Here is a 72,089-nt window from a genome sequence, read left to right on the forward strand (position 1 = left end):
CAGAGCGCAAGTCTATCTTAGAGAACATTGTTGCCCCCTTTAACTGATCAAATAGATCATCTATTCTAGGAAGAGGGTACTTGTTCTTAATTGTCACTTTGTTCAGCGCTCTATAATCTATGCACATCCGCATAGATCCGTCTTTCTTCTTAACGAACAACACCGGAGCTCCCCATGGTGAATGACTAGGGCAGATGAAACCCTTGTCAAGCAGCTCCTAGAGTTGTTCTTGTAGCTCTTTCAATTCTTCTAGAGACATTCAGTACGGAGCTTTTAAAATTGGACTAGTACCAGGAATAAATTCAATTTCAAACTCCACTTCTCTGTTAGGAGGTAGTCCAGGTAGCTCTTCTGGGAATACCTCTGGATACTCACAGACTACCCAAACATCTTCCTTCTTGGGTCTTTCTTGTTCTTCTGCATTCACAATGTACGCAAGAAAACCAGTACACCCTTTAGCTAACATCTGGTGAGCTATTAGGGAAGAGAGAAATTTCTGGGTCTTCCCCTTCAGCACTCCTGTGAACTCAAAGGATGGTTCACCTTCTGGACTGAAAATCACTTTCCTTCTACGGTAGTCCACCGAAGCACTGTACTTGCTGAGGAAGTCCATACCCAGAATGACATCGAAATCTTGCATCGCAAGGACCACTAGATCCACATATAGCTCTCGGTTTGAAATTCTGACTGGTACAACCCGAAGCCACTGGTTGGACTCCATGACTTCCCCATAAGGTAGAGTTGTCAAGAACTTGGAGTTCATGCTCTCTGTAGGTATCTGAAATTCTTGGGCAAAGAGTATTGATATAAAAGAATGGGTCGCCCTAGTATCAAATAGTGCAGTAGCTAAATGCTGAAAAATAACTACTTGACCTGTTACGACCGTGGATGTGCTAGCAGCCTCCTCTTTAGTGAGGGAGAATACTCTAGCACTGGCTGAAACTGGTGGAGCTTCCAATCTTCCTTGACTGAGCTGAGGTCCGTCCAGAGTCGCAGACATGTAGTGTAACTGAGGCTTGTTCCCGTATTGTGCTGCCTGTTGCTGAGGTGCTTTGAGCTTGTTAGGACATGCCTTAGCCAGATGTCCTTCTTGACCACACGAATAACATCCAATCATACCCAAAAGATAGGCTCCTAGATGCGGTCTTCCACATTTGGGGCAGGGAGGGAACTTGGCCTGCTTGTCTGTAGAACCTCCCTTTTGGCTACCTCCTGTATTCTACCATTTCCTCTTGTTATCTTTGCCCTTCCAGTGTTGCTTATTTGCCTGAGGTTTCTGACCCCCTGTTGTCTTGTCCTCAATCTTGACTGGCTTGAATTGCATTTGTTGTGCCTTGATGCTGTTCAGATAGTGCTCAGCGACTAATGCCCTGCTGACCAGCTCTTCACCAGTCTGTAGTCGGTGAGTTCCACTACTCACGTTAAGTGCTATTTCTGGCCTCAGCATTCGGAGCATCAGTCTGACTCGTTCTTTCTCTGTACTTACTAGCTCTGGGCAGAGACGAGCTAGTCTGTTGAATCTCTTTACTGCTTCTTCCACTGACAGGTCACCTTGTCTGAATTCTATAAACTCCTCATAATGTTTATTGGTGATCCATTGGCGGAAGAATTCCTCGTAAAACTCTGTCTCAAAGTCAGCCCAGCTCATCTGGTTGGCTGCTCTCTTGCTCTTCACTCTCTCCCTATTGGTTGCTACTCGGAAAACCTATAGGTTCCACTGTATAAAAATTTTGTACAAAGGTCTGAACCTTTTCCTAGCTACCATGTGTTCTTTTAAATTAAATTTTGGATCGCCTGCGGAACTTAACACGTTTGATCCAAAACTTAATCTATTTGTTCTTTTAGGTTTTGACTTGGATCTCCTGCGGAACTTAACACGTTCGACCCAAGTCTCCTTAAGTTATTAATTCCATTAAATATTAATTTCCATAAAAGGTTCCCAGTACTGACGTGGCGAGGCACATGGCCTTCTTGGATATGGGAGCAACCACCACCGACTAGACAAAACCTTTAATAGAAAGCTAATATTTAATTTCCTAAAATAACTTTAGGTTAACCAAAGAGAACAATCAAATCACAAGGCAAAGAAAAACAAAAGAACACAACTTCGAAAAACATATTCGAAATTCTAGAACGTAAGCCTCTTGTATTTGGTATTATTTCCATAAATAACTAGCATGATGCGAAATAGAAATTACTAGTTATACCTTGTAGAAAACCTCTTGATCTTCTATCCTCTTCTAACCTCGGACGTTGTGTGGGCAACGATCTACCGAGATGAGAAACCACCAACCACCTTCTTCTCCTCCAAGCAAGGTTCGGCCACAAAGGAAGAACTTTACCAAAGAAGAAAATCAAAATACTAACCAAGCTCCAAGAGATGCTAGCTTTCTCTCCTTCTTCTTCTTCTTCTCCAAGTAGTATCCGGCCACCACAAGAACTCCAAGAGAGATGAAGTATTCGGCCACCACAAGAGGAAGAGAGGGAGAGGATGATGGCCGGCCACAACACCAAGGAAAAAGGGAGAGAAAACAATAGAGGTTGTGTCTCATGAAGGCACCCCTACCCCTTCTTTTATATTCCTTGGCCTAGGCAAATTAGGAAATTTATTTACAATAAAATTTCCTTAATTTCCTTGACATGATTTATTTGAGAAAAATAAAATAAAATTTCCCAAATAAACTCTAATGGCCGGCCACATCAAGAGGAAGCAAATTGGACAAGTTTCAATCAACAATTAAAACTTTCCTTATTTGTTTCCGGAAATTTTAAAAATAAAATTTCTCTTTAAAAATCTCTTCATGGTTAATAAAAGGAAATTTCTATAATTTTAATTTTATTAACATGTGAATAATTTTAAAGAGAAAATAAAAATCTCTCCAATCTACAAATAAGGAAAGAGATCTAATCTTTCTTTAATCTTTGTAAATCTTTTACAAGAGAGATATTTTAATTTTAATTCTCTTTAAATTATATCTACCACATAATAAAAATTAAAATTAAATTTCTTTTTTAATTTATTTTGGCCGGCCCTACTAGCTTGGGTTCAAGCTAGGGCCGACCACCCAATTTTATACCTAGGCCGGCCCTAGCTTGTTCCCAAGCTAGCTTGGCCGGCCCCTATTGGGTGGGTATAGAAGGTGGGTATAGGTGGGTATAGAACTCTATAAATAAGAGGCTACGATAGGGACCGAGAGGAGGAATTGGTTTTGGTCTCCCGATAAAATTAAGCATCCCGTGTTCGCCCCGAACACACAACTTAATTTTATCAATGATAATTCATTCCACTAGAGAACTATCATTGAACTACCGCACCAATCCCAAATTACATTTTTGGGCTCCTTCTTATTATGAGTGTGTTAGTCTCCTATGTTTAAGATATAATGTCCACTGATTAAGTGAGTTACTGACAACTCATTTAATTAATGTCTAAGTCCAAGAGTAGTACCACTCAACCTTATCGTCATGTCGGACTAAGTCCACCTGCAGGGTTTAACATGACAATCCTTATGAGCTCCTCTTGGGGACATTATCAACCTAGTATCTCTAGGACACAGTTTCCTTCTATAATCAACAACACACACTATAAGTGATACCATTTCCCAACTTATCGAGTTTATTGATTCATCGAACTAAATCTCACCCATTGATAAATTAAAGAAATAAATATCAAACATATGTGCTTGTTATTATATTAGGATTAAGAGCACACACTTCCATAATAACTGAGGTCTTTGTTCCTTTATAAAGTCAGTATAAAAGAAACGACCTCAAATGGTCCTACTCAATACACTCTGAGTGTACTAGTGTAATTATATAGTCAAGATAAACTAATACCTAATTACACTACGACCTTCTAATGGTTTGTTCCTTTCCATTCTGGTCGTGAGCTACTGTTTATAATTTATAAGGTACTGATAACATCATCTTCTGTCTGTGACACCACATACTATGTTATCTACAATATAAATTAAATGAACAACTACAAACAAATGTAGATAATTAGACCAAATGTGATTCTTTATTCATAATGAATGTTTACAAAGCTTAGGCTTTCAGTATACACTCCAACAATCTCCCACTTATACTAATGACTAAGCTGCCATATCTTCTACCATACATCTGATTCCCATTCCCTCCACATGCCGATCGAAAGCATTCGCCAGAAGGGCCTTAGTGAAAGGATCTGCCAGGTTATCCGCTGATGCAATCTTGGCGATGACAACTTCTCCTCGCTTCACGATATCTCGTATCAGGTGCTCGCTCTATATGTTTACTTACCTTATGGGCTCGTGGTTCCTTCGAGTTTGCAATCGATCAATTATCACAATAAATTGTGATGATTTTGGGCAAACCAGAATCACATCTAAGTCCGTTAGAAAGTTCCTGAGCCATATCGCTTCTTTAGCTGCCTCTGAGGCCGTACTCTTCCATGGTTGAGTCCGAAATGCATTTCCCTAACACTCCTCCATGAAATGGCTCCACCTCCTAAAGTAAACACATAGCCCGATGTAGACTTCATCATATCCCTATCTCGATTGGAAATCGCAATGTAACCCAGTGAGCAGATCATCTGGCTGGTAAACTAGCATATAATCTCTAGTCCTTCTCGTGTACTTTAATATATGCTTTACCGCAATTCAATGTCCTTGTCCAGGTTACTCGATATCTCATGACCATGCCCACGAGAAACAGATATCGGGTCTCGTACATAGCATTGCATACATTAGGCTTCCCACACCAAGCATAAGGAACTGCTTTCATGTCCTCTATCTCTTTTGATGTCTTTGGAGACATCTCTTTAGATAAAGCTACTCCATGTCTAAAAGGTAAGAAACCTTTCTTGGAATCCTGCATGCTAAAACGAGCAAGGATTGTATCTATATATGAAGCTTGGGATAGACACAACATTCTTTTCTTACGATCCCTTATAACTTTGATCCCAAGAATGTGTGCACATTCTCCTAAGTCCTTCATATCAAATTATTTGGACAACCATACCCTTACGCCCGATAATACCTTGACATTGTTGCCAATTAACAAAATATCATCTACGATAGTACAAGAAATACCACCACGTTTCCGTTACACTTCTTATATACACAAGACTCATCCGGACTTTGAATAAATCCATATGACTGGATTACTTCATTAAACCGGATGTTCCAAGACTTGAAGCTTGCTTCACCATAAATGGACCGATTGAGCTTGCACACTAGATGCTCTTTGCCTTTTCAATGAACCTTCTCGTTGCTTCATATGGATGTTCTCTTCAAGACTTCCATTAAGGAAAGTCGTCTTGACATCCATTTGCCAAATCTCATAATCCATATGAGCAAAGAATGGATAAGAGTATCCGGATAGACTTAAGCATGGCTACCGTGAAAAGGTCTCCTCATAATCGATTCTCTTTTTGTGTACCCTTTGCAACAAGCCTAGCTTTGAAGGTTTCTACCTTCCCGTCTCCCTCTTTTCCTTTTGTAGATCCACTTGCATCCAACGGCTTTTACACCATCGGTGGTTCTACAAGCTCCTGGACTTTATTAGAGTACATAGACTCTATTTCGTAATTCATTGCCTTTGCCAAGATGCTGCATCTATATCTTGGAGTGCTTCTTCATATGTTCGTGGATCAGGTTCATGTTTACCCGGACCAAGTCCCAAGACTCTCCCAAAACATGAATCTTTCAGTTGCTTTACAACCCTCCCACTACGACGAGGCATCGTCTGGTTGTGTATCATGTGTGACACGTGTTGCGCCTCTTGTGGTACTTCATCTTGTATCGTTGGTACTGAAGTAGACATGTCCTCTCTAAGTTCTTCTAAAACAACTTTACATCGGGCTTGTGATCCATTATATAGTCTTCTTCTAAAACCGGGCATTGGTGCTAACAATGACCTTCCGTCTTTAGACTATAAAATAAACCACCTTCGCTCCTTTGGGATATCCTACAAACACGCCAACTTCTGACGGGATTCTAACTTATCAAGATCTCGTTTCAAGACATGTGCCGGACTACCCCAAACCGAATATGTCTTAGACTGGTCCGCCCATTCCACAATTCTATGGGGTAGAAGAAACTGATTTAGAAGGTACTAAGTTCGGAACATACGTTTCTAGAGCATATCCCCAAAACGAATTTGTAATTCAATAACTCATCATTGATCTAACCATCTCCATAAGAGTCCTATTCCTTCGCTCTGCCACACCATTGCCAGGTGCAGTGCAATTGGGATTGAATCCTGACTCGATAAGTAATTCCTAAACTCTCCTAAGAGGTATTCGCCACCACGATCTCGATCGTAGTGTCTTGATACTTTACCTAGTCGTTTTTCCACATCACCTTGTATTCTTTGAACTTATCAAAGCACCTTGACTGCGCATTAGGTAAATGTATCCATATCTTGAATAATCGCCCATGAAAGAGACAAAATATTCAAACCTCCTCTTGCCCGGATGACATAGACCACACAAATCCGAGTGAACCAACTCTAACACTTCGCTCTATACCCTTGGCCTTGAACGGCCTCTTGGTCATTTTACCTTCCAAGGATTCACAAGTTGGAAAATTTTCCAACTCTAATGAACCTAAAGTCCATCCGCTATAAGCCTCTGAATCCTACTTAAGTTAATACGACCAAGCCTTAGATGCCAAAGATATGCTTGGTTCATTTCAAGGTTCTTTTCTCTTATTAGAATTAGAAGATGAGTTATAAATTTCCATGTTTTGCTTTGTGGAAGAAATTGATTTAAAGTATACAAATTGTCAACTAATGCACCGGAACGTATAATCACTTTATTTCTTTTAATAACTACATCGTTACTAAAGGAAACTGAATATCCATCAAAAATAGTTTAGAAACTGAAATTAAATTCTTTCTAAACTGGGTACATAAAGACAATTTCTTAAAACCAAATTCTATTTCTACTAAAAGATAAGTAGACGTCTCCCACTGCACATGCCACCTTAGTAGCATTGCCCATGTAGACTGTAATCTCCCTTCATATAGTCGTTTCCTGGAACCCCCGCAAGGAATTGCAGACATGATCAAGGGCTCCCGTATCTACACAGGTCTTGTAGATAACACCGCTAAACATGTTTCAACAACTAGAGCATGAGATATACCTTTGTTTTGGTTCTTACGAGGACAATCCGCCTTCCAATGCCCTACCGTTTGCAGATGAAGCACTTGCCCTTCGACTTCTTCAAAATCCTGTACTTTGAGATTTATTCACTTTCTTTGAACCAACTTGTTTCTTCTTCTTCTTCCTTTCGGTTTAGAAGTAGAACCATTTTCAAGATAGTGAATTTGAGCATTGTGACGAAATAATCCTTCAGCTGCTTGAAGTGTTCCGCTAATGAATAAAACCTCTTATTCATATTATAGTTCAGTGAAACCGCTCAAAACTTCTAGCGTTTGGAGGATCATATCGATCCGGGTTTCCCATCAATTTCTCCTCCAAGGATTGTATCTCGTTCGGATAAGCCATCATCTTTAGGATATGATCCTTCACAGGAGTTGGTGGTGGTCATTATCTTTCTCATGGCTTCTTGCCTAGAAGCCCTATCCCGATGACCAAAGAGTTCCTTGAGATTGTTCATAATATCATATCTGTTGTTGGTAAATCTTGATGTCGATGTTGCAATACATTTGACATTGAAGCCAAATGTAACACCGCGCCATCATCTGCTTTTACCCATTTCCTATGATATTCAATCTCCTCTTGAGTAGATTCACCAAGAGGTGCATGGCAACTCGTCAACAAGACATATTTATAGCTTTCAGAAGAAGAACAATGTCCAGGTTTCTTTTCCAATCTATGTAGTTTGGTCCAGTAAGTCTATTCTGTTGAAGTATGATGGACAGTGGGTTGAAAGACATCCTAAGAATCACAAATAACTTTTGGTCAGAACTCTAAATTTAGAAAAATATTGATTCCTCAAATAATACTATTTTAAATTAACCAACACCTCATAACACCGTGAATTTTGTATGCCACGTTAGTGTGGACGTATACAAATTCAACATTTGTAAAAGGAGGGTTTTAACCCATTAATTTTATTATCTTGTCAACCTAACTTTTTGACAAATAAAAATAATAGTTGGTATCATTTGGTCACACAAATAATAGCAGTGACTCCGTTGGTGAGGATACTATTAAATGTGTCTAAGTGTATACCATTACTTGACACTAAGTCCATTAATAAGATTATGCCCCTTTCGTTGGGGAAGATCACACGCTCTTAATTAACTTCCTATAGTCATCCAAAAATAGAAGTCTGTTCTAGTGATCCGCAAACAAGCTCATCCGTTATGGAGGAAGGCACTCAGAGCCAACGCGCAAGCTTGTTTGCATCACTTACAAACCAGTAATGGAGACCATGGGATTTATTTAAAAATTCCTCTCCCACTTAGTTATTTATAAATGAGGAATTTTAACTATGCTAGCCTACTTAAACTTGTAAACTAACATGCACACACAGCACAATATAAAAGCAATAAATAGAAAATTTAATTTTCAACTATTATGGCTTTTATCTCTAATTGTCCTCCGTGTGTTGTCATCCCAAGCTGCTGCCATATTTGGCCACCGCCACCGGGTCTAGTTGTCGCATCCATCTTGCTCCTAGCTGCGCCTCTGGTCCTTAGAAGGTTCCACGCTTTGCAAGATTCGATCCATGACATAAATAGAATTTTACATTTTGATCCTATATTCCATAAAAGAATGTACATGTATCTAGATCAAAAATAAAATCCTAATAAAACTAAATACAGCTGTATTTTAATACAATCATGCACACACATTAAATGCCCTTGACATGTCCAAGGGTCCAATCACACACATAATAACTAAAAGCCCTAATAGTTGGATCCTGCGATCCACAAAGTTAGCACATCCTACTATTATCCCGCCTAAATTATGTATGACATGTGCATAATTAAACTAAATACCAAATACACGAGGCAAAACCCTAGCTCTGATACCAATTGTTGGTTGCTACTCGGAAAACCTATAGGTTCCACTTGTAAAAATTTTGTACAAAGGTCTGAACCTTTTCCTAGCTACCATGTGTTCTTTTAAATTAAATTTTGGATCGCTAGGAACTTAACACGCTTGATCCAAAACTTAATCTATTTGTTCTTTTAGGTTTTGACTTGGATCTCCTGCGGAACTTAACACGCTCGACCCAAGTCTCCTTAAGTTATTAATTCCATTAAATATTAATTTCCATAAAAGGTTCGACGTGGCGAGGCACATGGCCTTCTTGGATATGGGAGCAACCACCACCGACTAGACAAAACCTTTAATAGAAAGCTAATATTTAATTTCCTAAAATAACTTTAGGTTAACCAAAGAGAACAATCAAATCACAAGGAAAAGAAAAAACAAAAGAACACAACTTCGAAAAAACATATTCGAAATTCTAGAACGTAAGCCTCTTGTATTTGGTATTGTTTCCATAAATAACTAGCATGATGCGGAAATAGAAATTACTAGTTATACCTTGTAGAAAAACCTCTTGATCTTCTACCGTATTCCTCTTCTAACCTCGGACGTTGTGTGGGCAACGATCTACCGAGATGAGAAACCACCAACCACCTTCTTCTCCTCCAAGCAAGGTTCGGCCACAAAGGAAGAACTTTACCAAAGAAGAAAATCAAAATACTAACCAAGCTCCAAGAGATGCTAGCTTTCTCTCCTCCTTCTTCTTCTTCTCCAAGTAGTATCCGGCCACCACAAGAACTCCAAGAGAGATGAAGTATTCGGCCACCACAAGAGGAAGAGAGGGAGAGGGTAATGGCCGGCCACAACACCAAGGAAAAAGGGAGAGAAAACAATAGAGGTTGTGTCTCATGAAGGCACCCCTACCCCTTCTTTTATATTCCTTGGCCTAGGCAAATTAGGAAATTTATTTACAATAAAATTTCCTTAATTTCCTTGACATGATTTATTTGAGAAAAATAAAATAAAATTTCCCAAATAAACTCTAATGGCCGGCCACATCAAGAGGAAGCAAATTGGACAAGTTTCAATCAACAATTAAAACTTTCCTTATTTGTTTCCGGAAATTTTTAAAAAATAAAATTTCTCTTTAAAAATCTCTTCATGGTTAATAAAAGGAAATATCTATAATTTTAATTTTATTAACATGTGAATAATTTTAAAGAGAAAATAAAAAATCTCTCCAATCTACAAATAAGGAAAGAGATCTAATCTCTTTCTTTAATCTTTTGTAAATCTTTTACAAGAGAGATATTTTAATTTTAATTCTCTTTAAATTATATCTATCACATAATAAAAATTAAAATTAAATTTCTTTTTTAATTTATTTTGGCCGGCCCTACTAGCTTGGGTTCAAGCTAGGGCCGGCCACCCAAATTTATACCTAGGCCGGCCCTAGCTTGTTCCCAAGCTAGCTTGGCCGGCCCCTATTGGGTGGGTTTAGAAGGTGGGTATAGGTGGGTATAGAACTCTATAAATGAGAGGTTACGATAGGGACCGAGAGGAGGAATTGGTTTTGGTCTCCCGATAAAATTAAGCATCCCGTGTTCGCCCCGAACACACAACTTAATTTTACCAATGATAATTCATTCCACTAGAGAACTATCATTGAACTACCGCACCAATCCCAAATTACATTTTTGGGCTCCTTCTTATTATGAGTGTGTTAGTCTCCCTGTGTTTAAGATATCGAATGTCCACTAATTAAGTGAGTTACTGACAACTCATTTAATTAATGTCTAAGTCCAAGAGTAGTACCACTCAACCTTATCGTCATGTCGGACTAAGTCCACCTGCAGGGTTTAACATGACAATCCTTATGAGCTCCTCTTGGGGACATTATCAACCTAGTATCTCTAGGACACAGTTTCCTTCTATAATCAACAACACACACTATAAGTGATACCATTTCCCAACTTATCGGGTTTATTGATTCATCGAACTAAATCTCACCCATTGATAAATTAAAGAAATAAATATCAAACATATGTGCTTGTTATTATATTAGGATTAAGAGCACACACTTCCATAATAACTGAGGTCTTTGTTCCTTTATAAAGTCAGTATAAAAGAAACGACCTCAAATGGTCCTACTCAATACACTCTGAGTGTACTAGTGTAATTATATAGTCAAGATAAACTAATACCTAATTACACTACGACCTTCTAATGGTTTGTTCCTTTTCATTCTGGTCGTGAGCTACTATTTATAATTTATAAGGTACTGATAACATCATCTTCTGTCTGTGACACCACATACTATGTTATCTACAATATAAATTAAATGAACAACTACAAACAAATGTAGATAATTAGACCAAATATGATTCTTTATTCATAATGAATGTTTACAATGCTTAGGCTTTCAGTATACACTCCAACACTCCCATCACATACGAGCATCTCCAGATAGGCAGAAAGAGGCACACTTGACCTTCTCGACTTCTGGCCAGTCAAGAAGCTCCATGGTGCTCTCCAGTGTCTTAAACCAAGCATGAGCATCCCAGGGCTCTGTCGTGCCTGAGAAACTTTCTGGCTTCAACTTCAGTGACTGTATCAGGTATGCTTCTTGTCTTCTAGGTGCTGTGGGAACTTCCAGGGCAGCTGGTGGAACCTCAGTCACCATTGGAGTCTCCACATTGATAGTTGGAGGAGTGGGAGGGACTGGCTGCTGATTAGCCATCAGATTGACGATCACTTGTTGTTGCTCTGCCACTTGTCTCTGGAGTTGAGCAACAACTTCAGAGAGATCAGGTTCAGTTGTTCTGGGCTCTTCGTTCTTCTGTGCTCGGTCCTTAGTACGAGCAGTACGGGGACGTCCTCTTCTTAACATCTAGTTATGTAGAATGAGGAAAAACCTGAAATCATCCCTATTCTTTCTAGACATATATATAAAAACATAGAAAAACAAAACAAGAACTTTTATCTCACTTAAGCACATATAAGCAATTATTTCTAAGGATTTCTCTATACTACAAATAATAAGGAAAAGCATATTAAGTAAAAATCTTAAATACTTTCTTACTTGAAGACGACAAGGCTGGTACTGATGTGTGATGCTGGAGAATGGGGACTACTCTGATACCAACTTGTAACACCCCACCCTCCTCCCTACCTATCTGCGAGGGTGGAGCACTACTGGACTATTAACTTATCTTTACTATGTTGCTCACATGTAAATATCAATATGTAACAGCGGAAAACATAAATAACTCATCTATACATACTACTCAGGCTTATGTTCACAACTAAATCTATACATCAATTTGAACATGTTAAAACAAAATATATATTAATATGATCATGCATGCAACAATAATACAACTCAAATAATGGAACTAATGTTCATAACAATTAAAAGGAAGAGTTCTAAAACATAAAATCTTCAATACAAAATCTTAATGAACTTTAATTCCCAAGGCTTCCATAGTCCAAATATCACACATCCATCCGCACCTCCTTGTCGCCTTCCTTCGCTATAGCTTTTCCTTTCCTTTATCTGCAGTAAGTGGAAAATGCAACTATAAGCAAAATTACTTAGTAAGCGCTATCTAACTCACAAAAACTCGAATATGCATGTGAATATACTGAAATGATAAACATGTAAAGCTGCTCATCTAATAGCAAATAACAGCAAGAAAATTCTAAATAACATGCTAGCATAAACGAAACTAAAGTTGCTGAATTTTGAACTTATGTGAAGCTTATTTCACTTGTTTAAAAACTTGTACTTTTATTCTTTAAAATAATAATCTTCTGGGCCCAGGCTTAGTACCAATGCACGCTCCCTAATAGAAACTGAGGTAGCGAACCATCAGTCCTACGAGGGTAAAGACCTTGGTCTTACAAGGGCCGAGACCTCGGAAACGGACACTTGGATTTGTTTAACGACAATCTCAGAAGTCGAGTACTAGCCTTCTCAAGTAAAATACTTATACTTGTTAATACTTCTAATAAGAGAATGCTTCTTTAAAAACTGAAATGTTTAAACCAATTCTAACATTGAAACGCTTAAACAAAAATCTGCATACTAGCTCAACAAAAAATCTGCATATTATGCTAATCAAAATTCTGCATACTATACTAACAAAATTCTGCATACTAGGCTAATCAAAATTCTGCATACTATGATAACAAAATTCTGCATACTATGCTAATCAAAATTCTGCATACTAGGACAACAAAATTCTGCACTGAAACACTGAATCTAAAACTGCATGTATAACAAGATTTACTACACGACTGAACTGTTAAACCACATACCAATCTAAAACTGCATGTATAAAAACTAATAATAAAAGATCTAATAACAAAAAGGGGTCTAACAGCATGTTAATCAACTGATATCAAAAGGATTTAATGCAGCCATGGAAATCCAACAGAAACACCCAAACTAAGGTTATTCATATCCAATGCATGGCACAAACCAAATCTGTACAGCAAGCTTCAAAGGAATTGTACATGCCCCTTTTTTTTTCCTAGCACAAATCCGAATACACAGCAAACTTCAAAGGGCTATTCATATTCAACGGATACACAAGCCGAAAACAAGCAGTAAGGCTGTTCGTGCCTCTCTCATAGCACAATTCAACTTGCTGAAATTTTACAAAACAAATCTATGTAACTTATTCAAAGCTTATACCTTCACAGAACCACAGGAATCTTTAGGCATATTACAGCCGAAATGCAAGGGAAAATCAAAATCTCGGATCTACTCTAATTCCCTAGCAACCACAACTCTTTACAACAAAAACCGAAAGCCAAAGAAGACCAAATCAAAGCTTGAAACTACCCTTACCGCAGGTGAGTAGCACTTACCTTGCATTCTTGGGCTCACCACTGAAGAAGAAGGGCTTCTAGGGTTTCGGAAATTGCAAGCTCCAGCCTCTTCTTCGTGCCTACGGATTCTCCTCGCCGAGAGGATCGTGATGGTGAAGAAAACTCTCGGAAATCACCCTAGGCCGCTCACTGAAGAGAAGCCCTAGCTTCTCTTCTCTGTTTTCGCCCAAACAGCCGTTGCACGCGAGAGAGAAAAGGAGAGGAGAGGTTTAGGTTTTCGGAAAATAACCCCTAAGTTCTCCCTTTATAACTCGAGCATTCTGTTACCAACTATTGCTTAAGTTATTTCCGCCCTTTCTTTAATGAACACGGCCCTGCTGGGTTCTTGGTCATCACGCTTCGCTTAAGACTCGGGTTGGGTCGGAGGTCACGGATTCAAACCTCGGCCGAACCTCTTTATTTTTGAAACTTCTTTCTTTTGGTAAAAATACCAAACAAACTCCGAAAATTACATAAAAATACTCTAAAAATTCCTAAAAATCTCTAGAATATTTCTAAAGCATTTCTAAATATTTTTAAGCACTATTAGGACTCGTAATGAGGAAATTTGGATTGTTACAGAGCCTAGCACACAACTTATAACATCTGATACATCACAACTACATATTTCACAAAGCTATAGCCACCAGCTACCATTTTTCAGAAATCCAGAATTCTAGTCTTAAGTTTTAGAATTGTGATTCCAAGGTAACTTCAGTTTAGTTTATTAAGAATTCAGCTTGAAAGAGGGAATCATTTGACTCTTAATTGATAGGCACTTAGTTTCATAACCATGCTGATCAAAAATAGCATAAAGAATTGGCACAAAACTTGTATCAAGCATGTCATTGTTCAAGATTGGCTATCAAAAGTTGATTAATATCATTAGAGAATTCAGTAAACTCCCAGCATCAAAGTGCTTGATAAAACTTCTCAATTCCTACACTAGAGTATCATTGATTCTTATTTTTTTCCTCTGCAGTAATGTGTAAGTCTGGTTGAATTCTCTGTCTCATTAGCAGCAGCTTCTGAATTCTGTATTCCCAGATTTCAACTTTAGACTTCAATTCCAGAACTCATCAAAAACAGATTTAACTTTCTTGCCTTGAACCATGAAGATTTAAACTTGGTAAAAGATTTCATTTAGCACTGTAATGATTGGTGCTTCAATTTGAAACAATTCTAATGAAAAACAACATCAACACTTGGCACACAAACAAATTCTGATTTTCTCTATTACTGCAGTCAATTTCAATATCAGGAATTCACATCTGTCCTGTTCAAAGTTGTTTCTGCTGAGACATTTCAGTTGGCAAATGGATTTGGAATCAAAGAAATCAGTAATTTAAGTTTTTAGCATCAACATCTTCTTCATTCCATTAGAAACTCTAGACATTTATCAAACATCTAATTTCAGCAATTGAAATCTAGCTGCTGTAATTCCAATTACTCAGCTTATGGAGTTGATGAGCTGAAACTGATGGAATTATGCAAATTGTGTAGTTAACCTTCAACTAAAATTGATGTCATAGAAGACATAGTGAAGTTCACTTCCGTACTTTTGTCATTCCAAATGTTAATCATAGAAATCCGTAACTTTTGGTTTATAGTTTCAGAAATGAAATCTTAATATACTTTCAGCTCAATACATTAAAAATTCAGCTTATCAAAGGATAACATTTGATATTCAACTGATAAAAGCTTTAATTGAAACTGTTTCTGATGGACAACAGTAAGAAGACTTGGTACAAAACATGTATTTATGGGTACATTGATTCCATTTCTACAATTCTGCAATCTTCCTACATTTATAGTTTACTAATCAGATTCAAGGAATTTAGTTTCAAAATCATGAATTCTGAACCAGATTCAGGTTGTAGTTTCTGGTTTCCCATTCATTAAGTTCTGCAAACTCAAGAGATAGAATCCTGGTCGCTATTCAAAATTAGCATGAAGAGTTTGACACTAAACAAGTTCTCTTTGTAATTCAGTTCCAAGCACTTCTTTTTAATTTAATAAATAAGGTTAATGGTCCCCAAATCATGCCAAGCAGAGCTCACCCTAGCATTGGAAAGTTTTCCTCTCCAGCAACTAACATGTCAATCTTGCTCATTTCTTGCACTGTATATATTAAGTTTCAGAATTAAAAACTTGAAAGACTTTGTATCACTGTTCTTTAACATGCAGTGAATCACTTCAAAATTTGCTTCCCAACAGCTACACATGTTCATTAAAATGCGCTTATCAATTTAGCAACCAATAAACCATGCTTAGTTTCATAGTTTCTGGAATTCCAGTCATGATGTTTGAATACTTTAAGAGAATGCCTGCACTTCAAAATTCAGGGAATTAGATTTAGCTTCATTAATCTTCACTAATGACCACGAATTCCAGCAATTTAATAGGTTGTTTACACTCCTTTCCACTTCACTTGAGAATTGCAATAAAAATTGATGTTTTCCAGGTATATTGTATGCAAAACCTTGAGGCTGCAATTGATATTTCAATTTCAGAAATGTTCTTTGCTATAAATGAGTTGCAGTTTCTACAAAAATTATTACTCATTTCAAGCTGCTACATTTAACAATTCCCAATTTATAATGTTCATCACCTAACCTATCCAATTAACACACAAGTCACTCAAAATTTACACTTCAATCTGATCAGAAGTCAGTGGTAGCATCTAAGCCACTAAATTTCTTAAGCTTCTCCTTTGACTAGAGAATTCTGCAAGAGAAAATTGGCACACAACTGAGATCGATACATTCATTTCACCACTTAATAGTTTCATTCTGGACTTGAGTTTCATTAGTTCTTGTTTCTTTTACTACTGGAAAATCAAAACTTTCTTAATTGTGAGATTTTGAATTTCCCATCATTCAATCAGAATTAAAAAAAATGTACTTTCAACAATATCTCGTATTAATGCTGAATTTTGGTTTCCGGATTCAGAATTAAAGTTGATTCTCTGCTTTTCTTCATTTCCTTTTCTGCTATCTATACTGAACAGAATTTGACAGTTTATAAACACTGTTGTTTACTTCTTTTCTTGATATAGCTTATAGATTGTATCCTTGCTATCATATGTAGAAATTTTAAATTTCAAACACCTGCTTAAAATACTGCTTACAACAACCTCAATTACTAGCAATGCAGTAAAGTCTTACAGTTCAGAATTTGAAGTCCAAGTAATGGCAGGAATTCCAAAATCATTTAATCTTCAGCAATGATGTTGAGAATTGAGAGTCATAAATCAAATTCAATCCATGTTTAAGAAGTCAAATTCAGAAATTGAAGCTCAAGGAAATCTTTTCTTGATCCAACTTTTTACTAATAAGAATTGGCACATGGATTCCTCACAAACATTTGTATCAAAATCAACTTAAAAATTCTGCAATGCAATCACACAACCCAAATCCAGAACTTATATTCCCTGGAAACTCATTTTGCATGTTGAATTCTATTTTTCCAGTTTCCAGTTTCAACGATTAGAATTCAATGCTGTACACTTCTTTCTTGTCATATTTCTATAGAACAGTACCAGAAATCTTTAAGAGTTCCTGCATTTTAAAAAAAACTCCAGAACTGTAGAACTCAGAACCAGAATTTAGATTCTTGGGTTTTAGCAAATTTTAGAATTCTGTAAATAAATCTATAGGAGCTTATCTCTGAAATCTACGTGGCAGTAAAAGAATTCAGTAAATCAGCCTCACAAGCTCAACTTACAGCTCATACATTTACTCATATACTGATTCAAACTTTTAACAACTATAACATCAAGCTTCCCTATCAAAATTTGATCGGAACTCTCATCTAAACCAACCAACTCACAGCAGCCAGCTCTTGTTGATACATTCATTGACCAATCCATTACTTCAAATTCAATTCAGTTTATCAATCATACCATTCAAGAAATCAAAATTGGGATACAAGTTTAATAGAATTTCAAAATCTTCTTGACGGAACTGACTCTGATTTTTGAAACTTTCATTATCATTGTTCAGATTCTTGAAGTTCTGATTTCAAATTAGCTGTTGGATTTCCAATTCAGAGATTAGTTTCCCATAACTTCCAGGAGTGCTGATTAATTGGAAAGAACACTTCTTCATTTTTAGATAATCCTTACACTTTCTACAGCTCTCACTTGTTTGTAACAATCCAGTAGTAGAATAAAATTCAACAACATTCTGCTTCTTGCATTTCTCCTTGACAGCTAATGGATTGGAAAGAAAGTAACACCAAATAATAATAAGAGAGCAAGGGCTTCACTTAAACTTTTTCTGATTAAAGGTTTGCAGGAAAACTTTTGATGATACCTTAAATCTCAATTACCTCACTGTTGCACAACCCAACAAAATCTAACTTTCCAAGATATTAGTTATGCATTCACAGATTTGTAGAATTCAAATTCTATATTGCTAACAACTCCTCCTTTTGACTTAGTTCTTGCAAAAACCATTTCTAGAATCGTAGCACATAATTCTAAAAATTCAAATTCAGCAACAAATACTGCTTGACAAATTCTGCTGGCCCAGTTTCAGTATTGATTTAATCAGCCTAGATCTCTTTCACAGCAAATCAATACTAATTCAATCAATCTAAGCTCAGTAACTTCCTGTAAAACAATATAGTTGATACAACATCCCTTGTGCCACTATTTTTTTTTCTTTGTTAACAGAAACAATTTGCTACATTGGTGACTGCATAAATTCCAGCCAATTAATAACTCAATTCCCATTGAATCATGAACCAATTTGTTTATTTTCAACCACCCTTGAAATATGAACTGCTAAGAAGTTTCTTCAGATATGTTACTAAATCTTACATCACTAAACAATATTCTCTCATATTTGCACAAAAACCTGACTATCACTTCCTCATATTCTAAAATTTTCCAGCTCAAAGACTCCAAGGAATGCTCTTTGCTTTCATTTTCCACAATAGCATAGCTTATACCAAACTACCAAAATATGCTCAGTAATCAGAGATCTAAAACATCATGTCTTCACCAAAGACTTCAAGATCTCCCCACATAAGCAACTTTTCCCCCACACCTAGACTTTTGGGTATTCTAACTCATCAAGCAATTAATCCAAAACTCTCAATGAAGGAATGGCAAGCAAAGAAGATAAAAGGTTAAAATGCTAGACGAGAAAATTTAAAGAAAATTGTGGAGAAAGAATTTGGAATTATGAGGGAACAAGAATGATAAATATCCTTTATTTCCATGCACACATATGCAATTGTGACTTTGAAAAGAAGCAAAGTAAGTTCTAGAGTTTCAATTGTTGTTAGTGCAATCACACAAAGAAAATAATCGATATAGGCTTTAAGTGGTCCTCTCTAGGTATTTTTCATGCAATCAAACTCAATTGATCAAAATAGAATCCACCACCAAACTAACCAATATCATGTAAGTAAAGCATCCAATCATGTCAAATGACCTAAAATTGATGATCAAATTTAAGAAACTTTTACCATCTTAAAAATATTACTAAACAATTCATAGAGAATTTTATTCAAAATGGCATGCTATGTAAACTAAGCAAAATGCAAAGTATGGAAACAAAATGCAAATGTAAGAAAGTACAACTAACGAAATGTATAAAGCAAAAAGAATTTATTAAAGAAAATACTAAACACAAAGCATGAATTAAAGTGCAAAAGTAAACGAAATTGGAACCAACTCCCCTTTAATTCCCGGTGGTTGAAGAAGATTTAAAAGAAGAAGCCACCCCAGAAGTGGAGTAATCGTGGATACAGAAAAATCCTTTTTATTCTTCATTTTTCCATTGCAAATTCTTTCTGGAGGACGAAGGCAGTTCAGTTTAAGTACCCACTCCGGGTGCTTGTATTCTCCTACAACTTCATTAAAAGGAAACACCTCCCACATGCATGTAGGATAAAAAGAAAATAGGAGAATATTAGTATGGGTAAAAAATATTTCAAGAAATGAATCACATCTAATAAAGTCAATAATTGGTACCTCTATTAATTTTTCTGAAAAATCACCAAAAATTCTCACCTTGTCATGTTGAAAGGTACCTGGAGTGGTGTTTGTTACCTCCTTTTCATCAAGTAATGGTTCAAGCTCTGGTTCTGGTGAATGTACAACCAAAGGTAGTGATTCTTGGGTACTTGGCTCCATAGCACAAGTCCCTACACTCTTCATCATCATCATCAAATCCAGGTGTTCCTTGGGGTATTGCTTCCAGTAAAAAATCCCCTACACTTAAATTCTCTTCAGGTAAATTTTCAATTTCTCCGTCTTCAACAACATCTAAAGCAACACTATTAGTAGAGTCAAAAGTATGTTCAACTACATCATCACAACAATAAAAAGTACTTAAAGAATCTAGTGAAGAAGTAGATGCAGTGTCAGGCCTGACAAGATCTCCACAATCCATCTCTTCACTGGTGTTTTGTGTTTATAACTGGTTGATGGATGATGCAATTTGATCCAACTGATTCTGTATATTTTGAATTCTTGAGAATTGTTGCACTTGATGCTCTTTCATTTGTTGCATAATCTCCTTTAATTTCCATGTTGATTCATCCATCTGAGGATCATTATGTTGAAAAGGATTTGGCATAAAAGATGTTGAAACCTCTTGAACCCCATATGAATTCTGGTAAGTTGGATATGGCTCAATAAATTATCCTTGTGCACTTCCATACCTGAAACATGAATTATTCACCCAATTAGCATTATAAGCATTAGAAAATGATTCATACTTATTTTGTTGATCCATAGTTGGGTAAATTTGATATTCAGGCTGAAAATACTGATTTTCCATTCCACCTTCAAAATTTTGAAAATATGGATCCATGCTACTATAATCTCCTGTTCTTCACTACAACACTAACACTCAAAATTAGAAGATTCAAGAGCATAAAGTTTCAAACACATGAAAATATGAACATTTAAAGCACTTAACAATTCAAGAACAAACCAACATGTAAATACAAAAAGTATAGCAATCAAATCAATCAATATGCTAACAAAATAAACCAATCAAATCCAATGCACAATCTAAAATAAACACACACTACTAGTTATTTCCCCGACAACGTTGCCAAAATTTGGTGTTGGTCATTTTACATGTCACGTGACACATCAAATTAATTAAGATTGAAACTCATTGTAACTAAAGATAATACGTGTAGTAAGGAGTCCCAAGTCGTATTTTTCCAAGGATAACTAATAAATGTGTGTGAATCCTAGAATTGGTTCCAATCAATTTCTTACATCAACAAGTTCTATTAAGCACTTCCATTTGACTCACATTACAAGGTAAATTCATCTAATAACATCAAGAATAGAATCGAAGGAAGGCTCTCTCATATAAACATTATTCTCTTGCATCTCATCAAACTAATTTGTAAAACCAAAATATCCCCCAATTCACAATAACATCCAAATTCAACTATGTAAGCTCACACAACAAGTATCCCATTCTCAACTTCATTCAACAATGTGAAATAGAGGTAAACAATAAAAAGCTCAAGTGATTCATTCACAACTTGATTCAATGTCAGCCCTAACAATCCAATTCTCAGAACAAAGGTAACAAGTAACATGTGAACTTGAAATCTCAAACAACTTGTAAGAACCGAAGTATCATCCAATTCTCAATTACTCTTAATTCAACAATTGAAATCAAATGCTCTATCACAGCAACATTGAATAGAAATACACAACCAAAAACATCAAATTAAGCATTCAACAATTTAATCCAATCTTAGTATCAATTTATTCACTGAATAGACAAAGAATCTACTAAATTCAAGCATTAAAACTAAACATGAAATTGTAGAAACTAAATATGAAATTCAAGGTAGAAAGTAAATTGCAATCTAACTATCAGATCTGAAGATCTGAGCAAATTCATGGATAATTCAAAAGCAAAGATAAGGAAAACAAAACCTAAATGACATTCCACAACCAAACCCGAGACTAAACCTCTCCTCACTACCGTGCCACTGTGCTTGCTTCTGGGAACGCCTCTTGAGCAAACACAACAACCCACTGAATCCATAGCTCATCCAGGTGAAGTCCAAAGCTACTGGGAACACCTCTCGAGCTCGGAATCATCTGAATTCTCCAGCCGACGAAAAATAGAGCAAATCTTGCCAATCCAGAAACGCGAGGTGAAGATGAAGATGGATTGGTCTCTGAAGAATCGGGGAACGCCCTCATACCCTTCAGTTGGAGGATGGAAGCATCAGATCAGGGAACGCCCTCAAATCTTTGCTTAGATGAAGCTCGCGGACAACAAGACAATGATCGGGGAACGCCCTCAAATCGCGCTCTGCCCTTTGATTGCTGGTGGCCGGATCGTAGACAGCTCGCCGGCGACGAAAGAGTTTGAATCTTGGCTCTGGATATGGAATGGAGCATCGACCGTCGTTGCGAAGAAGAAGAAGGAACAGTGGAAATCGCAAACACGCCGAGCCCAAGGAAGCACTGTAGCTTCTCAAAGCTTTTAAATCCTCTCCCAATCTGATCGGACAGCTGAGAATGCTCAGAGCTCAATCAACGGTGGAAGATCACCTAAAATCTTATCCAAAGGTACTGATCTATATCTACGGTCCAGATCTACTCCTCATTAGGTTGGATGAGCCGGATCTTCAATGGATGGCATAGATCTGCTCCAATCTTGAATGAACGACTACTATTGTTCTAGAGCTTGATCTCCTCATTTCGCCTTAGATTTGAACCCAAGTGTGGTCTAATATGATCCGGTCCATAACCCTTTTGATGCCTACAAAATAATAATAAAATATTAGCATCAAATGCCATGATAATTGGCTAATTTGTAATTAAGTCCAAGATCAAATGCAATTATGAAATACGATGTATATATGAATTCAATCTATGAAAAGATAATTAAAAACATGCATTATAAATCAAAATAATGTAGCAAAATCATGGTTATCAGTAACACAGGAGGACCGCCCGGAGCAACTCTCTATCTGGGGGCAGAACAGGTTGTCGACCGGCACACATGGTGAGACACCACCCGCGCCCATACCTTTTCATCGGGAACTACTCCAAACACCCTCGGAGATAGCTCAAGCCCACCAAGAGCAGGGATCTTCTTCGAACGAAGCGCCCGTTCGAGACGCAAGAAAGGGCAAGGCGCCTCGGGGCAACACTTCTCCCGAACGGATCAACCGCCAGTTCTCCGAGGACATATTACGAGATCCTCTCCCTAAGCACTACACCTTGCTGGCGATCGGGTCCTACAACGGTTCGACCGATCCAGATGATCATCTGGATAGGTTCGATAACGAGGCCACACTCCACCAGTACACGGATGAAGTGAAATGTCGAGTCTTCCTCACCACGCTTTCTGGTTCGGTGCAACGCTGGTTCAGAAGGCTGCCGGACGGATCCATACGAAGCTTCAAAGATTTCCGAACGGTCTTCTTACACTATTTCGTGAGCAATAGACGCTATCAAAAGACAAGCGTCAGCCTATTTTCCTTGAAGCAAGGGTCGAGAGAAGCTCTACGAGCCTATATTCAGCGCTTTAATCAGGTGGCCATGGATATCCCTTCAGTCTCATCCGAGACCATGATGAATGCATTCAGTCAAGGGCTCGTCGAGGGAGACTTCTTCCGATCGCTCATAAGGAAGTCGCCCGGAGATTATGATCACATGCTCAAAAGGCCAACAAGTACATCAACGTGGAGGAAGCCCAAGCGACTAGAAGGAAGGAGACGCTAGCCGAACACTCAGTGCCGACCGAACCCCGACCGATGAGCAACTACTAGCCACCTAAGGGGCCAAGAGCCGAAGGAGGGGGGCCAAGAGCCGAAGGAGGGCAGCCACATGAGACAAGGACGCATACTGTGCAGCATGTCGCTTCCAGCCAACCGAAAGCATCAAAGGGCAAGGTATGTACACCAATGTTTTACTCTTTCTACCAGTCCGCACCGCACAACACACGCGATTACCGAGGATTGACGCCCGTCGTTAGTTGATCGGCTCAGGGAAACTATTATCGTCGATCCCTCTCTCCCGATCAGCGGCATAGACATCAATCCACTGGGCAACGAGACACGGGAAGATCGCCCGAGCGACAACACCAGTGAAGAGAGCATGTTGAGCCTGCCCGGGGTCGGGACGACCAAAGCAGGCCCTCTACTCAGGAGGAACAGAATCGAAGCAATGCCGCCCAGGGAGAAATAAACATCATCGCCAGTAGTCCGACTAGCGGCGATTCCAATCAAGCCCGGAAGTCGTATGCGCGACGACTGGAGATACATGCGGTGGGGTGCAGGTAGGAGAAAGCGAGTGGGCCCGAGATCAGCTTCGAACCCCGAGACTTGGAGGGAGTCGAGATCCCTCACGACGACGCCTTGATCATCCGTGTGGTGATGGCTAATTATACTATTCACCATATCTTTGTTGACAGGGGAAGCTTGATGAACATCATTTTCAAGAAGACGGTCGATCAGCTACAAATCGATCGGGCCGAGCTGTTGTCTATGACGACCCCACTGTACGGGTTCACCGGCAATGAAGTATTGTCAATCGACCAAACAAGATTGGTCATTTCACTCAGAGAAGAACCGCTCAGGAGGACCCGAACTACAAAATTCATCGTGGTGGACGCCCCCTCAGCTTATAACGTCATCATGGGCCGACCGACCCTCAATGAGTTCCAGGCAATAGTCTCTACCTATTGCCAAAAGATCAAGTTCCCAGTAGATGACTGGGTAGGAGAGGTCAAGGGCGATCAAATAGCTGCTCGGCGCTGCTAAGTCGAGATGGTCAAAACCAAAGCTAAGTCTGCTCGGAAGACTCCACGGCTAGAGGTAAACATTGTCACTGAAAAACCTCCTGCCCTAGTCTATGAAGAGAAAGAGAAAGTCCAAATCCATTCTTACCAAGCGGAGGCTTTTGGAGCTGGACTTGGTGGGCGAAGCGCACGCTAGAGCAGCCGTCTAATGGCATATCTGCAGTGGATGAAGCAAGCCTACAATCGAAGGGTGATCCCAAGGTCCTTCCAAGTCGGCGACCTCATATAGAAGAAAGTTAAGTCAGTCGGGGACGTCACCAAGCTCGAAGCCCCATGGACAGGGTCTTTCAAGGTCATGGAAAAGCTCCGCTCAGGTGCTTATTATCTAGAGGACGAGACGGGAAGGCGGCTCGAACAACTAAGGAGTGAAAACCATCTCCAACCCTATCAGGTCGGATGAGAGGTGCGCAAGTATCGTGTATTTATACATTCTTGTACATCCTCTCTGAATGCAGGGCCAAAATAAAAGATTTCTAAGCTACATGCCGAACGGGTACATCAAATCGTCGAGCGGCGACATTAAACCCTCGTCTTCGTCAAATCGTCGAGCGACAACGTTAAACCCTAGTCTTCGTCAAATCATCGAGCGACGACGTTAAACTCTTGTCTTCATCAATTCGTCGAGTGACAACGTTAAACCCTAGTCTTCGTCAAATCGTCGAGCGGCGACGTTAAACTTTCGTCTTCGTCAAATCATCGAGCGGCGACGTTAAACCCTAGTCTTTGTCAAATCGTCGAGCGGCAACGTTAAACTCTCGTCTTTGTCAAATCGTTGAGCGACGACGGTAAACTCTCGTCTTCGTCAAATCATCGAGCGGCGACGTTAAACTCTCGTCTTCGTCAAACCATCGAGCGGCGACGTTAAACTCTCGTCTTCGTCAAATCGTCGAGTGGCGACGTTAAACCCCAGTCTTCATCAAATCGTCGAGCGACAACATTAAACCCTAGTCTTCATCAAATTGTCGAGCGGCGACGTTAAACTTTCATCTTCGTCAAATCGTCGAGCAACGACGTTAAACTCTCGTTTTCGTCAAACCGTCGAGCGGCGACGTTAAACTCTCATCTTCGTCAAATCGTCGAGCGGTGACGTTAAACTCTAGTCTTCGTCAAATCGTCGAGCGGCGACGTTGAACTCTAGTCTTCGTCAAATCGTCGAACGACGACGTTAAACTCTAGTCCTCACCAAATCGTCGAGCGGCGACGTTAAACTCTAGTCCTCACCAAATCGTCAAGCGGCGACGTTAACTCTAGTCTCCACCAACCGTCGAGCGCGGCGTTAAACCCAAGTCTTCACCAAATCGTCGAGCAGCGACGTTAAACGCGTGTCCTCACTAACGGTCGAGCGGCGACCTTAAATCCGAACTCGCCCCTAGGGTCAAGCGCTTGGTTGCAGACACGAGATCAGGGGCATTTATAGTCGAAGATAAAAAAGGTTGTGAAAGGAAATACATCGCTAAACGGGCGCGCATATATTAAAACCAAAATTTTCAAGATTACATTTCAAGATCACAGTTGTAGGATAAAAACAAAAGCTAGGCTGAACGGGTGAAATTACATTTAGATGAAAATTTACAGCGCTCAGCCTCACTCAAGGTAGTCCAGAGCGTCGTTGGGTAGTGACTCGATCATCTTATCCCGACTGATAATGTTGTCCTTCAAGGTCTGGGGAAGATGGCCACCCGCCTTGAGCTGGCTGATCATCTCATCTATTACGAGGTTGCAGAGCTGGAGATAACGGGCGACGACTTTATCATTGAAGGTGCTCGAGCAGATGTAGTTCTATCTAAGTGTTGCAAACCAACGCGGCTCAGCATCCTGATAAATCTTCATCGCCGCTCGGGAGCCCTCCAGCTCGGCCTTCACCTTCCTTAGCTCGTCCTGGGCCAGCTTCAGTGCTACGTCCTTATCGGAGAGCTGGCCCTGGAGCTTAGTTTCCCGCGCCGACCGGCTCACTCGCTCGATCACCATAAAGTCTTCAGCCTCTTTGAGCTTGCTGGCGAGATCTCTGGCCTCCTTATTCTTCAGTTTCAGGTCCTCGATGTCCCGGTTCTTCCTAGCGATGGCTGACTCAATCTTCTTGTCAAAAGTACTGACCTGCTTTTTGAGTCAGCCCAGCAGCTCCTCCTGGACGGAGGTTTTAGCCCGTTCGACATCTAGGAGCTTGGTCGCCTTCTCCAGGTCGGCCTTTATCTTGGCCATCTCCCTCGGATCGATGGCAGGTTGGTTGCTCGAGACTTGGAGCTTCCGGAACTCATCCTCCAGATGAGCTAGCCTGTGGCACATGGCCAAGCTCTCCACCCAATACTACAAATAGGTAAAAGGATTAGAGCCTATCGGAGGAAAGATAATCACAAGGAGCTTACCCCTGTTGTCATTTGGGTATGACTATTGGCGAGCGCGCCCGGGGGCATCACCGCCGCTCAGGCTCGGGCTTCTTCCCAGACTTGGGCGAGCAGACCTCGGATGATGACTTGATGCTCAGGAGTACTCGACCGGGCGCTCGGCTCACTGTACTCCTCCATTGGCAGGTGAAGGATCGCCGTGACAGATCGTCGACTGGTCGGAGCCGAGTGGGCCGAGGTTGCTGGGCCAGCCGGTCGGGACGCAGATGCCAGGAGGATGGCCGATCGTCGAACCCTCGATGGTCACGATGGCGGTATGGAAGCCAGGGGCTCCGCAGTGATAGGCTCCTGCGACAGCTCGACCACTGAAGGAGTTCGGTCGGAGGATATCTCGGGCGTGGTCTCAGGAATCACAGAGGGTATCGAGGTATCAACCTCGAACCTTTCGGCAGATTCCACTGCCAAGGCAATAGAGCGCGAAGACTCTGTTCGGCGCCTTTTACGCCTTAGCAACGACTCGCAGGAGGAATCCGAACTCTCTGAGCGGACGATGGTCACTTGCTCGGATGGTTGCTTCGAGCCTCCGCCGACCTCGACACTAGGGGCTTAGCTAGCTGCCCCCCCCCCCGACTCGCCAGGGCGAGAGTCGCCGCACTCTCATCTTGAGAAACGACCGGTTGTAGGCCGTGGTTCACCAATTCCTCAACCGCGATCGCCTCGATCTTGGCGTTCTGAAGCTTTGCAAGGCTGGATATCCTAGCGCGCAGCATGACTTCGGCTGCAAAAGAAGCAGAAGAATCAGTTAGAATCAAAGAAGAAATGCACATGGAATCTCTTACCTAAGCCGGTTGGGAGTCTGGTGCAGATCGAACTCAGGCCAAAAATGTACAACACACACTCAAGCAGTAGCTTGTGGATATCATACTTCTGGTCGGCCAGCATGGAGGCGGCATGAAGGTAGTTCGAGCGGCTCTTGTATTTCTTCAGATCGGGTTGAGGTGGTAAGCCGACCTGCCAGAGAGTCTGGATGATCGACCGTTCGGGGAGGCGTACAAAAAAGAAATATTCCTTCCAATGTTTATTGAAAGTTGGTATTTTGTCGAAGAAAACCAACCTGATTCGAGACTGAAACAGGAAGGTACCCAGTTTGGACTGTTTGGGGTAATAGAAGTAGTGGAAGGCTCGAGGAGTCAAAGGGATGTCGTGCAGCCGGAACAACACAATGACGCCGCACAGAAGGCGAAAGGAATTCGGTACAAGTTGTGGAAGGGAAACACGGAAATAATTACATACTTCGATGATGAAGGGATGAATATGGAAGCGGAGACCAACCACAAATTGGTCCTGGAACAGATAGATGGTGTCGGTTGGCGGTGCATTTGGTCGATCCGATGAGGAAGCTAAAATGATCTCATGATCAGGGAGAATCTCAAAAGTGTTCTTAAGGTTCTCAGTGTCACCCTCATCGAATTGGGTCTCCATGGTGGTGTACCAAAGTCCGGGAGGGGGGTCCGACGACTGAGAAGAGCTCGTCATTGCGATAGAAAGAAAAAATAGCGGAGGAAATGCGAACGAAGAAGCAAAAAGATCACCAGAAAGACACTGAGAACAAGAAGAGGCCGGCGATCGAAAGAGAATAAGAGAAGGAAGCTTACGGGACGAGGATCGTTGGAGCATAAACAGAGAAGTGGTCGACAACGCACAGAACCGCCGGAGAACGCGCACAGAACTGCCGGAGAACACGCACAGGATCGCCGGCAAACGCAAGCGCAGGAGCACGAGGGTGAAGAAGGCAGTGAGGCGGCGAGCTATATACCCAAGGCTTGGTCGACCGGAGCCGTCCAATCTAGGTCGTGAAAACCTATGCGAAGATCCGACCATTGAATTTAAACTGCCAAACGTCACCATCAATACCTGTCACATCAGGCGTGCGGCAGCTGTGGGTCTGACGCGTTGCGTGCTATCATTGGGCGGCAATTAAGAGCGGCATGGGAACCCGCTCTGCCTTAATGAAAAAGGATTTGCATGAATTCCAAGATATTCGAGTAACGTCAGCCGAGCCCCCGCTCGCCCAAGACAGCCAGAGAAAAATTCTACAAGGATAAACCCTTGATCTTCCGATCGGATCAAAGAAGCATGATGCTCGACCGCGCGACTACTTTCAGAAGGTCGATCGACGAGGATCAGGTACAACCTGACCGGAGTCTATACAATGATGAAGGCCGATCAGGAAGAAATCGGCGTGCACTGGTCCAAACAGTCGGACTGCAGCCTCCTTCGACTAGACTTGAAGGGGAGACTTGTGATCCGGTGATCAGGGGGGAGGGCCCCACCCTGTTTCCATAGTGGAGGTCAGCGCCATGGTGGGAGCCAGTCAAGGCGGTCAAACACCCCTAGACCACTTGCCGATTGAGTAGCACACTCGCCCAATCGGGATATAGAAGACCCGATTCGACATCATAACAGCTCAGCGAGGTTCCGAGCTTCCGACGCTCAGAAAAACTGCTAGGCATCTGCAAGGGCACGCCGAACGGATTCCCCGCTCGGCCTTATATGGAGCTATAAGAACATAGTGGATTTACGACAACTATGAAGAAATAGAAGGGCAGCTGAGCGGCTTTCTCAGGACAGCGGAAGTGCAGGTCGAGCGGCCTCCCCGTTCGGCCAGAGAACACACTCATCTGAGCCGAGCGGCTATCCCGCTCGGCCCAGTAAAAGACATTGTTAGATGGATATTATCTTTTTGGGAGCATGTGCCGCTGACAGACGGCATAGTCGGCGGATGATTCAAATAGAAGATTGTACGACAAAAGCTTCCACTGTCACTTCAGAGATACGCTCGACTCGTTAAGGTATTGTGTCAAGGACACTTTACTGATACATTCTTTCAGGTGATTCGAGAAGTGTGCACGCCTTGGGAATCATGCACGCGTGCTACAGAGCCCTATATAAAGGGGGGGTCCAAGCTTCAGCAGAGGTATGCGATAATCTACTGTTGCTGCTACTATTCGCTATTTTGCGTTGCTTCCACATATCGTCGGTGACTGACTTGAGCGTTGAAAGACCATTACTGAGACCCCTTTCCTGGCTCGGCACTGACACAACTGTGATTACAGGATCTCGAGGAGGCGACACACAGTCAACTGAAGCACCACGTCCCAACTTCCGTGTATATATATATATATCCACCCTTTTGCTAGAATCATTTGAATTAACATTGTTATAAGTGGATGGGAGGTAACATTGTGAATTTGGAACACTAAGTCATTATCTCCATTGATGAAGTAAAATCATAAAGATATTTGGTTCTGCAAAAAGGTAAAATTCATCACCTTACGTTCCCCATAACTATCCCATATCATTGGAAAAAGATAAATTAGAAAAAATAAATCAACATAGGAGAGTAAACATACTTCCATCGTGTCTATATATTAGAATGATAATATGGTCATTCTAATACATTACTGTTGTACTAATATGGTGCTACTTTAACACTATTATTAGTGCTGTATTAACATGTTTTTTTTACTAACTTATCTGTCGCACACTTTATGCTCTTATCTTCACCGAAAGATATACAAACTTGACCTTCAGCTCAAATGTTAACACTATTACTAGTGTTGTATTAATATATTTTTTTTTACTAACTTGTTTGTCACACACTTTATGCTCTTATCTTCACCGAAAGATATACATCATAAATTAACCGAATCAACCAATCTTGGCCTTCGGCTCAAATGAACTCTTCCCGTCTTGACCTTCTCGAGCTAACTACCCTAAATTCAAAGTCCAACTTGGGTTAGAAAACCTACTAGACCTGGCAGTCCATTGTGATTCAACCATAGCAAGAACATATTATAACAATAACACTAGAAACACCCTTCCGAGAATTTTTGAAGACAAATGGCTCTCCATTAACTCGGGTTCCTAAGAAGACATTTTTCGGTATGGCGTCAAAACACAAACATTACTGACATACGAAATAGCACAACATACATAGCCATTCTGATGGTGGATGTGATCAAAAGAAATCGAAAGGGGCAAAGTAGCACTCAACCATAAAGAGATGCAAAAGAGGATGTGACGAGATGCACAATTTAGAAATTGCCAGCCAACTCAAGGATTAGGCCTGAGTCTTATCTTGTGCTCGTGTCAGCAGGCCACGTCAATTGAACAAAAGAACATTAGTTTGTATCAATCTGAACCCCAAGTCAGGAAACTTCTTGTTATTGTGGCACCCAGAGAGCATAAGATAATCTAAATGACTTCTTCGAAAATGAGCAAAGTTAAAGTTGCCACGAGACCATCCTGCTCTACATCTGGAGAATACTTTGCAAGAACTCCGTTGCACTGCATAGTGCATCGATTGTTGCAGAATGTTCGCCTTGCTGGAGTTTGCCACCTCTACCTTTTGTCGGAATCAGAAGATAGCACGATGAGTGACCACCTCCGGATGCAATGTGAGCGGTATCTTCGAATCTGTACACCAACTACACTCCCTGACACTACTTTCTTTTGTAGCTAACTCGGGCCAAAGTCTAGATTCTCCCACCTGAATGGATCTGCACTCCCAGTCTGTGGCGAACCTCGAAGAAGTAAGCAGACACAAACACACACTGCAGCAATTGCAAGCATTGAGTGGACATAAGGCCGCTGAAGCAGCCCTGTTCGAGGTGTCCGTCTAAGCTGCACAGTTCTGGTCATGGCACATTGTGCACAAGACCCTGACTCTAAAACTTGGGAACCATGCTGTCTTGATTCTCCTGCTGTCGAGGTGATCTTCTCGCCTTCAAATGATATTGTTACTTGTCCATTTTTCCGGTCAGCAAGCTTCCTGGCCACCAGATTGTTATAAGAACTGTTGTTCCTCGACAGTGCATACATGTAGGGCGACTGATGATTGTCATCAAGTACCGAATTCCAGCATTTCAGACCAATCTAAATAATCAGAGTAAATTAGTGAAACTGCCCGAGAAGGTTCTAAAAGCGATAGAATGACAGAACATATATAGCAACATATGTAGACATAATAAAGTACCTCTTGTGGATCGTTAGTGAGCACATCAACCATGTCGACCGAGTCATGCATAGAAGCGGCCATATGCAATGGTGTGATGCCCCCAGGTCCAGCCATGTTTGGTGGGAAAAGATACACCTTTGTCGAATAACTTCCGTGAACTACACAATAATGGATGAGAAGATCTACCATTTTCTTGCACTTTCTCTTAACTGCTCTGTTCAACAGATGAACTTCTGAAAGCAGTTCAAGTGCCTCATGTTTCAAAGAGTCATCCTTTAAGCTTCTTTGCACGATAATATCAAGAAGAGTACAAATAAGAGTGCACCAATCTCGTTCGACTGAAAAAGTTAAAAGGTACTTAAACCGTGAAATTGAGAAATCAGACAACAGCAGGTTGGATGATGCATGTGTCCTCTGGAACAGCCAACCAAGTTCGTTTAGGAAATGTAGAACATCCTTCTTTGACCTGTATTGAGGACTATTACTAACTTTATCTTCAGTACTGGCATCTGTTGTCTGAAAATCTCGGTGAAAATCTACTTCGAGGGTTCTCAATTCCTGGCAGATATTCACATTGGCGATAATGATAGGAAAGCTGTTTCCTTTAAAACCATTTTCAACCTGAACATGGAAATCAGCAATTAGTTGAGAGCATAGCTCTTAGATTACAGGAAATTACAAAAAGCAAGAACATGGTTTTGAATGTTTGATAGGGCGATCACCTCAATGAAACAACGGCCAAATTGCTCTTGGAACCCTCCAGGAAAGTTAAAGCTCTCCACACAAGAATCGTCATATATGGTGCCAGGGTATGTGGAGCAGAGAACTTCTTTTGACATGTACTTACCCCTATATGTGCAATGAATACTGCGAAAGTGAAGAAAACTGAGCAAAAAGAACAAGTCCATGCATATCTGGAACAGCATCGCAATGTCTCAACTCACTTGGTGCCCGGAACAGTCAAATTGCGACCTTTAAGAACGAGAGAAGTTTCCTTCCCACCTACAACAGCAACAGGTGATATAGAAGTCACTTCAGGAGCAGTCCATGCCCTTGAATTCTTAGATACACGAATCTTCCCTGCAATAAAATATTGAAAGATTCATATTTCAACAGAGAGCACTCCGACCAATAAAAAACTAATTTGAAATCAAGAAAATGGGGTATATATTTATAGGGAAAAACATATACCATCCTTGTGTGACACCAGTTGTCTATTTGTACAAATCAAAAACCTCGTGTTTCGCCAGAACTCAGTTTCAGAACATTGAATAAGAGAAGTGACACGCTGAAGAAGATCATTTTCGAGCTGCAAAACCGATATATTTATTAAGAATTTTACAAAGTAAACCAAACAAGATGTGTGTGTGTGTGTTTGTGTGTGTGAGCGGCACTAACTTCTTCCCATGCAATTGATGGCATCGATAAGTATATTGACAGGATAACACAGCCAGGCCTGATGTAACTCTCCATCTCCAAAGGGCTGCTTGAGAGCCAATTAAATACCTGCAGATAACATCAAATTAAGTGCTAATAAACCATTTGATACAAGACTGTTCGAGGTAAAAAAGGTTAACTTTAATTTGCAGTACCTGTGCTCGAAGAGCATCTGGAAAACTACTGGGATCCTTGCCAAAGAGTTTGAAAACTATTCGCCCAGTCCGATCCTGCTAAGTCATATTGTAAGTCCATTAAGTAAATAAGATAGGGAATATGCTATCACTGAAATGTACGTTACTAGAATGCGGGTTACCTGAACAGAGTTGGAACTCGATGGAGAGTGATCTGAGTAATTAGATTTATAGCCAACATGATCTGCTGATCTTTCAAAATTCTGAAAGAAATCAAGTGTTGCACTTGCACCATGAGTGGTGCTTAATTCAACAGTTGCATTTTCTTCCCTGTAATGAGATCTTCCTGTATATTTCTCCCTTTCTAAAGTTGAATGCAGAGGGAATAATTTTTTCGTAATGGGGGATGGAGATGGAGGAGACCTCTCCTCAGTAGGGTTGCTACTTTCTGAGGATAAATGCTTAATTGCAAATCCCTCTGCCGGAGGATTGTCATCATCAGAAGGTCCAAAAAGTTGCAAAGGCAAACTTTGGTGAGGTTGCTGGACCACATGATGAGGTACTTCCATAGGCAATTGACTGATACCTTTGCTTGTCAAGGCAACTGAAGAATACACATTGGTAGGTTTATTGTGCAAATTAGGAGGCAAAGAGGGATCTGCATTTTGTACTATGGCCTTATGATTGCCACTACTTTTGCTGCTCCCTTGTGAAAGAGATGCAGGGACAGGAGTAATGGATGTCGCCAATGCTGCAGAGAAAGCCTCCTTTATTGATTTCTCAAGGGAACCTAGAGGTGCATCTTGACATGTATTCAAATCAAAACCATCAGGTGTAGCTCTTTCAGAGGGGTCTCCACTAATTGAAGCACTTAATTTACTGATAAGCTGAACTAGGCGATCCCTATCAGGTGGAAGGGAGATACCACTTGGTTTATCATGATAACTACCTGCAATTGCAATACAAAATTATGAAGCAACCAACCTGAAGGGTAAAGACTTCCAACATTTGATTGAAGATACCTTTTAAGGGACTTAACATAGACAACAATTTCATAATATCCAGATTCCCGCTTATCATATTTTCTTGGAATTTAGGTGGCAATAACTTAGAAGAACTGTCCTCCGGTTGAGTCTTCCTTCTCCGCCGATTATGCCCTGCAAGTCGCTTTCTACAACTTCTCTTACCCTCATCAAACTCAGAAAGAGGATGAAATCTGGATTCCAATTCCAAAGATTCATGTATCAGTATAAATAGGGTTCTATTATACTGGATATGTAGATTAAAGTCGGATCAAGAGTTCCTTGTAGGTGAACCAAATATTAGAAATAAGAAAATAAATAGATAATGATATAGTAGGGAATAGAGTTCAATGACATAGGAGAATCCATATAGCTGACCCTACTTAATAGGATAAGACTTAGTTGTTGTTATTATATATATAGCAAGAATAATCCATGATCAATATTCATCTCTTCAACTAAATTTTAAACAATAGTTTTATCAAAGATAAAATGCATTGCAACATTAGAAGATGCAATAGAACTGTAAAATGGAAGCTGAAAAAAAAAATTTGAGAATAGAATCATGTTACCTACTGCATTGTTGGCAGAATCTCTGCATTTGCTTTCCCACAAGGGCTTTGGTGGTCTTGCTGTGCACCTCGCACACCTTGTGCCGCCTATGGTAATCCTTGGCGCACGACAGATCGGTGTGGCAATCATCCACCTGACACATTGGATAACTGTTACTAGTCGCCGGCGTACCCGATCTCACCCTCTTGCTAGGCCTCGCACCTGCTGGCTCCTCCACCAAGTTACTTCCACCTCCTAGCTTCAGTGTTAGTTCCCCATTATCTTCTTCCAAATCCCTTCTAGATTTAGAATCATTCGAGCCCTCGTTTCCCTTCTTCGCCGGGTCAACCACAGCAGCAGCTGAAGAAGAAGGCTGGGATCCCAGACAGAGCAAGTCCGCGGCATCAGGGGCTGGTGTAGCGGTGAACCTCACGCTATCCCAATCCCACATCTTGGGGTTCCAATTACCACTGGAATTAGAAAGGGAAGATACTTGCTGGCTCTCCTGGGATTGGATATGCTGAAAGATGTGTTTTTTCCAAGGAAGGTCTCGCTTTTTCGCAAGAAGATGGGCGTCATGAATGTCCTGGTGATGGTGGTGAAAGAAGATGGGAGAAGCGACCTGCGCTCCGACCTCTCCCTCCATCTCTCCAAGATTATTCAAACCCTAAATTCACACAAACACGCCTTCTTTTCCTCAGAATACTAGAGCCTCTTCCGATCCATCCCTCCGGCAAAATTTCAATCTGTAGAAGAAAGAAATAAACAGAAAAGCAAGGACTCATCAGAAAACCATCAAGGAGGAGGGAGCTGTCTTAAACTACTCATGGAAAACCAAATCCATCAGCAGAAATCCCCAAATAAACAACTAAGCCTGAGCAAAGAACCTCCTTTCACTTACCAAACGCTGCTGCTCCAAGGAAACAAGCAAAGATCAGGCTAACAACCAGATAATAAGCTCGAAATCCGGATCTTTCGCCACGAAACGAAACAGATGAGCAGAGGGATCTCGAGGAGCGACCATCTCCGCAAAAGATTGATCGAGAGGAAAAAAGAACAAGATGGCAGGATCTCTGTGTGCTCCGAGACTGGAGAATCCAATGAGAAATTTGCTTGCTCACTCCTCTTCTCTGCCTCTTCGTTATCGTCCTTTGGTTCCTCTTCTGCTCTCTTCGCCAGCTAATCGCCGCGTGGCAGAAAATGTAATAAACGGCCACGCCGTGGGCTATTCGCGAAGGACAAGGAAAAGTTGGCGCCTTGCGAATTGCGTGTGCATTATTTCTCGGTGTGTGTGGTCCCCATCGAATCTGATTTTTTACCAACAAGACCCTTGTAAAATGCAATATCAATTCCTCCTTTTTTCGAATGAGGTGGTATTTCGTACAAAATCTTTATCATTTATATATTATTTAAAATAAATATATAAATATAACGAGAAAATAATTTTTCCCTTATGGCCATGTTATTATTTTAATAAAAACCAAGTTGTACCAAGTGGGCCCCAGAACTTTCCAGCAATTAAGATAGTATATGCGTAATGGTTGGTGCGGGTAAAGTGGTCGTGTCAAAGTCAATTATTTGCTGTAGTCAAGAAAAAGAAATTTAATTAATTTACGAGATAAAAAAATTATTTTACCATTATAATTATTTTTGTCATCATTACAAATAATTGTGGCAGACAAAAACGTACCGCCCAGGAAAAGAATGAGATCTGAACCGTACGACATTACAGTATCCGACGCAGGCAACCGTCCTTTTTGCCCTTCGTCTGTTCGTTCGCTATCACGCTCACTGAGGGTAATATTAGGAATATCAACCATACATTATATAAAATAAAATACTTGAATATATTTTCAGCGCTAGGTTGCAACGGAAGGTATTCGCGGTTCGATTTTTAATTACAGTATATTTATAGACTTTTTTTTTCAAATACGATCAGTTTATATAGTATTGCAGATTAGATAGTTAAATTAAGAATGTTGGACTGATGGTGTTACTCTTGCTTTCTCATTTATCCTAAAAGTCAATAATTAATATATATATATATATATATATATATATATATATATATATATATATATATATATATTTTAAAAAAATATAAATAATAGAATAAAAATATTAAGAATAAATTATCAAGAAATATACCGTGTAAGAAGAGAGAGCATGCCTCTTTGAACGGATCCGAGTTGAAATGTCAGAATTAGACTGAGTCAACTCTGTAGTTGTGGAATTGGCATGGAAAAAAACGGCCGTAAAATTTGACTGAACCGTATCACGTATTCCGAATTTTATAATCCTAAAAATATGTATTATATCTTTTTTTTGGATTGTATAGAACGTGAAAGGAGGGGTAGGTGAATGATGTTTTAAAAATCATTCTTTTTGTTTTTTTTAAATCCTCGTCGAAAGTTTGAGTATGTAACGAAAAAAATAGAATAAACAAGAAAAGACAAAATAGAAAATAATACGTTTTCAATTTTATTTGATTTAGGGTGTTCGATGACTCTTATTATAAGGTTTACGATTTCTCAGACCATATCGATTCGACAACCTACTAATAATTGTAAAATAAATACATATATATCAAGTGTAATAAACTACACTTTATGATACAATAAAAAAATTAACTTTAAATTGTTACCAATATTTTAGTAGATTGTAATTCGTAGTTTGAAGTCGGTGTCGTTTTGATGATAGTAGTTGGGCGTAGCAGGGTCGGTGTAAAACGGTAGTAGGAGGACAACGTAACAGAATGATCAAGGAAGCTCGTATATGAGTTATATTTAATGCACTTGATCCTGTCCATGAACGTCGACTAATGGTTCACCGGTGAGTTAGCTAGATGACCAACTTAATCGTCGATAAGCAAATGACATGGAGGATGACAATGTGATCTAAAACTTAATTACACAGAAGAAAAAAGACAACAACAAAAAAAAGAGTTAGGATACGGCCAGAGAGTTCCCAGACGTAGCTGCTCAACGCTCAAGTTAAAGGAGGAATATAAAGATTAGGATTTTGACATGTAGCATAATTTCCACCAACTCTACTTTAGTCATTTAGCATATCTCTTACACGTTTTTGAGGGGATTGTGGATTAAACATTGACATGCCCATGTCATCATTATTTTAAATGTCATCACTCCTTTTAAGCATGTCGTTGTGTCATCAATCTTCATTCAAGAGTAATCTGCATGCCTTTTTTAGTAAATAATGATTATCTTAGAATTTTTCCATTCGCTTGCAAGATCACATGGTCACAAATTTATCCATCTTTTTTGACAGCAGAGATCTAATGCTCTTTTCTGAACAAGCTAGGTTATATTAGGATGAATGAGAATATTTTGTATTCTTATTGCTTTTCTACACTATCGCCTCTTCATCTTCTTCCTCTTCCTCCTTCGAGTTTTCTACATCCAGTAAGTGACTTCAGCATGTTCTTACAATCCCTTTTCCTTTAGTATGTTAGTAGCATTCTCCATGGCCAGCAAATCTTCTCCCACTCCCTAGTATAGGTTCGTCACCTCCAATTTTAGCGAGACCTCTCTGGATTGACTGACGACATCTTATGAAATCTCAATTGATCACCTATTAAGACTTCCAAATGGCAGTGGCCGCTCTGATCATCCTCTGCCAAGCTTTGCAACCTTTTTTGGCAGTCATATGTTGAGTGGTTTGTGTTTTCCTCTTCATGGTTTCTTCATAGAAGTGTCCCAATATTTTTGTATCCCCTTATCCCAGCTTGGTCCCAACTCCTTTCGCATTCTAACTAGTGTTGTGATCATTTTTCGTTTGTATCGCATTTCACATTCTTCCCCAAAAGATGAAAGATGGAGTCTTTTTTTTCTGTTCTCGTTCCAGACTTAGTTTGATTAAGGAATTCCCTTCTTCCCATAAGGGGTTGAAGCCCTAATTTTTTTTGTCAACCCCCCAAATCCTATCTCCTGGCCCACTCATTGGCAATGAGAACTACCTTTCTCTCCTAACTCTGAAAGATTATCATATGGCGTGAGATTACTTCATCACCTCTCAAAAACTGCTCAGTTTGTAATTTAACAACATTGTTTTGCTTGAGGAGGGACTCTTGTGTTGGAGCAATCTGGGTACCTTAAGTTTTGATGTTTGGATAAATATTTAAGTTAGGTTTATTATTGTATTTGATATGCATTATGAGTGTGCAGGATACAGGTACAACAAGAAAAGTCTAAGTGTGATCTTGACAAAGGAAGAAATACAAGGATGAGTCTTGGCGGTGTATGTCCAAGCATGTAGTCTTGGCAACGTAAGTCCAAATGTGACTTGGCAATGGACGAAGTCTCGGAGGTGCGACCTCTTGGCAAATGAAGACCCGACAACAATGACAAGGCCAATGGAAGCTCCAGAAGGCAAGACGTGAAGGATGGGGAGGCATCCGAGGGACGCAAGGCTGATGGAGGAGGCTAGAAGGCTAGGCCTAGGTTTGTCGGGCGAGAACGAGTGTTGAGTGAATGTACTCGGGGTAAAATCCTAGAATTAGGGTTTACTATAGTAGTACTGTAGCGTTACTATAGCAGTACTGTAGCAGTCGACTGGTAGTTTCATCAGTCGACTGGTAGTTTCATCAGTCAACTGAGAGCGAACAGAGGGCTGGTATCGAGCCGTTGGACTACAACTGTCGAATTTCCACGAAGGGCAGTTGACTGCATGTTTTGGTAGTCGACTGGTAGGCGGAGTTTTCCAACCCATAGCCTATATAACCAAGCATTGGAAGCTTGGTTAAAATTGACGAAATTAGTGGTGGTTAACCCTAATTAGAGTCTCCTAGTGCCCAAGTAATTTAGCGTGCTTGTACAAGGTTGTGGCGAGGTTTCTCCACCCACAAGGAGCTACACGAGCTAGCCTGAGGTTTTCCGGGGAGTCATCCACCGACGGATCGGGATCGTCCACCTTACGGACAGCCGTGGAGTAGGAGCTTCATCTCCAAACAACGTTACACAACGTGTCATTGGGTTTGCTTCTTGTTTATTGTTTTCTAGGGTTAGCTTTCCTTTTGTTTGTTAGTATTTTTGTTTCCGCTGTGCACTAACAAGCGTAGGAAGCGACGATTTGGGTGAAACGATATTCACCCCTTCTAGCGAACGTCAAGGTCCCAACAAGTGGTATCAGAGCTAGATGAGCTCTTGTTGGACTAATCGCCAAGAGAGCGGCTAGAGGAAGAAGATGGAGTCGGAGGGACCTCTCGGATGGGACATTTGAATCCCACCTCCATACTAGCGCGAGGACTTCAATTATTGGAGGAAGCGTATGGAGATGTGATTCCAAATGAATTGGAACCAATGGATTGCGTTAGAGGAACCGTTTAAAGCTCCAACGGACAAGAAGGGAAAGTGTCTTCGACGTCAATATTGGACCGAGGAGCAAAGGGAGCAATTGGAGACGGACAAGGAGGTAACTAGAATTTTAATTAATTTATTACCTCCTAATGCGATATTGAATGTAAGTGAATATGAGAATGCAAGCGACCTTTGGAAAAAGGTAATTGCACTTTATGAGAGTCCTACACAAATCCAAGAAAAGGAAGAGCTCAAGGAGAAGGGCTCATTGGTCTAAGAAGAGAAGGACCAATCAGATGTTGACACGGGTTCAACATCCGAGGAGGAGAAGGAAGATGAGAAGGTATCATCCACATCTCCAAGGGAGGAAGAAGTGGAACCGTCCACATCTTCAAGTGAAGAGGAAGAAGAGCAATCCAAGGAAGAGGAGATCTTGAAAGCTCAACCCTCCACCTCAACTACCAAGAAGAGCACAAAAGACCACATCAAATGTTTTGAGTGTGGTAAGATGAGGCACTATAAGAGTAGGTGTCCTTCGCTCAAGAAGGTAAAGGAGGTAAACCCTAAACTCACTAAAGTTAATTTAGAAACTAATGTGAGTTGTAGGTGTTGATACAGTCTAACCTGGCTGTTGTTTTGATATTGACACGGATTTAAGTTTGTATCAGATGTTAATTAAACTCGGTTTGATTACTGATCAAGGTTGATCAAGTGGAAGGGAAAAGTCCAAGTTGGAAACTTGGCACGCGGAGTCGGAGAGGGCTCGGTAGCTCGTTCTCCGGACTAGGTCAGAGAGGGCTCGGTAGCTCGTTCTCTGGACCTGACGAAGTCGGAGAGGGCTCGGTAGCTCGTTCTCCGGACTAGGTCAGAGAGGGCTCGGTAGCTCGTTCTCTGGACCGGACGAAGTCGGAGAGGGCTCGGTAGCTCGTTCTCTGGACTAGGTCAGAGAGGGCTCGGTAGCTCGTTCTCTGGACCAGACAAAGTCGGAGAGGGCGCGGTAGCTCGTTCTCCAAACTAGGTCAGAGAGGGCTCGGTAGCTTGTTCTCTGGACCTGACAAAGTCGGAGAGGGCTCGGTAGCTCGTTCTCCGGACTAGGTCATAGAGGGCTCGGTAGCTCGTTCTCTGGACCCACGGCCCGAGAGGGCTCGTAGTTTGTTCTCCGAATTAGGTCCGAGAGGGACCTAAGTGGACATTCCATGGTACATTGGATCGGTCGGCAGACCGATCCAGTGATACATAAGACAGTGGATCGGTCGGCAGACCGATCCAGTGAAACTGAGTTTCCATGGATCGGTCGGTGACCGATCAGAAACACTCGGTGCACATCGAGTGTAATCGATCGGTCCGTAGATCGATCGGAAACACTCGAGCACATCGAGGTAATCGATCGGTCTTGGAGACCGATCGAAGATGTTATTGCGAAGAGAAGAAGGCGGGGATCGATCGTGGAGACCGATCCACCTGCAATCGATCGCTCCACAACCGATCAGACAAGATGTGGACCGATCAGATATGTCCTGATCGGTCCATGGATCGGTCGGTGACCGATCCACACACAATCATTTGTTGTTGTTTCGTGATTCCCAACGCATTTGATTTGCCCGATTCATGTGATATAACCCTATGTGCGTTAGCTTTTGAGTTTGCAGGATCACAGGTATCATTCCAAGCCTAATTTCAAATTAAGTCCATAAGAGGAATACGACAAATGGCCTTTCTGCTGTGATTCGCGGCGCATGGTGCATTTGAAGCATCAACGGCTACTGGTGTGATCTGGCTGCGATCCGCTTGACTCCTGGTGATTGGTTCGAGCTCAGAAGACACCAGTGAAGACTGTGATTTCATTGGTGTGAGTTCAGAGAACCAGGTAAGGAGGAAGAGGGATTGGTTGCAGCGATGATTTTGTGCACGATACAGCGGAGAACAGGGGCTTAAGAAGCAGTAAAAAGCGAGAGGAAAGTACAACAAGAAAGCAAGAAAAACGAAAACGTTCTGTTGATCGTTGAGGTGTGCTAAGTTCTTGAGCTCTCGGGTGAAAAACTGCGATCTGTGAGTTCTCTGTTTCCACTGATCCTCGCGTGGTTGTAAGCGTTAGTTCATTCTTCTTTGCCACCGAGCTCTGTAAGTCTTGTGCTTTAACATATATATTTCTTGAGACTTTGTGGAGAGGTTACTCCACCGAGAAGGAGGATCTTTAGTCGGAATTTATCCGAGGTGTGATCTACCGAAGATCAGGGGTCGTCCACCTTACGGACACGCCGAGGAGTAGGGGCAAGTTATCCCCGAACCTCGTAAATCAGTGTGTTAGTGTGCTTGTTTCCTCTTTGTTTTAGTTTCCTAATTCCGCTGTGCTAACAAGTTTCTTTGTAGAAATTTGTGTTTAAGTTTTTAAGAGGCTATTCACCCCCCCTCTAGCCATCTAAGATCCCAACAAGTGGTATCAGAGCCTGGTGCTCTTCATCTGGACTAACATCCTAAGGAGCAACAAGATGGCCATGAAGGAAGGATTCAGCACCAACAGACCACCCTTCTTCGATGGAGCAGATTTCCAGTATTGGAAGAGCCGCATGGAGTATTACCTCAAGACTGATATCTCCATGTGGTTCTCGGTCAAGGAAGGATTCACACCACCGAAGGACGAAGAAGGTAAGGAACTCGATTCATCAAGGTGGTCTACCGAACAAACTCGTAAAGGGCAAGCCGATGCCAAGGCGGTAGTCACCTTACAATGTGGGATTGCCAAGGATCAACTCGTCAAGGTAGGTCCATTCTCGAGTGCAAAAGATTTATGGAACAAGCTTATCGAGCTCTAAGAAGGAACTCGAGATTCTCGGATAGCCAAGAGGGACCTATTCTTGAATCAACTACAAAATCTCACCATGAAGGAAAACGAAACGGTAAGTGAACTACATGGGAGGTTCAAGGAAATCATCAATGGTCTACATTCCGTAGATGAACGGGTGGAGAATTGCGATCTAGTAAGGTACGCTCTTAAAGCCTTTCCAAGGAATGCCTTGTGGTCATCTATGGTAGATGCCTACAAGGTTTCCAAGGATCTTTCCATTGTTAAATTAGATGAATTTTTTTGTGAAATGGAATTTCATGAACTTGCTAACAAAGGTCAAAGAGAGAAAGGTATTGCCTTAGTTGCAGGACCAAAGAACAAGGATGGAAGAAGAAAGAGGGAAAAGAAGAAAGAGAAAGAGATTTCTTCATCTACATCCTCCTCCGAGTCTGATGATGAAGGCAGAATATCATCAAGCGAGATGGCCAACTTTGTGAGGAGAATTATGAGAAGAAGCCGAAGATACAAAGGAAAAGGTAAACCTAATGATCAAAATATCGATAAGACTAATGTTACATGTTATGAGTGTAGCAAGAAAGGCCACTACCGGAGTGAGTGTCCAAAACTCAAGAAGGAGGAACGGGCCAAAAAGAAGGAGGAAAGAGCCAAGAAGAAGAAAGCTCTCAAGGCCACTTGGGATGAATCTTCCTCAAGCTCATCGGAGGAGGAAGAGAAGAAGGAGAAGAGTACTCGGCAATTGGCACTCATGGCAAGGGAGGAGTCCGAGTCCGAGAGTGATGACTCAAGCACTTCAGCCGCGGCTTCATCATCTTCGAATGATGAAGAGGTAACCTCTTCTCACTTAGAAAAATGCTATAAGACTATTACACATTTGTCTACCTTGCTTAAAAAATCAAAAATAGAAAATAAATCATTAAAAGAAGAAGTAGAAAACTTGAGGGCCCTTAGGGAAGATGAGGTTGATGACCTACATCTAGAGGTCCTTGAGGATGAGAACAAGGCCTTGAAGGGTGAGGTTGAGAAACTCAAGAAAATGCTTGAAAAATTCTCAACTAGCTCTAAGACCCTATACATGATTCTAAATGCCCAAAGGGCGGTCTACAACAAGGCTGGATTAGGATACCAACCTAAGGAGTCTAGCTTTATTTCTTTAGTGTCAAGAACTCAATTTCATAGATCGCATGTTTCTAGGGTTCATGAGACTAGGAAGAAGGTAACAAAGGCATGGGTGCCTAAGTCTTTCATTGTAGATGCATTAGGTCCCAAGATTTGGGTACCTAAAATATCTATCTTTCGTATCTTGTAGGCATTGGTAAAGGGGGAGCGTCTATCAACTTGGTTTGTTGATAGTGGATGCTCCAAGCACATGACCGGGGACAAGTCACTATTTTCTACCATTCAAAACAAAAATAGAGGTAATGTGTCATTTGGTAACAATGGTAGTCTTAAGGTTATAGGAGTTGGAGACATTCATATATCCGAAGGCCTCCAAATCAAGAATGTCCTTCTAGTCAAGGGGATGACTTTTAATCTCCTAAGTGTCAGTCAATTGTGTGATACGGGTTACACAATTGAGTTTCATTCGAGTCAATGTCTAGTCAAAAACATTGACACACTTGACACGGTACTAGTAGGCACAAGGGTAGATAACATTTATCAAGTTTCTTTTAAAAGTGCTACTAATGCTCTTGCTAAGTGTTTCATGTCAAAAGAAGAAGAATCATGGCTTTGGCATAGGAGGTTGGCTCATGTGAACATGAAGAATATTAGAAAGCTGGCCAACAAAGGATTAGTGCGAGGCTTACCAAGCATCAAGTACCAAAAGACAAAACTATGTGATGCATGTCAAAAGGGTAAACAAACAAAAGCAACTCATAAAGGTAAAAGCGCTGTAAGTACCTCTACTATTTTAGATTTACTGCATATGGACTTGTTTGATTGTAGTAGTGTCATTTCTTTGAATGGTAGTAGATATTTCTTGGTGATTATTGATGATTTTACTAGATATACATGGACTTTCTTTTTGAAAAATAAAGATCAAACCGTAGATATTTTTATTTCTTTTTGTAGAAGAACTGAAAATGAAAAATCAACAACAATTAAAACAATTAGAAGTGATCATGGTGGAGAATTTCAAAACCATAGATTTTTAGAGTTTTGTCAAGAAAAAGGATATAGGCATGAGTTCTCTACTCCAAGGACCCCACAGCAAAATGGGGTTGTGGAGAGAAAGAATCGAGCTTTGCAAGAGGCTGCACGAAGCATGCTCAATGAGTACTCACTACCGGACTGAAGCTGTGAATACAGCTTGCTATGTGCAAAACCGAGTCCTGATACATAGGTTTTTAGGAAAAACTCCTCATGAACTTTGGTTTGGGAAACCCCCTACAATTAAACATCTTAGGGTGTTTGGTTGTGAGGTGTTTATCTTGAACACCAAGGATCATCTTGGAAAGTTCACGGCTAAGGCTGATGAAGGGATACTGGTCGGGTACTCTCTCAAAGAAAGTCTATCGCGTCTACAACAATAGGACTAAATTGATTGAAGAGTCCTCAGATGTAGCATTTGAAGAAATCCCTAAATCGAATGATCAATCAAGGGATGTAGGAGAAATTCAACTTGAACTTAGAAATCTAAGTTTGAATGATCAAAATGAAGAAAGAGTCGAGGTTGACTCTGATGACGATGAGCAAAGGCAACAAAGGGCTCGGCTGATCCTTTGCCTGATATTGAGTCCTTGCCTGTGCCTAGTGAGACCATTCATGAGGCACCACCAACACCAAGGCAATCTAGGATAGCCTCTAGTCATCCCTAAGACCAGATTGTGGGAGACATCCAACAAGGGGTTAGGACTAGATCATTCTTTAGAAATGAGTCTAATGAGGTCGCCTTGATCTCAGAAATTGAACCAAAAATAGTTGATGAGGCATTGCACGATCCTGACTGGATCATAGCTATGCAAGATGAGTTAGGTCAATTTGAAAGGAGCCAAGTGTGAGACTTAGTTCCTAGACCTAAGAAGACCACCATTATTGGAACTAAATGGGTCTTCAAAAATAAGTTAAATCAAAAGGGAGAAGTTGTAAGAAACAAGGCAAGACTTGTAGCCAAGGGCTATAGTCAAGTCGAAGGTCTCGATTATGATGAGACTTATGCTCCCGTGGCCCGATTAGAGTCCATTCGTTTAATGCTAGCTTTTGCTGCACATAGAGGTTTCAAGCTCTATCAAATGGATGTTAAATCTGCCTTCTTAAATGGCTTTATTAAAGAAGAAGTCTATGTTGAACAACCACCGGGGTTTGTGAATACCGAAGCTCCAAACCACGTGTACAAGCTCAAGAAAGCTCTTTATGGGCTTAAACAAGCACCTCGAGCTTGGTACGAAAGGTTGTCAACTTACCTACTAGAAAAGGGTTTTGTGAGAGGTCAAATAGATCCAACACTATTTCTGCGTAGAGATGGTGAAAATATTTTTGTAGCCCAAGTGTATGTCGATGACATAATTTGTGGCTCAAATAACAAGGACTATTTGAATGAATTTATCACTCACATGGAAAGTGAGTTTGAGATGAGTCTAGTAGGAGAATTGACATTCTTCCTTGGACTTGAAATCAAACAAACTCGAGATGGAATTTATGTCCATCAGACGAAATACACTCAAGAGATGCTCAAAAAATTCAAAATGAGTGACTCTAAGGAAGTATCCACTCCAATGGCGACAAACACTCGTCTTGACAATGATGAGAGTGGGAAACCAGTTGATCTAACGCAATATAGAAGCATGATCGGTAGTCTTCTATATCTCACAGCTAGTCGACCGGACATACTTTTTGCTGTGGGCATGTGCGCTAGATATCAAGTTTGTGCCAAGGAATCTCATTTAACTGCAGTTAAGAGAATTCTAAGATATCTCAAGGGCACAATTAGAGTAGGACTGTGGTACCCTCGTACGGAGTCTTTTGATTTGATAGGCTATACCGATTCCGATTATGCTGGATGCAAATTGGATCGGAAAAGCACTAGTGGGGGTTGCCAATTTTAGGATCATCATTGGTTAGTTGGTCAAGTCGGAAGCAACATTGTGTTGCTCTCTCCACGACCGAGGCTGAATACATTGCCATGGGAGAGAGTGTATCACAATTGTTGTGGATGATTCACACTCTAGAAGATTATGGACTTTCGTATAAAGGAGTGCAAGTGTTGTGTGACAACATTAGCACAATAAACCTAACGAAAAATCCAGTCCATCATTCTAGGACCAAACACATTGAAGTGCGTCATCACTTCATTAGAGATCACGTAGCTAGGGGAGACATTGCACTCACATATGTTGAGTCAAAGTCAAACTTAGCCGACATTTTCACCAAACCCCTTCCGGAAAATGAATTTAGTCATTTAAGGAGAGAATTGGGGATGTGTTTGGCTCAATAAGTCATTTTGACCACATCATGATCAATAAGGACAACTAAAACTACAAGAGAAATTGGGAAATTAATTTGGGCAACTTGGGAACATCTCACACAAACTATAAGGTTTAACAAAATATTTTTGTTTGCTAGAAATGGGGTGAGATGCTAGGATCAACCAAATTATTCAAAATGTATCATGCATCCCTTGAATAATTAGGTTGAAGAGACATAAATTGAGTATGGGGAAGACCATTACATAATTCATGTGTATTTGGTTCCTAGATCTTACTCATATATTCCAACCAAGGAATCTTGGTTGGACTTTTGCCTAGAAATTATCTAATTATGGTTGATGGTTGATGTGTTGATTGATATTGTTGTTTGATTCATTTCATGACTTTGATTGATAATAAGATAGGTTGTTAAAGGAAATAATAGCAACTTGGATATATTTTAATAAATTTGAAACTGATCATAGCAATCCTAAGTGTTAATTAATACCTTGGTTCACTATAGGTAATAGTTTTATAAGGTTTTCTGAGATTGGAATCCTAAGATTCCAAATGTCTGAGTTTTTGGTTTTAAAGTCTGAAACTTTCAGGCTCTAAACAAGCTCAGACCATAAGAGCTCATTTTTTTTTGAATATATTTGTGGGTGTTGATTCTTAGGTTCTAGGTTATGAATTTGGGAGGTTATGAATTCTTGAGTTCTGAACTTTTCATAATTCTCGATAGACAACGGCTCAAAATTTCAGTTACTGAAATTGCTGAAATTAGAATCACTGATTATCAGACACTGATCGGTCCAGGGACCGATCAGGATGATGCCTGATCGGTCTCCACGACCTATCAGGAGAGTTCCAGACTCATTTGATCTCTCTGTTCGATACCTGATCGGTCTCCACGATCGATCAGGACATTCCCTGACCACAGAAGGTTCATTGATCGATCCAGGGATCGGTCAGGAGACACTGGCACCTTACTGATCCACATCTGATCGGTCCAGGGACCGATCAGGAAGCTCCCTGATCGGTCTCCACGACCGATCAGGACAATCCCTGACCGATCAGGACGTTCCCTAATCGGTCAGGATTTCTCCTGATCGGACAACCGTCCGATCTTATGATCTGCTCACCATCTTTAACTTCCCCCAACCCTTTCTCCTCTCATTTCACGCCAAAGAACCCTAGCCGACATTCTCCTCAGCACTCTCCTCAGTCCCGATTCTTCTCTCCACCTTCACCGAAAGCTACAAATGCCGCCCAGGTAACTCCTTTTTCCTTCCCGAAATCTGTTCATAGTTGGCATTTTGATTTCATTTCTCACTGAATCTCTGTATATTGTCTCTTGTCTCAGTTCTTGATTGTTTGGGACTCCCGTGCACTCTCACTTGTCCCAATCATGTCTCATTTTTGGCCTATTTAGGAAGAAATCAGCCGGTGAGGGTACTTCTAAGTCATCTGCTGAGAAATCCAAGTCCCAGGCACCCTCCCGACCTCAACCTTTCACTTCTTCGAGATTCCCGAACCGACAGTTTGAACAAGCGTTTCAACATAGGACATTCAAGCTACTCCCATGTCGATCTGTGGATCGAAAGTACATGGATGAGTTTTGTCCCTCTGTATCCGAAACCCTGGCATATTATAAACTTGACTCGTTAGTGTACCTAGAAAGGGACATCAACTATGACCTAGTATCTGAATTCTACAACAATCTTCATCAGACCAGTGATGGTGCTTATAAAACCAGAGTCGCTAAGAGAACTATCGATTTCTCCATCGTAGGATTATTTGGGTATCTAGGTTGCCGAATGTGTTCAGGAGATCCTTTTCCCATTTATCCTGATTTACCAGAACAATTACCTCCTCCACTTGATGTATCACCTGACACTATCTATGAGTATTTCTTTGGACACCCTAGACCGGATGGACTGGATGAGTTGGATGTCGAGTTTCCTACTTTTGCGGCTCTGAGACTATCTCCTCCTGACTATATTCTTTTTAAGATAGTCACAAACTGTCTTCTTCCAATCACATCCAAACCTCTAGCAGAGATCCGACCATACCATTGCCTGATGCTTTATGGTTTGCGTCGGCGTCTCGATTTTGATATCATGTCGAGCATCTATTCTTCGATCATCTCATATTCTCAGCCTAGCAGCTCCACTGTTTATATGCCTTATGGGCATATAATTACAGATTGGCTCGAGACCCTTCATATTGATGTCTCTAAGGGTAGAATAGTCAAGATGGTCAGACAGGATTGCAGACTTGGGAAGCGGGCATTTTCCAAGTCTGGAATCATAGGACAAAATGGGGATGTTCGGTGGAAGGATGGGAGAGCTTTAGGTGAGTTACCACGGGGACCTCCACGACAGGTTGCGGCTGCTCCTGTTGCTGCTCCTCCTGCTGCTGACGATGGAGAGGCCGATCCTGATCTGCGCTGGCAGATCGCCGAGCTGGAGAGTCGCTTTGATCGACACGATGAGCTGCTGGTTGCTGAGCTTCATGGACTGTGTGTTCGGATCGACCAGCGCTACGATGACTTACGCAGTCAGCAGTTGGTGACGCAGCAGCTGCTTCTGGGCTGGATGGCCAACTACCCACCTCCGCAGCGTTTCTCGGGCCATCCACCTTCGAGCTCCAGCATGCCGCCTCAGGATTATGTGCCTCCCGCAGATGATGATGATGTTCCTCATGTTAAGGACATTGATTGATACATTCTGTTTGTCACTTTGACTGTCTGTGTTTTGGATGCTATTCTGTTGGATATTTTTGTATGACCTGGATATTTGCTTATTTCATCTATTTATGCTGCTCATTTTCTTATTTTTCTTTATGTGTCATTTCCTATTGGCTATTGATATGATGTTCATATGCTTTGTCTTGACTGCCTCTTATTTCTTTATTACTGTCTCATAATACACTTAGAGGGAATTCTAGGTGCATTAAAAAAAAGACAGTATGGGTTAAGGGGGAGTCTTTTGAGTTTTGTCACCTCATTTGCACCTTTTCGGTGTTTGACAAAGGGGGAGAGGATATCTAAGTTTAGAGATGTATGAAGGTTTGATTTTAGGGGAGAAGATAACGGGGAGGATCTTGATTCCCGTTATTGACTTCCTTACATCGTGGTGTAGTCATCTTAGGGGGAGGATCTTGATTCCCGTTATTGACTTCCTTACATCGTGGTGTATTCATCTTAGGGGGAGGATCTTGATTCCCCTAAAAATTATGAAAATAAGAACATTTCTTATCTAAACTTAAATCGTGTTGTCAAACAACAAAAAGGGGGAGATTGTTGATACAGTCTGACCTGGCTGTTGTTTTGATGTTGACACGGATTTAAGTTTGTATCAGATGTTAATTAAACTCGGTTTGATTACTGATCAAGGTTGATCAAGTGGAAGGGAAAAGCCCAAGTTGGAAACTTGGCACGCGGAGTCGGAGAGGGTTCGGTAGCTCGTTCTCCGGACTAGGTCGGAGAGGGCTCGGCAGCTCGTTCTTCGGACTAGGTCAGAGAGGGCTCGGTAGCTCGTTCTCTGGACCTGACGAAGTCGGAGAGGGCTCGGTAGCTCGTTCTCCGGACTAGGTCAGAGAGGGGTCGGTGGCTTGTTCTCCGGACTAGGTCGAGAGGGCTCGGTAGCTCGTTCTCCGGACCCGGAGTCGGAGAGGGCTCGGTGGCTCGTTCTGGACTAGGTCGGAGAGGGCTCGGTAGCTTGTTCTCTGGACTGGCCAAGTCGGAGAGGGCTCGGTAGCTCGTTCTCCGGACTAGGTGGAGAGGGCTCGGTGGCTCGTTCTCTGGACCGGACGAAGTCGGAGAGGGCTCGGTAGTTTGTTCTTGAATTAGGTCCGAGAGGGACCTAAGTGGACATTCCATGGTACATTGGATCGGTCGGCGGACCGATCGACTGATACAGAACATGGCTGGATCGGCCGATCCGATTAACTGTAGCTCGAAGGCATGGATCGGTCGGTGACCGATCAGAAACACTCGGTGGCAGCTCGAGTGTAATCGATCGGTGCGTAGATCGATCAGAAACACTCGATAGCACCTGGAGTGTGTCGATCGGTGCGTCGATCGGGAAACTTCGAGAGTGCAATCTGATCGGTCTTGGAGACCGATCGAAGATGTGCGAAGAGAAGAGGCGGGGATCGGTGGTGGAGACCGATCACTTGATCTGATCGGTCTCCTGACCGATCAGACAAGCGTGGACCGATCCAGATATGTCCTGATCGGTCCATGGATCGTCTGGTGACCGATCCACACACAATTGTTGTTGTTTTTGCGATTCCTCCACCGCATTTGATTTGCCTGATTCATGTGATATAACCCTCTGTGTTGTTAGCTTTTGAGTTTGCAGGATCACAGGTATCATTCCAAGCCTAATTTCAAATTAAGTCCACAAATGGCCTTTCTGCTGTGATTCGCGGCGCATGGTGCATTTGAAGCATCAACGGCTACTGGTGTGATCTGGCTGCGATCCGCTTGACTCCTGGTGATGGGTTTGAGCTCAGAAGACACCAGTGAAGACTGTGATTTCATTGGTGTGAGTTCAGAGAACCAGGTAAGGAGGAAGAGGGATTGGCTGCAGCAATGATTCTGTGCAGTTTGACCACGATCCGTGACAGCGGAGAACAGGGGCTTAAGAAGCAGTAAAAAGCGAGAGGAAAGTACAACAAGAAAGCAAGAAAAACGAAAACGTTCTGTTGATCGTTGAAGTGTGCTAAGTTCTTGAGCTCTCGGGTGAAAAACTGCGATCTGTGAGTTCTCTGTTTCCACTGATCCTCGCGTGGTTGTAAGCGTTAGTTCATTCTTCTTTGCCACCGAGCTCTGTAAGTCTTGTGCTTTAACATATATATTTCTTGAGACTTTGTGGAGAGGTTACTCCACCGAGAAGGAGGATCTTTAGCAGGAATTTATCCGGGGTGCGATCTACCGAAGATCAGGAGTCGTCCACCTTACGGACACGCCGAGGAGTAGGGGCAAGTTATCCCCGAACCTCGTAAATCAGTGTGTTAGTGTGCTTGTTTCCTTTTTGTTTTAGTTTCCTAATTCCGCTGTGCTAACAAGTTTCTTTGTAGAAATTTGTGTTTAAGTTTTTAAGAAGCTATTCACCCCCCCCCCCCTTTAGCCATCTAAGATCCCAACAGTAGGAAGAAGAAGAAGGAGAAGAAGCACATTAGGTGTTTCACATGTGGTGAGTGGGGGCACTACCACACAAAGTACCCAAGGAGAGGAGAGCTCAAGATATTGACGCACTTAAAGAAGTAGGAGAAGAAGAGAGCTTCAAGGGGAAGGGAGGTAAACCCTAATTTGAATTCTAGTTCAAATTTAAATTCTTTCATGCATGCTAGAAATAATTTTCATTATTTACCCAAACATAATCATGGATTTAGATATAATGATAGGAATATGGTTAATGTAGGAGATAACCTTAGGAGACCTATTCATGCTAAATCTAGTAAGAGTAGACCTAATAAGACCCAAACCACTTTGCCAAAGGGAAGGAAAGTAGGTGAAAACCTAAGCATTAATTCCAAGTAAGGGAGACATATGCCTAGGAAGGTGGGTAGGTCTAGGGATGTCCAAGGTGGACATGTTGACTTTAGGGTTAGAACCCTAGAATTGGAAAATCAAGCCTTGAAGGTAAGGCTTGAAGAAATGGAGAAAGTCCTAGATAGGTTCATTATTGGACCTAGAGGACTTGACATGTGTTTGGGTGGTCAAAGATCTAAAAATGTCAAATTAGGTCCCTTCAAGACTAAAAGGAGGTCAAGTGCTAAGGTAGCACATGACATTGGTAAGGGAGGTGTGACTAAGGACAAGGGAGAGTCATCCAAGGCCAATAAGAAGGAATATGCTAGGGTGACATATAATTATGGCAAGGATGAAGTGTCCAAGGTGAAGGACAAGAAGAAACTAACCAAAGACAAGGTGTCTAAGGTTAAGAAAGTGAGTTTTGTAGGCCAAGTGTCACCCGAGGTGCACCAAAGTAGCCTAGCCATAGTAGATGAGTCACCAAGGGAAGTGACTAAGGTTAAGATTCCTAAGGTTAGGAAGAGCCTTTAGGACCCATGGTAGATGAGTTATCAAATGTGCCAAGTGGTTAGGAGACGGACTTAAGTCTCTAACATAGTGGGGTGGCACAATTGAGATGTATTTCATGCATTGAAATGTGAATTGGGTTCATATTGCATGAAAATTAGTTTTTGATGTATAGATGTCATATAAACTAATGCTAGGGATGCATAGTATGGGCAGATACATCAAGAAGAAGTCAAAACTAGGACTTTAGGTCAAGGTTCAATTGAACCATTTAGTTAGTTTTAAATTTTGTGTCAATCTTGGGATCTATGATAAATATATTTTTATATATATTTTTCCCAAGTAGACATGGATAAAATAGACATCTCCACAAAATTTGGGATTTTTTGGAGGTCTTTGGAATTTTTGATGTATTTCTGAAAGTGGGTCAAAAGACTGATTTTTACCAACATAGAGTACCAGTCAACTGGTACAGTTACCAGTCGACTGGTAACACTGTTCATGAGCACAGAATGTCTCTGTAAGCTCATTTTGACGATGACAGTCGACTAGGACTTATAGCAGTCGACTGATACGGTCTGAAAATATTTTTTTTGTATTAGAAAATGACCAAAAGAGTGGAGAACATATATGTAATCTTATAGGGGATTAATACATGATGTTTATGGTCATTAGAGGTCAAAGAGTCCAATAATTGGGATATTGTTGGAGCTCTTTTTGATGTATGACAAAGGGAGAGAAGTTTAGGTTTAAGTGGGAAACCTACATATCTTTACAAGAATTCCTAACTCAAGGGGGAGCTTAGGTGAAGGGGGAGCGATTGCTCATTTATTTGCAAAGGGTGAGAACTTTACCTTTGTAAGAAATCCTAACTCAAGGGGGAGCTTAGGTAAAGGGGGAGCCTAGGGATTTAGGTTCCATTATTTATACATGAGTTGATTTGCATATTTACTTTCATATGTATTGCTATATTGTTTCCCTAACTTAACAGGTTGTCAAATATCAAAAAGGAGAGATTGTTGGAGCAATCTGGGTACCCTAGGTTTTGATGTTTGGGTAAAGGTTTAAGTTAGGTTTATTATTGTATTTGATATGCATTGTGAATGTGTAGGATACAGGTACAACAAGAAAAGTTCAAGTGTGATCTTGACAAAGGAGGAAAGTCCAAGGATGAGTCTTGGCGGTGTAAGTCTAATCATGTAGTCTTGGCAACGTAAGTCCAAGTGTGACTTGGCAATGGACGAAGTCCCGGAGGTGCGACCTCTTGGCAAATGAAGACTCGACAATAATGACAAGGTCGATAGAAGCTCCAGAAGGCAAGACGTGAAGGATGGGGAGGCATCCGAGGGACGCAAGACTAATGGAGGAGGCTAGAAGGCTAGGTCTAGGTTGGTCGGGCGAGAACGAGTGCTGAGTGAATGTACTCGGGGTAAAATCCTAGAATTAGAGTTTACTGTAGCAGTACTGTAGCAGTTGACTGGTGGTTTCATCAGTCGACTGGTGCAGTCGACTGGGAGCGAACAGAGGGATGGTATCGAGCCGTTGGACTACAACGGTCAAATTTTCACGAAAGACAGTCGACTACATGTTTTGGCAGTCGACTAGTAGGCGGGGTTTTCCAACCCATGGCCTATATAACCAAGAATTGGAAGCTTGGTTAAAGTTGACGAAATTAGTGGTGGTTGACCCTAATTAGAGTCTCCTAGTGCCCAAGTGATCTAGCGTTCTTGTACAAGGTTGTGGCGAGGTTTCTCCACCCACAAGGAGTTAGGGGTGTCAATTCGGGTAGGTCGGGTCGGGTTGAGTCGGGTTGAGTTTTTTTTTTAACCCAACCCGAACCCGGCCCGAACCCGAGTTCAACCCAAAACACCTCAACCCGAACCCGAACCCGACCAACCCGATCAACCCGAACCCGACCCATATAACCCGAAAATCCGATTCAAAACGACTTTTTTGGGCTATTTTCCCTATAATTCTTCACTTTTATCTCAATACTCCATCATTATCATACAAACATGATATTAATATACATAAAAACATCTAAATTTTTAAAATAAAATTTGATTTAACTCCAAAAAAATTCACAAAACCCTATATTTAAGTCAACCCAGGTCAACCCGAACCCAACCCGACACAACCCGAAACTTTTTTACTCTCCATCCCTCCAACCCGAACCCGACCCGAACCCGAAAATGCCCAACCCGAGTCCTATTTTTTTCGGGTCGACTCGGGTTGGGTTGTCGGGTCGGGTTCATTTTTGACACCCCTACAAGGAGCTACACGAGCTAGCCAGAGGTTTTCCGGGGAGTCATCCACCGACGGATTGGGATCGTCCATCTTATGGACAGCCGTGGAGTAGGAACTTCATCTCCGAACCACGTTACACAACGTGTCATTGGGTTTGCTTCTTGTTTATTATTTTCTAGGGTTAGCTTTCCTTTTGTTTGTTAGTATTTTTGTTTCCGCTATGCACTAACAAGCGTAGGAAGCGACGATTTGGGTGAGACGTTATTCACCCCCTCTAGCGAACGTCAAGGTCCCAACATCTTGTACATGTTTGGTCATATCCCTCGACCAACTCCTCTTATAGCTCCATTCGATAAGATTTTTTTACTTTTACTAATTTTTATGTCTAACTGAATGTTTGTTATTATTTTCAACTGACACGATGATGAAGGCATCCCTGAACAAGGTGATGAAACTCACAACCACCGAGTTAGAAGCGCGCCGAGTAGAGATTGTAGATCTCACGGAGGCAACTTTGAAGGGGGAACAGTATCAACCCCAGCTATAGCCTCAATAGAGAGCTCTCAACTAGTAGAAAAGGCTCTCATCCTGATTAGGAAATCAGACCCTTCTACGAGTCCATCTACCATTCACCTACTAACTTCATCAGTAGAGTCAGAGGTTCCCTCTGAATTTCTAGAAAAAGGTGACGTTTGTCTCACCCTCCTATTAATCAGGTAGGTACTTCCGCCCGACACCTATTATAGTCAATCCTTCGACACCCCCCTAGTTCAGGGGAACATCCAATGACCTCCATCCTCCCCTTGGCACCCTCTTCCCGCTCACCCAGAACTCCAACCTCCCATCCCCCTCTCGAAGCAAGAACTCCTTCTATGGGAGATGATCCATCTCGAGCTCTCAAGAATCTGCAAGATGATAATATTCCTTTAGAGATTGCTCAAGATTTAGCCTCAGGTGAGCCTAGTATTAATATCACCATTTGTGGCCTAGCAATCATGCCCTGGAGGGATGGGGAAGCAGAAGCCCTAGCCATGCCTATATGGGATTTGGAGGACTCACTCATGTGAGCGGGGCCTCGACAGATGCCTTAACTGATGATCTTCATCCGACGATATCCCGAGATCAGCCAGGGTTGTAGAGATTTGAGAGCTCATATTACTAAATTGGAAGCCCGGTTAGCTGCGACTCCCTCCCCATAAGTCTTAGCTGCAGCTCACTATTAGGTAATCAATGCTCAATTAGAGATTGATCACCTGAAACGTCTACAGTTGGATCCTATTGTTGATCAGGTGACCATCTCTCGATTGAGGAGAGGGTTTTCTGAGGTAACTGCCGAGAGGATCATCCTGGCTCATAGAGTCAGTCAGTTGCAGGTGGAGAGGGACACCTTGATGACAACAATAACTAATATGCGGGCCAAATTGGAGGTTATGACAACTAACGAAGTTGCTATTAAGGCCAAGTTGGATATCAATCAGTGAGAGCCGAGGAGCTTAAGGGTGGAGCTAGGAGCCACTTGAGAGGAAGCTGTTGGGACACTTTGGAACTAGAGTGGGTGGGGGAGGTGAATAGCTCGCTTCGCTTCGATGATGATGAATTGTAACAGAATACTTGAAGCAAGCTCCTCCAATTCTAACAAGATGGATTTACTTGGTATCCACCTCAAATGAGGTGACTAATCTAAGGATATGACCCTCTCTCACACATCCACTATCAAAACGCTCATTCTTTAAAACACTCCAGAGGTGGAGAAATCTCGGACAAGCTCTTAATAAGAATACAATACAAGCAAGAAGTAAATACAAGAATACAAATAGAAAACCTCTTCTTGCTTGATCTCTTGTAAGTTGTAAATACCTCTTGAACCTTGGAAGTGCAGCAACACTTATCTCCAAGAAGCTTCAAGAATTGGTGGTGAAGAGTAGAGAAATCATGGACAAGAACTCTAATGAAACAGTGTTGAGCAAACCCTTTTCTAGGGTTACCGTTGGCGCCTTAATCGATTAAGCATCTTCTTAATCGCTTACCATGTTAGGAACATGCTTCAAATGACTAGTTTTTCAAGCTTAATCGATTACCCTAATTGATTAAGCTTTCCTAATTGATTAGCCTAATCGATTAGCTTCTATTAACTTACGAAAACTAGCTTAATCGATTATCGTAATCGATTAAGCATGTCATAATCTATTACTCTAATCGATTATGACCCTCTGTTTCCTCACAGAATAGCCTTAATTGCTTAGCCTAAGCAATTAAGTCATGCTTAATTATTAGTGCAATTTCCCTAGGTCACCCTAGGTTAAGGTTGACCAGTTTGACTAAGCTTGAGTTGGCTCAATCTTGATGTCTGAGTTTTGATGTTTGACAATATATGAAGATTGCAAGTGCAACTGCCTCTTTAGAGAGATGTTTGGTGTAATTCCCCTCCGGTCAAGGTTTGACCAGTTTGATGTGAAGTAGAGTTAAGTAGGTCAAGGTTGACCGAATACTTGACTGAGAAATCCTAACTGGAGGTTAGGTAAGGGCAAGTCTAACGGGAAGGTTGGCAGAAGAAAAAAATGTATGTGGGTCAGTGTTGACCGGACACTAAGTGTGAAAAGCCTTAGTGAGTGAAACTAGATAGATTAAAAGTTCTAGTGAATGAAGTCAAGTGAAAAGCCCTAGTGAGTGAAACTAGACAAATGAAAAGTTTTGGTGAGTCCTAACAGGCCAAGGTTGACCGGATGCTAGGCAAGGAGGGGCCCCAACAGGTCACAATTAATCGAATGTTGGGTGAAGGGAACTTTAGACTTAGGTTTGAAAGTTAGGATTTGATAATCGATTACACAGTGTGTTAAGTGATTAAGCTATTGGCTTAATCAGTTAAGAGTTGTTTGACGTGAGGAAATAGGATGAAGCTTAATTGATTAGGATAATCAATTTAGCATAGAATGTTTGGTAAGTGAGAAACAGAATGTTTGGTAAGTGATTAAGCAGTGAGGCTTAATCGCTTATGGGTCGTTCTCTCACAAATAAAAGCATTCCTAATCAATCAAGCTAGTCGATTAGGCATGCACAATCATCGAGTTAGTCAATTACGATTCAGAAAAGTAGTCATTATGCAGGTTGCTAACATGGTAGTCGATTAAAGAGATTCTTAATCGATTAAGGCGCCTAAAGAGCCGAAGAAAAAGGTGGACGCATGCACTGTTCATGCATTCTTCTCCCCGACTCTCTTCACTGAGTTCACATGATTTCACACCAGATTCTTAGAGACCTAGAGAAGAGTGTTGTTGCACTTCCAAGTTGATCAAGAGTTGTTTACAAGCAAGAAGAGAGCAAGCTAGAGTTTCATTATTATAAATCTTGTAAAATTTTATTTGTATCAGCTTGTATTTTTCTCTTTTTGTATCCTTTTGTGTGTAAGCTTGTATGAGGCTTATCCACCTCCGGATTGTTTCTGAGAAGGAAGGTTTATACAGCGGATGTGTAAGAGGGTCAGACCCTTGGATTAGTCACCTCATTTGAGATGGATACTAAATAAATCTTAGCATTAGCATTAGAGGAGCTTGACTTTATATTTTTTGTTGCAAATCACAAAGTGAAACGAGTTATTTACCCTCCTCTAACTCTGAAGTATCCCAACAAGTGGTATCAGAGTGAGATCGTTCTTCATCGAACTCATTGCCGGAAGGGCAAAGAGCTAGAGGAAGAAGAAAAAATTGAAGCCCCAAATTTCAACAAGTCAAAGACTTCGTCAACAAGTTCAACTTCAAGATGAATTTCTGAGATAAACTCGGATTTGACATAAGGATGTCTCCACCATTCATAATGACAAGCTTCGGTCTTTGGAAATCAAGGATCAAAAATTTCTTGATGATGACGATAGAGCAATGGTTTGCTCTAATGGAAGGCTTTCAAGTTCTAAGGGATAGCAAAGGAAAAATTCTCATGAAAAATAATTAGAGCAAGGAGAAAATGCAAAGAAGTGAGGCTAATGACAAAGTGACCAAATTGTTGGTTAACTTATTGTCGAGCAACATATTAAGCTAAATTGAGGAATACCAAGACGCCAAGGAGCTTTGAAGTAAATTGGCGAAGATTCATAAAGAACTCTCCACTACACCAAACTAAGAAGAATCTAAAGAGGGTAACTCATTGGATTAAGAGAAAGAGGATTCGGAGGTTGAGAGGTGCTCAACATCCTAAGAGGAGATTCAAGAAAATCCATCCTCAAAAGCTTGCAACGACGAAAACAAAGGAGCCTACTGCTTGTTTTATGTGCATAAGGATGAAGATGAAGAGGTCTCCACCTCAAGGATTGAGGGGAAGCGTCATTCATTGACAACGGAGCAAGAGGAGGCTTCTACATCCTTGTCAAATGGAGAGGAAGATGGTGTCACCTCCATAAGTGAAGCAAAATCAAATGGATGATCAAATATCACCCCTACAAGTAAAGGTATAATAATTTCAATTGTAAATAATAAAAGTCATATTATTTGCTCTGAGTGTAGGAAACATGGACATTACAAGAGTAAATGCCCTAAGTTAACCAAGAAGAAGGGTCTGTTGGACCCCGTGATGTTTTGATGTGATCAACCAAGTTGGTTAGGTCCTGCTTTGTGTTTGATCCCTGTGTCTGAGTGTGCAGGAGTTTAGGAGCACAGGAAGTCGAGCGGAAGACGCAGCTAGCGAGAAGGACGGCACGGGAAGGGAGCCGACGGGCTCGGTGCGTCCGAAAGACGAGAGAGCTGCGGAAGAGTACTCCGGTGGGCGTGAAGAGCGTGCGCGGCGTTCAAGGGACGTTAAGTCGGGATGGAAGGCTGCTCGAGGAGAAGGCCGGGAATTGGGTTTGGGTGAGCCCTATTTCGGTTGGCCGCAATCACCCAAAAGATCGGAGCGTTGGAAGTCAAAGCAAGTTGGAAATGAAGCCAAGAAGCTGAGCTGCCAGCTTGAAGGCGCCTTCAGCCAGGTTGAAGGCGCCTCCATCTTGAAGGCACCTTCAGCCAGGTTGAAGGCACCTTCAACCCAGTCAATCCGACCGTTTTCCTTCGGATAGAGTTCTATCCGATCACTCGCTTAAAGGTGCCTTAGACCTCGTTGGAGGCGCCTTGGAGCTACGAGATCAGATTTCCAGAGGCTATTTAAAGGCCCCTGGAGCTAGGAATTCAATAACAACTCAAGCAATCATTGTGTAGCCATTCCTAGCAATAGTTCTAAGCTTCCAAAGTGTAAAAGGCTTCTCCGCCTTCAGAGAAGGAGAATTTTTCTACTGAGCTCTTCATCGCCCTGGATTAACAACCGTCTTGGTTGTAACCAGGTTAAATCCCGGTCTTCTCTATCTTTCTGTATTTAGTTTTTTATTGCTTTACTATTTTATCACTATTGCACTAATTGAGTTGAAAGTATGAAGAGGGTATATTTTATTTCTATTTACAGCAATTCACCCCCCTCTTGCCGGCCTCCGCTGCACCAACAAGTGGTATCAGAGCTTGATCGCCTCAGAAGGACTAACTGCCAACTGAAGCACTACGATCAAGACGATGGCCGGAGCGAACATCTATCCCCCAAAGTTCGACGGAGACTTCGCCACATGGAAGCACAAAATGGAGGTATTTTTTAAAACCGAATTTGACATTCTTTTAATAATGAAATATGGCTATGCAGTTCTGAAAGATAAGGAGAAAAATACCTGGCGAAAAAGGAGCAAGCAGATTTCGTCGCCAACGGAAAGATTGAGTTCCACCTACTCAGTGTTCTGCCACCTCAGGAGGTAAATCGGATCGGAAGCTACGACTCCGTGAAAGATCTCTGGGAAAAATTCCTGGAGCTTCACGAAGGTACCTCCGAAGCGAAACTAGCGAGTCGCGACATCCCCCGGAACCAGTTGACGAACCTCCGGATGAACCAAGGCGAGAAGGTAGCGCAGCTCCAAGCAAGGATCAAAGAGCTGATCACGCAACTAACTAATCTTGGAGAAGAGGTAACGAATCGGGACTCTATCCGATACGCGCTCAATGCCTTCCCGAGAACTCCCGATTGGGCTTCCTTAGTAGATGCGTACTACATCTCTAAGGATTTCGAGGTAAGTACTTTAGAACAATTGTTTTCGACTTTTGAACTTCACGAATCTCGAGTTGCAGAGCCCACTGGAGTAGAGAAAATCAGTCAGAACATTGCCCTAAAGGCAAAAGTAAATAGTTCTGACTCTGAAGCCTCAGTCGACGAATCCGAAGCGACACTACTGGTAAGACGCTTCAATAAGTTTTTCAGTACTAATAAATTTAAATCACAGAGGCATCATCGAAAGAAGAGGACGGTTCGTTGCTACAACTGCAACGAAGAGGGACACATCAAAGATGACTGCCCAAAGCTAAAGAGAAAGGAGAAAGAAAGAGAAAAGTCAAAATACAAGAAACCAGAACCCTCCAAGCACAAGAACCTGAAGGCTACCTGGTCAGATTCGTCATCCTCTGAGTCAGACATCGAAGAATTCTCGGGGTTAGCGCTAATGGCGAACCATCAGCCGGAAGAAGACTCAAGCACAGAGATGAGCATCGATGAAGGGGGAGGAACATCAGAAGAAGAAAGCAGCAGTGAAGGGGGAGCGTCACCAGATCAGGTAAGTAAGGTACGCAATCTAACCCCGTCTCAATCTTTTAAATTTATTAAAACTCTTTCTAAAGAATTAGATAAATTAGAAAAAGAAAATGAAATTTTGAAATCAGAAAATGAAAATTTAAAATTAGAAATTGAAAAATTGAAATCTGATGCATGCTTAAAGATAAATGTTTTTCCAAAATCAAAACTTAAAATTTATGAAAAATTAAACTGGTATATAAGGAAGCATCAGGGTCAACTTAGGAAAATTCCTAAGAATTATATACCCCCTAAGTTTTTGACTAATCCTGTAGGAAGGAACCTTTATTGGGTTCCAAAATCTTTGCTGGTTTAAATTTCTCTTTTAGTTAAAAGCTTACAGTGAGAAAATTAAACATTGAAATTCTTTATGGAATGTTTGTCTAAGGAAGTGGTTGTTGCTCCAATAACCAAGAAGGTCTAGTGCCTCGCCAAGACCTGGAAGCTAAAATATTGAAAGAAAATATTTAATTAACTTTCTGAAAAAACATTAAACAAGAATTAAATAATACTTTGAAAGTTTATCAAACATTGTTTAAAATAAACAAAAAATTTCTTTTACTTAGAAATTTTTCTTGAAAATTCTAACTTAAATTTTTTTAGTTAGAAATTTTTTTTCTCCTGGAAATATTCTAGAAAACTTCATTTGACTTAGACCTTTTTTTTTTGGAACATTCAAAAATTAAATTTAACTTAGAAATTTTTTTTGTAAAATTCTAAAAATTTACTTTTGCTTAGAAAATTTTTCTGAAAATTCAATTTAATTTAGAAATTTTTTTCTAAAAATTTATTTCTACTCAGAATTTTTTCTACCTTAATAATTTGATTAGTATTCTCTTATTGGTACCCCATTTTTACTGTGATCAAAGGGGGAGAGAAAGGTACAAGTTTAGGGGGAGTTAGGAAAATTAAAATTTTACCTATTTTTTTGAAAATATGTTGCAATTTTATTTATTGCAAAAGTTATGCTTAACTGGTTAGTTTAATAATTTTTTTAAAAAAATTACCTTTTATGTCTATTTTTTCCCTAACTTGAACTTGGGTTGATGCATATCAAAAAGGGGGAGATTGTTGGACCCCGTGATGTTTGATGTGATCAACCAAGTTGGTTAGGTCCTCTTTTTGTGTTTGATCCCTGTGTCTGAGTGTGCAGGAGCTTAGGAGCACAGGAAGTCGAGCGGAAGACGCAGCTAGCGAGAAGGACGACACGGAAAGGGAGCCGATAGGCTCGGTGCGTCCGAAGGACAAGAGAGTTGCGGAAGAGTACTCCGGTGGGCGTGAAGAGCGTGTGCGGCGTTCGAGGGACGTTAAGCCGGGACGGAAGGCTGCTCGAGGAGAAGGCCGGGAATTGGGTTCGGGTGAGCCCTATTCCGGTTGGCCACAATCACCCAAAAGATCGGAGCGTTGGAAGTCAAAGCAAGCTGGAAATGAAGCCAAGAAGCTGAGCTGCCAGCTTGAAGGCGCCTTCAGCCAGGTTGAAGGCACCTCCAGGTTGAAGGCGCCTTCAACCCAGTCAATCCGACTGTTTGCCTTCGGATAGAGTTCTATCCGATCACTCGTTTAGAGGCGCCTTGGACCCTCGTTGGAGGCGCCTTGGAGCTACAAGATCAGATTTCCAGAGGCTATTTAAAGGCCCCTGGAGATAGGAATTCAATAACAACTCAAGCAATCATTGTGTAGCCATTCCTAGCAATAGTTCTAAACTTCCAAAGTGTAAAAGGCTTCTCCGCCTTCAGAGAAGGAGACTTTTTCTACTGAGCTCTTCATCGCCCTGGATTAACAACCGTCTTGGTTGTAACCAGGTTAAATCCTGGTCTTATCTGTCTTTCTGTATTTAGTTTTTTATTGCTTTACTATTTTATCACTATTGCACTAATTGAGTTGAAAGTACTAGGAGGGTATATTTTATTTCTGTTTACAGCAATTCACCCCCCTCTTGCCGGCCTCCGCTGCACCAACAGGGTCAAGTGGCACCAAAGGCTAAGAAGAAGCCTAAGAAGGTCGGCCCTGTGATATGGAAGGGCAAGGTAATTTTTGTGTAATCAAAAGGGGCATTATCGAAGTCAATGTCCAAGGGGGAGGAGATTGACCAAGAACCAAAAAGAAAGCATAAGTCAAGGGGGAGCTCTTAACAGCAAATCTAAGATACCATTTATTGAAACAATTCCTTTAAGTCATGATAAAAAGTAGGCCAGAAGTAATTTTTATCATTTTAATGTCATTTATCATGAAAATAGAAAGCATGATAAGATTAAAGAAAAATATGTTTCATATCATGCTAGGACTATCTCAGCTAAGTCTAGGAAGGTAGGTGATAACTTAGGCAATAACTCTAAGGATTTTAAATACATGCTTAAGAAAAGGAAAACTCGAGGTTTTAATGAAAAATCAAAATTTGAGAGTTTAAGGAGTGAAAATCAAGTCTTGAGGTCAAGACTTAAAAAATTAGAGAGGACCCTAGAAAAATTAATAATTTGTGTCAAAGGGTCAAAGAAGCTAAATCTAGGTCAAAATAGGAAGAACCATCCAATGATATGAGAGGTTTGGGTTACAAACCTAAAGTCAAAAAGGATGTGCCTTCTTATTATAGAGTTTCATATAGTTATGGGACTAACTCTAGGTCTAGTGGTCAAGTAAGGTAACAAGGGGAGTTATTTCTAGAGTTAACTTTGAAAAGACCAATGTGATTAAAGCTTTTAAGAAGCCTAACAAAATCATTAAGAATGTCACAAGGGAAGTTATCCCTAGAGTTGATCATGAGGAGTCAAGTATGACCAAGACTTCTAAGAAGCGTAGGAAGGTGATTAGGAAGGTATTAAGGGAAGTTATCCCTAATGAGTACTTAATACACCCATGGAGCACCAATATATTTTGGGTTCCGAAGAGTGTATTTTCTATACCTTAGATGAGTTTAGAGAGTGACAACTCTAATTGGAAGGGTAGTTAACCCAACCTTGATGAAATTGACACTTGGAGGGCATTTTTAAGGTAGTTATACTCCTTGAAAATGAAAAGGTCTAAATGTTTACTCTTTTGAAGAGTATAATATATCAAAATTTAAGGCATTGGGCTAAATTAAAATTGGCACAAATAGGAAGAGTTAAAGAAATTGTCAAGTTGGGATTTTGACATTTTCTTGAGAGTTGAGGGCAATCTAGGATTAATTTTTAATCTAGCTATTTGTTAGTGATACTTAGATAGATAATCTAGGAATTTCGTTTATATTAAATTTCCATAATTGTTTATCCATCATATGTCATGACTGTTGGTTGCTACTCGGAAAACCTAGAGGTTCCACTGTACAAAAATTTTATACAAAGGTCTGAACCTTTTCCTAGCTACCATGTGTTCTTTTAAATTAAATTTTGGATCGCCTGCGGAACTTAACACGTTTGATCCAAAACTTAATCTATTTGTTCTTTTAGGTTTTGACTTGGATCTCCTGCGGAACTTAACACGTTCGACCCAAATCACCTTAAGTTATTAATTCCATTAAATATTAATTTCCATAATTGGTTCCCAGTACTGACGTGGTGAGGCACACAGCCTTCTTGGATATGGGAGCAACCACCACCGACTAGACAAAACCTTTTATAGAAATCTAATATTTAATTTCCTAAAATAACTTTAGGTTAACCAAAAAGAACAATCAAATCACAAGGAAAAGAAAAAAAAACAAAAGAACACAACATCGAAAAACATATTCGAAATTCTATAACGTAAGCCTCTTGTATTTGGTATTATTTCCATAAATAACTAGCATGATGCGGAAAGAAAAATTACTAGTTATACCTTGTAGAAAAACCTCTTGATCTTCTACCGTATTCCTCTTCTAACCTCGGACGTTGTGTGGGCAACGATCTTCCGAGATGAAAAACCACCAACCACCTTCTTCTCCTCCTAGCTAGGTTCGGCCACAAAGAAAGAAGCTTCACCAAGGACGAAGAATAAAACACCAACCAAGCTCCAAGGGATACAAGCTTTCTCTCCTTCTTCTTCTTCTTCTCCAAGTAGTATCCGGCCACCACAAGAACTCCAAGCAAGAGATAGGTTTCGGCCACCACAAAAGAGGAAGAAAGGAAGAGGATGGCCGGCCACAATAATTTTCTTCAAGGATGAAGAATTTCGGCCACCACCAATGCTCCAAGGGATGCTAGAGACGAGACTTGCTTTCTCTCCTTCTTCTCCTTCCTTGATCCGGCCACAAACAAAAGCTCCACCAAGAAGATAGGTTTCGGCCAACAAGAGGAGAAGAGAGAAAGGGAAGGGCCGGCCACCACACCAAGGAAAAGAGGGAGAAAAATTAATAGAGGTTGTTCCCAAGAAGGCACCCTCACCTCTTCTTTTATATTCCTTGGCCTAGGCAAATTAGGAAATTTAATTACAAAATTTCCTTAATTCTTTTGCCATGTAAAGAAAAATTATTTTAATTAAAACAATTTTCTTCTTTTAAAAACAATGGCCGGCCACTTTTAAAAAAACAAAACAAGGAGAGTTTTAATTAATTAAAACTTCCTAATTTGTCTCCAGAAATTTTATAAAAAATTTCTCCAATAATTTTTATCCCTTTTATGATTGGTTTATAAAAAGAAATTTCTATAATTTTAATTTTTCAACATGTGAATAATTTATAAAGAAGAGAAATAAAATATCCTTTCTAATCTACAAATAAGGAAAGAGATTTAATCTCTTTCTTTAATCTTTTGTAGAGACTTATAAAAGAGATATTTTAATTTTTAATCTCTTCAATAAATTATATCTTTCACATAAGAAAATTTTAAAATTAAAATTCTTTTTAAATTAAATAGGGCCGGCCACCTAAGCTTGGGTTCAAGCTAGGGCCGGCCACCCATGAACCAATGGTTTGGCCGGCCCTAGCTTGATCCACAAGCTAGCTTGGCCGGCCCCTATAACATGGGTATGAAGGTGGGTATAGGTGGGTATAGTACTCTATAAATAAGAGGCTACGATAGGGACCGAGAGGAGGAATTGGTTTTGGTCTCCCGATAAAATTAAGCATCCCGTGTTCGCCCCGAACACACAACTTAATTTTATCAATAATAATTCATTCCACTAGAGAACTATTATTGAACTACCGCACCAATCCCAAATTACATTTTTGGGCTCCTTCTTATTATGAGCGTGTTAGTCTCCCTGTGTTTAAGATATCGAATGTCCACTAATTAAGTGAGTTACTGACAACTCATTTAATTAATATCCAAGTCCAAGAGTAGTACCACTCAACCTTATTATCATGTCGGACTAAGTCCACCTGCAGGGTTTAACATGACAATCCTTATGAGCTCCTCTTGAGGACATTATCAACCTAGTATCTCTAGGACACAGTTTCCTTCTATAATCAATAACACACACTATAAGTGATATCATTTCCCAACTTATCGGGCTTATTGATTTATCGAACTAAATCTCACCCATTGATAAATTAAAGAAATAAATATCAAATATATGTGCTTGTTATTATATTAGGATTAAAAGCACACACTTCCATAATAACCGAGGTCTTTGTTTCTTTATAAAGCCAGTATAAAAGAAACGACCTCAAATGGTCCTACTCAATACACTCTGAGTGTACTAGTATAATTATATAGTCAAGATTAACTAATACCTAATTACACTACGACCTTCCAATGGTTTGTTCCTTTCCATCATGGTCGTGAGCTACTGTTTATAATTTATAAGGTACTGATAACATGATCTTCTGTGTGTGACACCACACACCATGTCATCTACAATATAAATTAATTGAACAACTACATTTATCATAAATGTAGACATTTGACCAATGTGATTCTTATTTCTAGATAAATGTTTATACCAAAAGCTAGGCTTTTAGTATACACTCTAACAATGACATCATATTTTACATTCATATTTGTTATAAAAAATAAAAATACTATATCACGTTATACATACATCTTAATTCTTTAAGTGACATCTTAGGTAGATGATTAATTTTAAAATGTCTAAATATATATACATGAACCCTTATATTAGGGAAAACCAATATCTATATCTCACAAATACTATAAGGTGACTTGTATATGTTTAGTGCACATTTGATAAGTGAGATATTAGGAGGATGAACAAAACTCAAGATGTTGATTTAGTGTATCTTTTTGAGTTGTAGGTTCATCGAACACATGAATTATGTGTTATATAATCATTAGGAAAGCTATCGTACAAGTCATGTGCATTTAGCCCAAAGAACATGGTTAGAAATTAGTTTTGAAAATCATTTCATAATACTTTTGGAAAACCTTGGTAAATGTTATCTTTTGATTGGAATCACCATTGTATAGTTAGACACAAACTTGGAAGAAATATTAAAATTTTCAAGAGTTTTCAATTTTATATCAATCTTTAAAAATGAGATGTATTTTCTTATATTTTTCTATGATAGTATATGATATAAATAATGTCTACATGATTTTTTTTATGATTTTTAGAATTTTATAGAATTATTTATGTATTTATGAAATTCTGCTGAAATTGATTTCAGAAATTCAGAAATGAAAATTGATTAAGTCAATTGATTACCACCTTAATCAACTAGGTCAATCGATTAAGGTGAATTTCCGTGAGCGCAGTGGCCCATGGAATCGATCACTGTGATCAATTAAGAAAGTTAATTGATTAGAGCAATCAATTAACACTCGGTTATTTATTAAATCCCAATTTTAATCGATTAAGGTTGGTCTTAAGTGATTAAGAACTTTATTTAAGCATTTAAGACCCTGATTTCAACTTAAATAAATTTATTTAAGGTAATTAAGCCATGTTTAGTCATGTTATCCATCCTTAAACCTAAGAAATTCATTTGTGAACATTTAATGGTAGTTTTCTTATTGAAACAAAAAAGGATTGGTTAAAAAAAGACTAAATTGGAGTTTAGGATAAGATTTAGTTTCAAAGTTAAATTTTGAATCTCAAAACTTTAAATTTTAGATTTTTTAAAGGTTTAGAAACTCCAATCATTGTTGATGCAATAATAGAAATTTGGAGTATGTTTTGAGGGAGAGCTACTTCTTTAAAACATGACTTAGATTTTTTTAAAAAATTGAAAGTTGAAAACCTTTATTGTTATGAATGCTCTAAGATGAGCATATAATTAATGCTGAAGGGTGAGCATTAGGTATAATAAAGGATATAGGACCTTCATTATGGTGTTGTGAACAACAAGTGAGGTTGTGAACAATGTGCGGATCACTCTTTAGGAGAAGAGTTTTTTATGTATGCAAAAGGGAGAGAATGTAAGGTTTAAGTTAGGAAATTCTCTATGTTCACAGGGGGAGAATTAAGGAAACCCTCATTCATACTTTAGCCTTTCACCTGGCTTCACTCACCAAGGCCTCCCCTTACCTAACCTCCAGTTAGGACTTTCCAGTCAAGTATCTGGTCAACTTTTACCTACTTGACTCTTCTTCTTGTCAACCTCGTCAAACATTGACCAGTGGGGAATTGCACCAACAATCTCCCCAAAGAGATGATAGCACCTGCAATCTCAATATATTGTCAAACATCGAAACCAATTAGTGCCGACAAAATAGTATAAAATATGGGGTAAAAGAGAAATTTTGTACCGACAAAATAGTATAACAACCCCACGCGGTAATCTAAAGGAGTTATGTACCAATTAGTGCAGGGGAATGTGAAAATACCTACATACTTCAGAAAAGAAGGGATGAATAGAAAATCATAGACCGACATAGACTTGGTCTTTGAAGAAAGGAAGGAAGTCTTTTGGAGGCATATGAGGGCAACATAGGCAAAAGGGATTGTGATTTTGCAATCATCAAGATGTAGTAGGTCATCTTCATTTGATCAATCTCGTCACCATTAAAATCAGATGCAGTGGAGGTATACCACAGTCCTGTGGCACCTGAAGGGGAGAAGGAGAGCGCGCCATGGGACAGAAGGGGGAAATCGAAGATCGAAAAGGAGGAAGGCAAAAGAACTTGAGAAAGATCGCCGATGAGGAGCAGAAGGCGATGAGTAGTGGAGAAAGAGACGAGAATGAAGAATACGATAAGGTAAAGGAATAAATTAAGGTTTTAAAAATCCCTATTGACGATGCCCTGATCCCTCAGATCAAGTTTGGAAAATGAGGCTTAATCCTGACCGTTGAATTTGAAAAGGTAGTCATCACATCATATCCCAACAGTTGGCTATCACATTACACATGCGATGGTAGAGGATTGTGACATGTGGTACTCAACCATAGGCGGAATTAATGAGGAATGGAAGCGTATGATTAAAAAGAATGATTGGCGTGCTCCACATTAATGGCTAGGGATTTGAACGGTTTCTAAGAAATCATGATGAGATTAGTAGCAATTAAAGGGTACTAAGTGAGGGTGGCCGCTCGAGAAAGGGGTCAGAAAGGAGTTAAAAAAATAGTTAAGTGTCATCCATGAAGGATCTGAGAGGAGTAGGATTGGTCGATTGGAGTAGAATCAGCTTCCTAGAAAGTAGTAGGAATAGTGATGATCATAGCCGAGCAGCTGCACTAAACCTTTGTATGATCAGTCGGGGGAAAGTCATCTTCTTGACAAACAGTAGGAAAAGTGAATGTCATAGTCGAGTGGTGGCTTTAAATCCTAGAATGCCCAATCGGGAAGAGGAGTTGTAGAACATACTAATTATTCAGTCAATCAGACTTGCAGCCTCCTTCGACTAGACTTGAGGGGAAAGCTTGTAATACGGTGATGAAGAGGGGGCCCGCCAAAGTGGGTCAAAACAGTGAAGAGATATTGACATGGAGGCTAAAGTCAAAATAGTCAAAAGCCTAGGTCCACAGGTCATGCGAAGTTGGCCTAGCGGGCTCCAATGCCAGTAGGACGTGACCGTCCGAATGACCATCCTTTGAAAGCCTACAACTGGGGCTAAGAGATAACAGTAAATCTCCTAGCCCACCGTCCCTACTGAGCAGATAACATGTCTAGTGGGACAAAAGGTGACCCTTCGCCAATAGGAAAGCCGGGTGAAGAAAAATAGCCCTGTTCAGTACGATTGAGCTAAGATGCCCCCGCCGAGTAGCTTTCGGTCGACCTACAGTGGGATCCACCTACACATCTCATCTTACTCTTTTAGAAGTTTGTGTCGCCGACAACAGAGCATGTCCAGCATGTAAATCATATTTTAGAAGCTTTTAGCATGTCACATCAGAAATTTGCATGTCTGCTTAAGGAAAGGTATCATAAATTCTTTTTGACTTATCTTTTCCTAAAATACTTTAAAAAATATGCATACAATTTGAGATGCATACATAGACGCTACAATGATACTATAAAAGAGGGTTTCCATTCACAGGTGTACGTATGTAAAATCTTGTTATTCTACACACTCTAACTATAGTTTTTTCTACTATTCTCTAGACAATCAAATGTTGACTTGAGCGTCAGAGGGCCAATGCTAGGAACCTTTTCTCGGCCCGATACTAACGCTCCTGATTTTGTAGGATAGCAAAGAGTCTCCATCACGTCAA

The 72,089-nt window shown here is 40.7% G+C and overlaps 1 protein-coding gene across 2 annotated transcripts; it reads right to left on the reverse strand.

Annotated features, from left to right (window-relative positions):
- Positions 1-30,848: 30,848 nt before the first annotated feature.
- Positions 30,849-36,359, reverse strand: LOC121971922 (squamosa promoter-binding-like protein 15). Of its 2 annotated transcripts, none has more exons than XM_042523455.1 (11): positions 36,045-36,359; positions 35,164-35,889; positions 34,592-34,785; positions 33,752-34,518; positions 33,591-33,665; positions 33,397-33,504; positions 33,190-33,307; positions 32,943-33,078; positions 32,721-32,847; positions 32,017-32,619; positions 30,849-31,916 (listed from the first exon to the last, which is right to left on the reverse strand). In XM_042523455.1, the coding sequence occupies exons 2-11, from the start codon at positions 35,787-35,789 to the stop codon at positions 31,500-31,502; spliced, it is 3,171 nt and encodes a 1,056-aa protein (XP_042379389.1). In that variant the 5' UTR covers positions 35,790-35,889; positions 36,045-36,359; the 3' UTR covers positions 30,849-31,499. The 2 variants fall into 2 exon arrangements, with proteins under 2 accessions (XP_042379389.1, XP_042379380.1); XM_042523446.1 differs by having other exon boundaries at positions 32,721-32,865; positions 36,045-36,357.
- Between the last annotated feature and the right edge of the window lie 35,730 nt (positions 36,360-72,089).

This window comes from Zingiber officinale, chromosome 1B, assembly GCF_018446385.1.
Source record: "Zingiber officinale cultivar Zhangliang chromosome 1B, Zo_v1.1, whole genome shotgun sequence".
NCBI classification, from domain to species: Eukaryota; Viridiplantae; Streptophyta; class Magnoliopsida; order Zingiberales; family Zingiberaceae; genus Zingiber; species Zingiber officinale.

Excerpts from the sequence above, each read along its gene's own strand:
- LOC121971922 (XM_042523446.1), bottom strand. The coding sequence starts at position 35,789 with ATGGAGGGAGAGGTCGGAGCGCAGGTCGCTTCTCCCATCTTCTTTCAC. Across the intron at positions 32,866-32,942 it reads TTGACTGTTCCGGGCACCAA|TATTCATTGCACATATAGGG; the intron begins GTGAGTTGAGAC and ends TCACTTTCGCAG. Across the intron at positions 31,917-32,016 it reads TCACTAACGATCCACAAGAG|ATTGGTCTGAAATGCTGGAA; the intron begins GTACTTTATTAT and ends CTGATTATTTAG.